The 72,089-nt window shown below is 38.3% G+C and overlaps 1 pseudogene across 1 annotated transcript; it reads right to left on the bottom strand.

Moving 5' to 3' along the window:
• Window positions 1-13,679: 13,679 nt before the first annotated feature.
• Window positions 13,680-35,523, bottom strand: LOC100354510 (dnaJ homolog subfamily A member 2 pseudogene; annotated as a pseudogene). The gene is made up of 2 exons (XR_016229850.1): window positions 35,077-35,523; window positions 13,680-15,066 (listed from the first exon to the last, which is right to left on the bottom strand). The product of XR_016229850.1 is annotated as a dnaJ homolog subfamily A member 2 pseudogene (transcript).
• Between the last annotated feature and the right edge of the window lie 36,566 nt (window positions 35,524-72,089).

Raw genomic sequence — 72,089 nt, 5'->3', positions numbered from 1 at the left:
TCTACACATTAATAAATGAGTAAGTAAGTTTTTAAAAAAGAACAGTGTTTACATCTGCCTGTAATTAGGCTAGTGCACATTTAAAGATCCTTGCAATAAGAGATGATAAGTTCTAGAACAACCACTAAGAAAATAACTCAAAAAGGAGAGTGAAAGTGTAATTTAAAAAATTAAAATGCTACACAAGAACAATTCACGTAATAAAAAGAAACTATTGAAGAAGGAATTGTGGATAAAAAGACTTGAGAAACTTAGAAAATAAATACTATATTTCTAGGCATAAATTCAACTATATGAATAATAACATTAAATGCAAATTTATAAAACAATCCATTCAAAAATAGTGATAAGCAGAATTGCTTACAAAACAATAACCAACTAAATGTTGTTTATTGTAGACATACTATAAATTTAAAATTACAAATTAAATGACAATGAGAAGATATATAATTCAAAAGCTGAAATGACTTTACTAAATTCAGAAAAAAGACAAAGAAACAAGAGGTATGAGAGATAAAGAGGAAGATTTCTAATGACAAAAGAGCTAATCCTTTCAGTAAAATAAATAACTATAAAATATACATATCTAACCAAAGATCTTTAAAATATGTAAATAAATAAACAAAAAGTTTTCTTGTAACTCAATAATGAAATATAGATAACCAAATTCAAAATAGGGTGAATGATTTGAACAGACATTTTTCCAAACAGCATATATAAATTTCAGTATTCTATGGAAAGATGCTCAATTAATATTCATCAGAAGGCAAGTCAAATCACAATGAGTTATCACTTTATAGCTTGGTTATAATTAAAAAAACAATGATGTTAGTTGTTAAGGTTATAGAAAAAAATTGGAACCCACACATTGCTGATACAAATGTCAAATTTTGGGCAGGCGCCGTGGCTCACTTGTTTAATCCTCTGCTGTGGCACTGGCATCCTATAAGGACTCCAGCTTTTAGTCCTGGTTGCTCCTCTTCCAGTCCAGCTCTCTGCTGTGGCCATGGAAGGCAGTGGAGTATGGCCCAAGAGCTTGGGCCCCTGCACCCACGTGGGAGACCAGGAAGATGCACCTGTCTCCCGGCTTCAGATGGGTGTAGTTCCGGCCATAGTGGCCATTTTGGGGGTGAACCAACGGAAGGAAGACCTTTCTCTCTGTCTCTCTCTCTCACTGTCTATAACTCTACCTGTCAAATAAAATAAATAAATAAATAAATAAATGTCAAATTTTGAAGCTACATTGGAAAAAAAATATTGTCATTCCCTCAAATGGTCAAACATGCACCTTACCATACGACCCAGCAATTCATTTCCTAAGTATATATTCAAGATAAATGAGCAGTCAGAGCAGCAGTATTCATTATTAAAAATTCTAGGGGTGGACATAGGTTAATATGCCAGTTAAGATGCTTGTGTCAAATTTGGAGTACCTGAGTTCAATCCCTGGCTATGGTTCCTGACTCCAGTTTCTTGCTAATACATGTTAGGAGGCAGAAGTGACGTCTCAGTCAGTTAGGTGCCTGCCACACGTGTGAGAGATTTTGATGACTGTGGGCTCCTGGTTTGGCCTGGCTGAACCTAGGCCATTGGAGGATTTGAGAGATGAATCAGAATGGAACTCTATATACAGCTTGTTCTCACTCTATCAAGGTATTTGTCTCTCTTTCTCTTCCTCTTTCATAAAATGGAAATTAAATTAAATTAAAAATTAGAAATTTTAAATAATCTAAATACTCATCAAGTGAGGAATTGATAAGTAAAGTATGATCAAATGACACATCATTCAGCAATGAAAATGAATAAAATGCTGACACATGTTATGGTATGGATGAATCATTGCATTAGGTGAAGTGAAATGCAACATGCCAGTCACAAAGGACAACAGACCCTCTTATTCCATCCATCTGAAACATACAGAAGAGCCTAATCTATTGAGACAAACTATACTAATTGGGGGGGGGGGGGTTAAGGGTTTAAATGGAAACTTATGTGCAGGTGTCTTTTTGGTGTGATAAAAAAGGCCAAAAATGATTATAGTGATGTTTGCATAATTGTGAATAAAACAATAATCACTGAATTGTATACTTCAAATGGGTATACTCTATTATACAAAGGACATATGTTAATAGAGTTATCATAAAACAAATTTGATGAACATCAATGTAAAAGTTCTTGTGTGGTTATCTGACCTCAACCTTCTTTCTAAAGCAAATCCTGGATGGCAACTTTAACAGCTCAGGCTCAGGTTACTGTGTTCTTGCCACACCTGTGGGAGACCTGGGCTGAGTCTCCAGCTCTTGAAGTTATCCTGAACTAGTCTCTTTCTCTCTCTCTCTCTCTCTCTCTCTCTATCTCTCTCTCTCCCACCCTTTCTCTCTCCCTCCCTTTCTTCTCTCTCCCAAATATATAAAGATAAAAACAATTAGCTGTTATATAAGCATTATCCATATTGTAGGATAACATTTGATGTTTCACTCCGTGGACACATTTTACTATTTTAAAATCAAGTTAATTATATCTATTTCTTCAAAAATCTATATTTTCTTTATGGTGAACAATAATTTCTGTGTTTGATGGAAAAGTTATAGAGGACTGTTGTTTTGGAAAATAACTAGACTTAAACAAGTATACATGAACAAAACCTGTGCACAAATTAACAGAGTGTGCCTAGGGAATTCATGGGTAGAAAAAAAGTGATTAGACCACTATGCAAAGGAGGGTCATCAATTTCATTTTGTGTCATTATCCTTGGGTATTCACATCATCCTTTGGAGATAAGAAATCAATAATTGTTTTACCCATGTTCACTTGGTTTCTAATCTGGGGAAAAAGAACTTAATGGCAGAAGATGCATCATTAATTAGCTTTTATTCAAGAAAAGAAGATGAAAGATCAATATGTCCTTCCTGAACCCTGACATAGGCTGATAGAAGCGCGTCAAAATTTCAGTGAGTTTCTCAATAAGAAGTCAGAAATATTCAGCAGATCCCATGAAATTCTATGGAATTTTGAAGCAATTTCCATTTTTCAATGCTAAGAATGTATATGTAATTCCTATTTTCTTCATTTCTATGAGTAATTTATTAATAAATTACATATATACAAAGAACCTATGAGATAACCGGACAAATCAGTTGCTAACATTAAAATACAAAGGAATCTAAGAATTGTAGTGGTATGTATAATGACAGAAGTACATTATACATTTTAGGGAGCAGATGAAAGGATTTTAAAAGAAAAGAAGGATCAAGGAATTTTATAATAAAGTTAAATACTGAAGTTTAAAAATTTGAAATTATCATGTTTCCTGTAATTTAAAATCAAACAATTTCAGTTCAGTAGGAGGATTTGAAATGTGTATCCAGAAGAATAGGCATTGTTAAATCTTCCCAAAAGTAGACAATGAAGCCCTTTGGGTGGAGTTTGCTCTACCTCCCTCCACAATGCTTTGAAATTATATCAATGTGTTTAAACATGCATTAGACAGAAAGAAACCTAATTTCTATCCAGGAAACACAGGTGCCTTAATTACAATCTGTCCTTGAATTCTGCCTGTTAACCTGGAACTTTGTGGAAATCTCGAAAGGAATATTAATTCAGTCAAGTCTAATTTATACATCAGTGAACTTTATACATTTAATTGGTTCTGTTAATAACATTCATTTTTAACTTGGAGAAAATTAGACCTGAATTATAAAGCTTATATAAATGGAATCTTGAGTTTTCTGAACGTGAAGTGAATATCATTGTTCACAAGAGAAAGTGGCTTCAACCACAAGAGAGTATCTCTTAGGAAGAATGAAATTCCCCTTAAGTATTTGGATACTTCTGTTGTTCATGTGAAGGTAAAAAGAATATTTCATATTGATATTTTGAGCAATGATAAAGGTAGACTCTTCCTTTTCACCACCAGAGAATTAGGCAGGCTGCCTGCAGCCTGTCTTGGCTGAAGAGGGGAAGTGTGCCACCCACCACTCAGCCTCCCTGAACCCAGAGGACAATCAGATGCGGTGGGGGGAAGGGGAAATGTTTATAAGGCAGGGGTACAGAACTGACGCAGGCAAGGGGTGGGGTGATGGGGTTTAGCAGAGCCAGCACCACGGCTCAAGAGACTAATCCTCGGCCTGCAGCGCCGGCACACCGGGTTCTAGTCCCGGTCGGGGTGCTGGATTCTGTCCCGGTTGCCCCTCTTCCAGGCCAGCTCTCTGCTGTGGCCCGGGAGTGCAGTGGAGGATGGCCCAAGTGCTTGGGCCCTGCACCCCATGGGAGACCAGGAGAAGCACCTGGCTCCTGGCTTCGGATCAGTGTGGTGCGCTGGCCACAGCGTTGGAGGGTGAACCATCAGCAAAAGGAAGACCTTTCTCTCTGTCTCTCTTTCTCATTGTCCACTCTGTCAAAAAAAAAAAAAAAAAAAAAAAAAAAAAGAAGGGTTTTAGCCAATCCTATTATACCTCCTCAGTGATTGTTAGGCAAAAAGCGCTCTGGGGTGTTTACCGCCAGGGATTCGAAACTTAAATACTTCAAACTCCAGACAGGCTTAGGAAGTTCCGCTAGGCCTCTCCGGATTCAGCCTCCCCCACAGCAGTAGAACACTTACATATATAAGAAAGTCATTCAATTTGGGTCGTGTTCAAGGTTAATGATTACTATGCCTTATAAATCTTCATTCTTTTTTTTTTATCCTTAAGTTTATACTTTATTTCGTTTTAACTTTTATTTAATGAATATAAATTTACAAAGTACAGCTTATGGATTACAATGGCTTCCCCCCAATAACTTCCCTCCCACCTGCAACCCTCCCCTTTCCTGCTCCCTCTCCCTTTCATTCACATCAAGATTCATTTTCAATTCTCTTCATATACAGAAGATCAAGATTCATTTTCAATTCTCTTCATATACAGAAGATCAGTTTAACATATATTAAGTAAAGATTTCAACAGTTTGCACCCACATAGAAACACAAAGTGAAAAATACTGTTTGAGTACTAGTTATAGCATTAAATCACAATGTACAGCATATTAAGGACAGAGATCCTACATGAGGAGTAAGTGCACAGTGACTCCTGTTGTTGACTTAACAAATTGACACTCTTGTTTATGGCAACAGTAATCACCCTAGGCTCTTGTCATGAGCTACCAAGGCTATGGAAGTGATCAATTTCTGTTCACAATTGATCATAATGATAGGACTAAGACCCAAAGGGATCACATAAACAAGAATAGTGTCTGCAAATACTAACTGATAGAATAAAAAAGGGAGAGCACGATCCAACATGGGAAGCGAGATACACAGCAGACTCATAGAATGGCGGATGTCCTAAACAGCACTCTGGCCTCAGAATCAGCACTTAAGGCATGCGGATCTGGCTGCAAAGCCCATGAGAGTATTTCAGGCATGGAAAACCAAGACACTGTGGCAAAAAAAAAAAAAAAAAAAAAAAAAAAAAAAAAAAAAAAACAACAACAAAAAAACCTAAATGAAAGATCTCCGCGAGTGAGATCCCAGTGGAAAGAACAGAAGGAGGTACCTTTCTCTGAAGGGAAGAGGGAAGAGAGAACTTCCACTCTGACTACAACCTTTTCTAAACATGATCAGAGTCGGTGAATTCCTTCTTTTGTATTGCCAAATAATTCCATCATGTAGGAATTTAGTTGGGCATTTGTGTCAGTTATAGTTTTTTTGGCTACTAAAGAAAACATAAAGGTAACTAACAACGCAAAAACTTAAGCATCTTTGTGAATTGATTTTAATCTCCTGAAAATATGGATTGGGTAATTTAAGGATTTCTGTGAATCCTAGGAGTCTACAATTAAATATATTTCATAAAAAAGAAAAGTTTAAAATATTTAAAAGTTTAAATCAAGTTTTATCAGAAAGTCTGTGTGCTTTTAGGTTTAATAAGAATAGCAATCAGTTCTTCCCAGACCAATCAAAATAGCAGCGTACACTATACTGCACAATTATATTATACTATAATGTATTATACAATATGATACTATAATATTCAAGCAACATGAATGTTTAGAAATGTTTTATTCCCAAGTAGACCAAAGTGATCTAGAATATTATAGAATATCCAAAAAGCAACAGAAAGCTAAAATATTGTCCTGATTTTTAACTGTTTTAATAATTTTTAACTGCTTTAATAATTTGGACATGGGATTTTATATCTTTGATTTCCTACAGAAAGGACACATTCTTACTCTCTAGTGGAAGGTAAGTGAGCTAATTTATTTATTTAATTTGCATGCACTAATAATATCACATGTGATTTCCTGCCCATGGCCTCTTAATAATTCTTTCATAGTTCCCTGATTATTTTCTGAATAAGCATGCCTTTCTACCCATGCATTTCTACTGGAGTAATCTCAACTACTAGCATCCAGATATGAATAATTAGAATAGGGGACTTCAAATGACCAAATGTCCAGTGCCATGCCTAGGTGTTTCTCACACTTCTTAAGTGTGTGGATGTTAAATTTTTACATAATATTTTCTGTCCTGATGTAAGCATAAAGATGTTACTTGTCACCCTTCTCACAATATAGATAGGACACAAAGATGAAAAGTTAATCAGAATAAATTCCTGTTGCATCATTTAGCACCCCACTTCTAGTCTGCAGGTCCATTACCTGACTGAATATCTAATTGAGATGCTGTTGATCCCTTCTGTCTTGGTTTAAACAATTTCCACTGGTTTTCTTTCACTTGTACAGAGGAGCTCCTACTTCATGACAATGTCAAATTTGGACTGAAACTCAAGCACTTTAGTTCCCAGTTTCTGGGAATTGCGGATTACTGGACTTGACTTCATGATTTATGGAATGAGTGATGAACTCTATAGCATTTAACAGGTCATATTTATTCAAGTAATGTATTCCATTGACTTAAAAAAGGAGCAATAATCCTGAGTGCCTGTTCTTGCGATTACACAATCTGAGGAATGAGAGCCATATAAAATTATTGTGTAATAATGTACCTGGTAACAAATAGAAGCAGAAATTAACAAGTGCAATGGATGAAATTATCATCTAAAGGACATTTGAAAGCAAAAACAATTTACTAATGTAAATTATCTGATGAAATTCATTTTCTTCAGACCTAAAAGAAAGAAATTATTGCTGCTAAATACAAATTAATCCCCCAAATAATTCCAGGACAGCATAGGAATAGTTTATATTTTAAACATCATTTTCAATATTGCATCCAAATTCAATCCCTTCCTGAATGTGAATGTAACACAACTTTTCCAAATTCCAAATCAGGATTCTGATCACTTTTAAAATACAATACATTATAAGACAGGTGAAACTGGTGAAATCAAAGTAGATTAGGCATTGCCAGGCACAATCAATTCACTAGTTGTCCTTCAGGAAAAAAGAGGACAAACATGACTCCTAACCAGTACAGAGTAAGCGTGATATATTTTCTATTCATGGAGTTGCAAAATTCTATAAAAGTATGAACTTTAGAAATCCATAGTGCAAATATCCTAAGGAAAAAATAGTTCAAATTATTTTTGTAAATGTTGCATAACATGTGCATTTCTCATGAAAGATTACTATAGTTTCAAATATCAATTTTTTTCACAGCTTAGAAAAACTTTTCTCATCCTCTCCTTTTTAATTCTATCAGTTAGTATTAGCAGACACTAGTCTTGTTTATGTGATCCCTTTGACACTTAATCCTATCATTATGATCAATTATGAACTGACTAGTGAGATGGCATTGGTACATGCCACCTTAATGGGATCGAATTGGAATAACCCTGGCACATTTCTACCCCATTAGGGGTAAGTCCAATTGAGCATGTGCCCAACTGTACATCTCCTCCCTCTCTTATTCCTACTCTTATATTTAACAGGGATCACTTTTCATTTAAATTTAAATACCTAAGAATAATTGTGTGTTAATTAAAGAGTGCAACCAATGGTATTAAGTAGAACAAAAAAAGTACTGAAAGGAATAAAATAGTAACTTGTTCCTTGACAGTCAGGACAAGGGCTGATCAAGTCATTGTTTTCTCATAGTGTTTGCTTCACTTCAACAGGTTTCCTTTTAAGTGCTCGGTTAGTTGTCACCGATCAGGGAGAACATATGATATTTCTCCCTTTGGGACTGGCTTATTTCACTCAGCATGATGTGTTCCAGATACCTCCATTTTGTTGCAAATGACCAGATTTCATTTTTTAACTGCTGTATAGTATTCTATAGAGTACATATCCCCTAATTTCTTTATCCAGTCTTCTGTTGGTGGGATTTAGGTTAATTCCATGTCTTAGCTATTGTGAATTGAGCTGCAATAAACATTAATGTGCAGACAGCTCTTTTATTTGCCAATTTAATTTCCTACCAGTACAAGTGGAATTTATTCCTGGTATGCAGGGATGGTTCAATGTTTGCAAATCAATCAATGTGATACACCACATGAACAAACTGCAGAAGAATACCATATGATTATTGAGAAAAACCATATTATTATCTCAATAGATGCAGAGCAAGAATTTGATAAAATTCAATACCCTTTCATGATGAAAACTCTAAGCAAATTGGGTATAGAAGGAACATTCTTCAATACAATCAAAGCAATTTATGAAAAACCCATGGCCAGCATCCTATTGAATGGGGAAAAGTTGGAAGCATTTCCACTGAGATCTGGTACCAGACAGGGATGCCCACTCTCACCACTGCTATTCAATATAGTTCTGGAAGTTTTAGCCAGAGCCATCAGACAAGAAAAAGAAATTAAAGGGAAGAAAAGAGGAAGAAGTCAAACTATCCCTCTTTGCAGATGATATGATTTTTTTTAATTAGGGGATCCAAAGAACTCTACTAAGAGACTATTGGAACTCATAGAAGAGTTTGGCAAAATAGCAGGATATAAAATCAATACATAAAAAACAACAGCCTTTGTATACACAGGCAATGCCACAGCTGAGAAAGAACTTCTAAGATCAATCCCATTCACAATAGCTACAAAAAAAATCAAATACCTTGGAATAAACTTAACCAAAGACATCAAAGATCTCCACGATGAGAATTACAAAATCTTAAAGAAAGAAATAGAAGAGGATACCAAAAAATGGAAAAATCTTCCATGCTCATGGATTGGAAGAATCAATATCATCAAAATGTCCATTCTTCCAAAAGCAATTTAAAGATTCAATGTGATACCAATCAAAATACCAAAGATATTCTTCTCAGGTCTGGAAAAAATGATGCTGAAATTCATATGGAGGCACAGGAGACCTTGAATAGCTAAAGCAATCTTGTACAACAAAAACAAAGCCAGAGGTATCACAATACCAGATTTCAGGACATACTATAGGGCAGTTGTAATCAGATGGATAGAAACAGATGGATAGACCAATGGAACAGAATAGAAATACCAGAAATCAACCCAAACATCTACAGCCAGCTTATATTTGATCAAGGATCTAAAATCAATTCCTGGAACAAGGACACTCTATTCAACAGATGGTCCTAGGAAAACTGGGTTTCCATGTGCAGAAGCATGAAGCCAGACCCCTACCTTACACCTTACACAAAAATCCACTCAACATGGATTGAAGATCTAAATCTACGACCTGACATCATCAAATTATTAGAGAACATTAGAGAAACACTGCAAGATAGTGGCACTGGCAAAGACTTCTTAGAAAAGCCCCCAGGAGCACAGGCAGTCAAAGCCACTAGTTTCACATGTGCATCAGTACTGAACCATGAGACATTTGTTAAAATGTACCATATTTTTTAAAAATCTTAAAGTTGTTGTTCTATTTTAAAACATTTATCACATTAAATTTTGAGTAATTCTACTTTATGGTATTTTCCAAAATATTTGCAGGAACAGGATGTGTCATGTAGGAGTATGTGTGTGTTTTGAGTGTGAGTGCGTGCGTGTGTGTGTATGGAGAAGGCGTGATTACAAGAAGATAGCAGCATGTGAGTGGGTTCTAGTGCGACCTATCCTGAACAGTAGTTATGGTTATTGTTTCATAAATCTTTAATGGAACTGTGTAGCAACCAATTATATTATAATTTGAAATATGCATTTTAACTCATTACAAAATATTTGATTTATTTGGGCAATCATCCAAACTTTTCCCTTCCTTGGACAAATGTCAAATGTTCATAAACGTGAAAGGAAAATAAGATACAATATTGTTTCAAAGACTTGTTGGTTCCATTTTTTTAGCATGTTAAATGCCAGATATCACTTTCAGTCAACTTCTCATGCTTTCCATACCTATAAAAATGGAATCAATTGTTTCTGACTAATAAGAAAAATATGTTCATGTTAAGAAGAGGCTATAATCACAGAGAAGACATTATCCACGTTTTTTATACATTTTTGATAAAGTTGGTTAACAGAATTTTAAGCTTAAATGATCACGATTGTATTTACTTTTCCAAAAAACAATATATGCTAGGAAATAAATATAATCTTTAAATTTAAATTAAATGTCATAACCTTTCAGTATTGGTATCCTGAGAAGAAGTTCTTGGATCCAGATCATTGTCTGTCACATACTGATCATAAAATCAGGCAGCAAAACTATTAATCTCATTTGGCAGATTTAAAAATTAAATATGATTGGGGCCGTCACTGTGGCACAGTGGGTTAATGCCCTGGCCTGAAGTGCCTACATTCCATATGGGCACCAGTTCAAGACCCGGCTGCTCCATTTACGATCCAGCTCTCTGCTACGGTCTAGGAAAGCAGTAGAAGATGGCCCAAGTCCTTGGGCCCCTGCCCCAACATGTGAGACCTGGCAGAAGTTCCTGGATCCTGGCTTCAGTTGGTGTAGCTCTAGCCGTTGTGACCAATTAGGGAGTGAACCAGCGGATGGAAGACCTCTCTATATATACATATATATACATATATCTCTCTCTCTCTTTCTCTGCCTCTCCTCTCTCTGTGTAACTCTTTCAAATAAATAAATAAATCTTTAAAAAAGAATTAAATATGATTAATTCACGAAAGAGATTGGAGTACCAACTAACATGCCAGCTCAAGTCTGTATTTTACAATGAAGAAAGCCAAACTCAATCAGAAATACTAAGCAGATAGCCTAAGTTCTTGCCACTAGTAAGTGGGACAACTGGTATAAAAGAGCATGATGAGACCACGAGCGGCTACAAAGGCAATCTGGACTCCCACATTTATTCCCAGCTCCTCAGAACTACATACAAGAAAATGCAAAGGATTCCTTTATGTTTCTTTGCTAGCTTCTGGAACATCAGACATAACCAATATGCCACAGAAATGTTCTGTAGCTTCCAGAAAACAATCCAAAGGATTCTTAATTCTTAATTAATCTATAGTTTTGTCATGCTCACCTTTGATCATAATTCATATCAACAATGTTTCTAACTTTTTTTCTAAATTGATACAAGTTAAGGATCCCTGGGAAAAAAATCCATGACAAGAAAACACAATCTGAATACTAAGACATTCCCATGCAGGGACATAAAAGCCTCAGTGTTCAATTTCATGACAGAACTATTTTTTTTTTTTTTGACAGGCAGAGTGGACAGTGAGAGAGACAGAGAGAGGTCTTCCTTTGCCGTTGGTTCACCCTCCAATGGTCACTGTGGCCAGCACACCGCGCTGATCCAAAGCCAGGAGCCAGGTGCTTCTCCCAGTCTCCCATGCGGGTGCAGGGCCCAAGCACTTGGGCCATCCTCTACTGCACTCCTGGGCCACAGCAGAGAGCTGGCCTGGAAGAGAGGCAACTGGGACAGAATCCAGCACCCCGACTGGGACTAGAACCTGGTGTGCCAGTGCCACAGGTGGCGGATTAGCCTATTGAGCCATGGCGCCGGCCAACAGAACTATTTTAAAAGTAGATTCATACCCATAACTTTACAATGCAACATCTGTGTCATAAAAAATAACAAATATTGAAATGGTTTTTGTACTATATCCACTAATACCAATATAACCAAGGGTATCAAAGGAGAAAATGAAAATATTCCAACAGAAAATGACCACAGCATTAATAGGTAACTCACTAAATAAAAACTAAAACCAATAATTAAAATATAAATGATCAAAAATGTGTAATAAATAAAACATGAAACATAAGATTCTAATTTAGGTATGTCATATCATTTATCATAATTTTCTCTTTTAGATTGATTAACAGTGAGTCTGTATCAGTTTATTTTTAAAAATCATATTGAAAACTATGTATTAGGGAAAATTGTGGTACACAAGGTGAAGCCCCTACTTGGGATGCTCACATCTCATTATCTGAGTGCATAAGATGAAATCCTGCCTCCCTTCCAATCTAATTTTTCACTAGTGAGAAGCCTAACAGTTACTGACTCCTGGTTTTGGCCTGGTCCAACAGTGATTGCTGTTAGCATTTGGGATGTGAATACTAGATGGGGCCGGCGCCGCAGCTCACTAGGCTAATCCTCCGCCTTGCGGCGCCGGCACACCGAGTTCTAGTCCCAGTCGGGACGCTGGATTCTGTCCTGGTTACCCCCTTTCAGGCCAGCTCTCTGCTGTGGCCCAGGAGTGCAGTGGAGGATGGCCCAAGTGCTTGGGCTCTGCACCCCATGGGAGACCAGGAGAAGTATCTGGCTCCTGCCATTGGATCAGCGCGGTGCGCCGGCCACAGCGCGCCAGCCGCGGCGGCCATTGGAGGGTGAACCAACGATGAAAGAAGACCTTTCCTTCTGTCTCTCTCTCTCTCACTGTCCACTCTGCCTGTCAAAAAAAAAAAAAAAAAGCAGGTGGGAGATTCATATTTCTCTCTCTCTCTCTCTCTCTCTCTCTGTCTCTCTGTTTCTCTCTCTCCCCCTCTTTCTGGGATGTGAATCAGCCAATAGAAGATTCATTCTCTCTCTCTCTCTCTCTCTCTCTCTCTCTCTCTTTCTCTCTCTCTCTGTCTCCCTTTCTCTATCTCTCCCTCCCTTCTTTCAAATTTAGTGTTTTATTTTTTTTTTTACACCCACAGCTAATTTAATTTTACATTGTTCCCAGTCAGCTCCAAACACATTGTGTGCAAAACCCATTTTCCATGCATCTAATGATAGATACAGGCTATGAAATTCTTTATTCTATTTTGTAGCAGCTAATGCAGGTGCAGCCAAACACAAAGCTTCAGGACAAATTGTACAACTTTACAATGTGGGATTTGAATTTAAAATATGAAACATAAAATCTACACAAAACTGATAAAAATCAAGCACAGATACCAGGACTGAAACTTATAACCCATGTGTGAAAGGGAGTCTTGTTTCCTTTCAAGTGCTTTATTCTGCTACAGAACAGTCAAAATGAAGATGTAAAGCTTTGTGCTAGTTTAAATTATACAGCCGGCGCCATGGCTCACTAGGCTAATCCTCCGCCTTGTGGCGCCGGCACACCAGGTTCTAGCCCCAGTCGGGGCGCCAGATTCTGTCCCGGTTGCCCCTCTTCCAGGCCAGCTGTGGCCCGGGAGTGCAGTGGAGGATGGCCCAAGTGCTTGGGCTCTGCACCCCATGGGAGACCAGGAGAAGCACCTGGCTCCTGCCATTGGATCAGCACAGTGCGCTGGCCGCAGTGCTCTGGCCGCGGCGGCCATTGGAGGGTGAACAAATGGCAAAGGAAGACCTTTCTCTCTGTCTCTCTCTCTCTCTGTCTACTCAGCCTGTCAAAAAAAATTTTATATACTCTGTAGATACTATACCAATTTTAAAAGTTACACATAGACCAACAGATGTCCATCAGTTCATCTGGATTGATCCGGCACTCCAGCTGGATCGCTGAGAACAAATCAGGCACAGGGGACAGAGAATCCACCTGCGCATTCTGTTTGCTGAGTTTACTGATGGGCACACTGCACTCCAGGTCCATGATGGCTGCTGCTTCCTCATCAGAGCTATCATTGTAGGCCTCGTGCCTCTGACCACCTCCTGAGCCTCGTGTGCTATCAGATTCCTGAAGCTCTACCTCCTCCGTTTCTCCAATTATGTTAGGAACTTCTGGTCTAGATGGCAGAAGATCTTCTAGTTCAGAAAGCTTGTCTGGGTTGATCCAGTTGTATTCAGGAAACCGCACATCAAACTTTATGTAAAGATCCCCCTTTTTAAAGGGATTAGGATACTGTGGCATTCCTTCACCTCGAACTACACGAAAACATCCTGGTTCAATGACTTTGCCAGGAGGGTATTTCACCACAATCTGCCGGGCATCAAGGTGCTTAAATGTGAACTGAAATCCACACAGGGCTTCAACAAGTCCTATCTTATATGTCACATGTAAATCATTCCCATCTCTCTGGAACACCTCATGTTCTTTTTCCTGCAGCAAAAGAACAATGTTCCCTGGTTCCACCCCAGGAGCCTGGTCTGCTTCCCCAGTGAGTTTTTCATGCCTTTGTCTACATGGACTGCAAGAATTTTGACTTCTTTAATCATCTTCTTCCCTTCGCATTTTTTACAGCGGTCCTTTTCATTAACTACTTCTCCTTCGCCTTTGCAGTCAGAGCACACAGACTGCATCTGCTGTACCATCCCTGCAGCCAGCTGTCTGATCATGATGGGTACACCTTGACCTCGACAAGCACTGCACTTCTGAACTGCTCCTTGACTTCCACCTTGGCCGCTGCACGCACTGCAGAGTGCATTCTTGCTAAGTTGTAGTTTGGTTGTCTTGCCATTATACAGATCTTCTAAAGATACTTTGAGTGGATGCATCATGTCCTCTCCTCTTCTTCTGCCATTTCGACTTCTACTCTGATTGCCCATAAAGCCAAACAATCCCCCACCAAAAATGTGAGAGAAAATATCCATGACACCACCGCTGCCACTACCTTCCCGAAGCCCTTGTTCTCCATATCTGTCATACAATTCCCGCTTCTCGGGATTTGATAGAACTTCATATGCAAAGCTTATTTCTTTGAATTTGTCTCCAGCATTTGGATTCTTATCAGGAGGGTATTCCTTGGCTAACTTTCTGTATGCCTTCTTCAGCTCATTCTCGCTGGTGCCCGGCGGGAGGCCCGGGATGTCCTACACTTTGTGTCGGCCACGTTCGCTATGGTGGCTGGCCGGGCAGCGCTGAGCTAGGAAAGGGGCGAAGTGGACAGAGCGAAGCCGGGCCCATGAGCAGGGGCGGCGGCGGCGGCCTTATTTTGTTAAATGTTTATTTATGTATTTATGTTATTTTATTTTATTTGAGAGGTTGAAGAGCAGAGAGACAAAGAGGGAGAGACAGAGACGGAGACAGACGGAGAAGAATCTTGCATTCGCTGCTTCTCACCCCAGATGCCCACAACAGTCAGGGCTGGACCAGGCTGGAGCCTGGAAAACAGAACCTCCTGTGGGTCTACTTGAGTCCTCACCTGCTGCCTCCCAGCCTGCACACTGGCAGGAGGAATCGGGAGTGGCGCCAGGAGTGTAATCCAGGCACTCTGATACAGTGTGTAGGTGTCCCAACTGACATCTCAACTTCTACCTCACACTCGCACCCCATTGCTTTGCATTTTTTATTAAAATTCTAGTTCTATTTACTAATCAATAAAAATAAGAATTATTTAATGGATTAAAGTATATATTTTTGTTTTTGACAGTTTTCAAATGAATAATTTAGATATTTATAATGGATTCTAAAATATTTTCCTGTGCATTGCATTAATCAGAGTCAGCAAAAATATTGGGGCTTTATTATTCAACTAACAAAGACGTACAGCATAAATATCATGGCAAGAAATCTTACTTGCACATACTATCCTAGAATTGAAAAAAAAAAACTGTGAATATTTTTATCTTCTGTCAAACAGGAATATTCAAATAGTCCATTACACTCCAGCATTAATTTAATGAACTTTAATGAGTCATCGATTCAGTCCAACAGAGCACAATAAATGCCAACAATATTTGTGCCTATGAAATTCACATTCAAGTTCCCTGGTTTATGAAACCATTCTTCTACTTTTAATGTGCACAGTTTTACATTCAAAGGAATACAAAGAACTAGAATATGAAATGTTTTAAATGAGACTGAAAATCAAATGTGCTAATTTTAGATGGAAGTATTATATTTATATTAAAATCTTCATGTATTCAGGTTTAATTTGCTCCAAAGTACATAGTCATCAAACTATATTAAAGTGAGTCATAAGACCCTACAGACTAATGGAAATTTTAGAGATAATAATACAGAATTGAGAAAAAAAAAATAAAAACCTTGGAAAGTGGATGAAGACAGCAGTAGTATTACATTAACTTTATTCTTTAAATTTTTCCCATTAACATAAAAATTATTTCCTTATATCAAATGAATATGATGCCCAATACTGCTTTTAATTTGTGTTTTAAACATAAATTTTGGAGAAAATAATTTTCTTTGATATTTGTAAAGAAATGCCTATACTCACCACAGAAATTTATTGCTGAAAAATGTTTCCTAAAATTATATTTATTTATCAATTACTATTCATCTTACTGTTTATAATATAAATATCAATTAATTTTATTTTTATATTATTGTTATTTTGCTAAGATAATTGGACAGTAAAATTAAATATGTTGTCAAAAAATCCTGAAATTCCTCCTGAGAAAATTACAGATTCTGAAACAGATATTGGATTAATCCCTGTGACTGAAGATATTGTCCCCAGAAGACATACTTCAGATTCTAAATTTGTCCCTGGTGTGCATCCATTTAAAAGCAGATAAGGGTGAAATGCAGATGTCATTGATACTCATTAAGATGTCTGTCTTCAGATAAATTATGAATCCAATGAAAAGAAGTAAAACTACAAATAATGATGTAACAAGAGCGAATGGAACATACCGGAGAATAGTTATACACAGAAGATAGTCCTAATTTACTTACTTTTTAGGAGCTTTGGTGATGATTTTGTAAATTCATTCCATGAACATTTATTCAACAGCCATATGCTAGGAAAAGTTTTGGACAAGGATGACAAATAAAAATCACAAAAAAAATTCTTTTTTTAAGATTTATTTGTTTATTTAAAAGTCAGAGTTATACAGAGAAAAGAGAGGGGGAGAGAGAGAGAGACACACAGAGAGAGAGAGAGAGAGAGAGAAAGTCTTCCATCCACAGGTTCACTCCCCGCTTGGCCACAACGGCCAGAACTGGGCCAATCGGAAGCCTGGAGCTTCCTCTGGGTCTTCCCATGCAGGTGCAGGGGCCCAAGAACTTGGGCCATCTTCTACTGCTTTCCCAGGCCATAGCAGAGAGCTGGAGCAGAAATGGAGCAGCCGGGACTCAAACCAAAGTCCATATGGGATGCCGGTGCTGCAGGTGATGGCTTTACTAGCTACCCCACAGTGCCGGCTCCATATATATTCTTTTTTGTTTGTTTGTTTCCTCATTTTCATCACGAACACCACCAACCTTCAGAATGGACACTGTCTTCTGTTTAACTTTCTCTTTTTGCTGCCAAATTCCTCTAAGGTAAAAGTGGTCGCAAATAGTATTATATCAAGGTTTCTGTTTTCTCTATAACCTTGGTCTCTTCAATCTCTCAAATGTTAGTAGCCAGAATTTCTTAAAAAAAAATCGTTTTGAAGAGATTTTCTTAATTAAATAAATAAGCAAAATAATAAGATCAGTTTGTCAAAAATACAGGAAATAAATTGTCTAAAATAAGTTGTGTCACATTAGAAACCATGAATTTTCTCTTTAAAAATACTCGTTGAAGGACAGGCATGGCAGTGACTGGGTTAAACTGCCACTTGTGATTCCTGCAACCTGTGTTGGAGTTCCTGGTTTGAATTGTGGCCATTCCGGTGTGATATAGCTTCATGCTGCTACATCCTGGAGAGGCAGCAGGTGGTGGGTCAAGGGTTTGCCACCTGCCACCCACGTGGGAGGCCCCAGTGGAGTTATGGGCTTTGGTGGAGCCCTAGCTGTTGCAGGCATTTGGGGAGATCACTAGCAGGAGAAAGGTACCTCCCTTTTTCCATCTAACTCTGCCTTCGAGCATCTGAAAATAAATAAATAAACATTTTTAAAATAGATGATAACTTTCTGAACAGAAAATCCACCTTTTTCTTTGATAATTTTAATCTACTAATCTTTTTTTAAAGATTCATTCATTTATTTGAAAGTTAGAGTTACACAGAGAGAGGCAGAGAGAGAGAGGTCTTCCTTCCGTTGGTTCGCTCCCCATATGGCTCCAACTGTCGGAGCTGTGCCGATCCGAAGCCAGGAGCCAGGAGCCTCCTCTGGGTCTCCCACGTGGGTGGAGGTGCCCAAGGACTTGGGCCATCTTCTACTGCTTTCCCAGGCCATAGCAGAGAGCTGGATCAGAAGAGGAACAGCCGGGACTAGAACCAGCATCCACATGGGATGTCGGTGCTTCAGGCCAGGTCATTAACCCACTGAGCCACAGCGCCGGCCCCATAATCTACTAATTTTAATCTATTCCACTGTTTAGCTCCTAGTAAACCCTATTGCTTTAACTGTAGCAGGTCAGCTGTCTTCTATATATTCTTCTATATATTCACATTCTTTAAATAAAATTCTCTATTCCTTCTAATATAGAGATTAGCAGACTTCATAGATGATTCAGAATTCACCCTAGCCTCTAAATTCTTAATTTTCTCATTTTTCCATGAGTATCAGTCTCTGAATATTTGTGGCATAAGTCGTACTACTAACTGAATTTCTACTTTAAAGAACACCCTGATTTTTCACTAAGTAAAATTCTATAAATTCTCTTATAAAATTATCACTACAAATTTATAGAGAACATTTTCTTGTAGATTAATAATTTCAGCATTTAAAAACTCAAATACACAAACATGTAGCTGATTCTATACTAGATTGCTATTTTGTATATAGAATAATTTAATCCAGTTTCACAAATATTTACCAAGTGATTTCTATAGTTAAGCCACTGAAATAAGTTTTTTTTGTTGTTGTTGTTGTTGTTGTTGTTGTTTGGTTGTTTTTTTTTTTTTTTCTTTCCATTAATAGAAATTCTCCATTGGACAGGCACAAGCTGCTCATCTTGCCTGGAGATTCCTAAGGTAATAGAAGATTCCTAAGGGGTGGGCTGGATCCTTGGTTCCTTTGCCCAGAGACTGCTTGCTAATTTTCTGTCTGCCCTATTCAAAGAAGGGAGGAGGAAGATGGGACAAAGAAAGATTGCTTCCTTTCTGCAGATCTAAGAGCACACATTTCTCCCAGTTTTACTCTCAATTATGCAATATCTGATTCACTAGGATCCTCCACAAATGATGCTGTGTTCTGTTTTGGCCATGTCACAGAGCCCACTTGCCTCCCAACAAAAGCTTTCAGGAGGAGAGGGAAACACAGGGGCATAAAGTGGCAAACAACTATACACACAATGAAAAGGACTCAGCTTCACTTCAACTCAAGTTGTAACCATGTCTCCTTTGAACTGATTCTTAGTTGAGATGAACATGTATTATCTTTTACCCATGTGAACTATGTGTGGTTTTAAATCAATGCAACTTTCCTCTTTCTAAAATGCCATGATTCTAGGAAGGCATGGCTATGTAGGTTTTACCAAACCATTCTCAATCCCTGATTCTTTGTGCTTGTTAAGGCAGAGGTCTAGTTCTGTAGACAAAAGTATTTCTTTTCTATTCTATATTAACGCAGCTTTATTCATATACTGAAGAGTTAAAATTGTATATGTGCAGGTGTAAAAAGTTAAGCTTAAGCTTACAGGTTTAAACCTTCCTGGTACAACTGTAAAAATAAGACAGAGTGAAGTAACACCTTGACAGTAGGGACTCCATTTTGGAGCACTTGAGACTCCATTCTGGAAAAGCACCCCCCCCACCGTGAGACTCTGGTCTGAAACTATGATCTCAAATAGTCGGACAATAGCAGCGCACTACATCACCCTTGGCAATGCACAAAAACCCCCTAGCATGATTGCTCAAGCTTAAAAGTAGAAAGGTTGCACCTGGGTTACCTGGGCTAATAATAAAGATGTGATTTGTCTGTGTCTTACATTAATGTCAAGTCCTAATTGCTAATTGTAATATTGTAACTGGTATTGTCAAGATTATGATAAATATTAATTTCACTTAGGTTTTAGGTTATGTTGACCCCAGTAACCATATACTCTCTTTTGATTTTATGTACTCTCTTGATTTTAGCAACTGTGTATAGCAACCGTGCATAGCAACCATGTATTCCCCCCTTCCCGGTTTTGCGGTTTTTGCCTTTATAAACCCTAACCTTTGGTTATTCGGGGCTGCTCTGTTCATGTGTGATCAGACAGCCCCAGCATGCTGGATAATCAATAAATCTTTAACCCTTTGCTGGTTACATGAGAGAAAAGTCTCTTGGAGTCGTTCCTCGGGCGGTGGGCTTTTTCAGACTCTAACAATACAGATACTTCAAACGATAGTTTTTTTTTTTTTTTTTTTTTTTTAATGTTGTCTGAGCCTTCTCTCTTCAGGACAAATGTATAAACATTTTCTTGCATTTAGTGACCTCACCAAGGGATTTTCTTCCTTGAAAACCATACTAACACGTGTGAGCATTTGACCTAGCAGTTAAGATTTCCACATCTCTTATCATAATCTCTGGGTTTAATGCTCATCTCCAGCTAGTGATTTCAGCTTCTGGCTAATGCAGACCCTAGGAGGCAGCAATGATTATTCAAGTGACTGATTTCTACCACCCATGTGGAAGACCTGGATTAACTTCCCAGCTGCTGGTATTGCAGACATTTGGGGGAGTGAAAGAACAGAGGGATCTCTTTTTATCTCCCTCTCTCTCCCTACGTTTCAGATAAATTAATTTAAAAATTGAAGAAGATAACCAGACGGACGAGTTGCTTGGGTACTGTTTGATGCCTAAAGCTCAACTGTTGCCATCCTCAACTTTTTAAAAATTGCTATAGGAACTCTGCAATTGGAAAATAAACTTTTCCTAGAGTTGAGCTAGAATAAACATCAGAAATATCATTTGATTTTGACCTTATGAAAGAATGAGGATTTTTTTCTAAATAACAACAGAATAATGGCAAGGTGTTAAAGGTTGACAGTGAAATAACAGAGCTGGCCATGTGGCACAACAGATTAAGTTTCAATGGAAATGCGAACATCTCCTATCAGAGTCTCAGTTTGCCTACTGGCTGCTGAGCTTCAAATCCACTTCCCTGTTAATGTGCCTATGAAAGCAGTGAACAATGGCTCAGGTACTTGGTCCCATGCCAACCACAAGTGGGACCTAGATGGAGGTCCAGGCTTATGGCTTTGAACTGGATTAGTCCTGCTCATTTAGCCATTTGGGGGAATAGAACAGAGAATGGAAGACTGATCTCTCTCTCCCTCCATCCCTGTCATTTGGCTTTTCAAAGGAAGAAAGTGAAAGAAGAATGGATGGAAGGAATGAAGAAAGAAATCTTTAAAATGAATAAAAGAAAAAGTGAAATAATATTTAGGCTTAGAAGTAGAAGGATTAGAATGAGAATACTGAAGCACAATTACTTTGATTTAATAGAAAGGTGGATTGTATATATGAAACAATAAGTAATTATGCCTGTGTTTATGACACTGTTAGTTCAATCAGTTCCCTATTCCAAAGAAAACCTTTATTTAAATCTTAACAGCTATAAATATACAGTGCTTTGACCACTTAAGAGAATGTCATTCTTAATATCCAGAAAGCATTCAAGTCTTCTGTGAGAATAAGTCTAAATTAGAAAAAATGGGCCTAGGATTCCAGAATGGCAGTTTGCTCTAGGCTAGATGAAAATAGTAGAAAAAAAGTGGAGAAAGTGCACTCCCAGGGGCAGGTTGCAGGAGACACTGCAGTGGAGAGTCCCTTGAAGCAGGAGAGAGGCTATGGATCTGTGTCGAAGGTGCAGATGCTCAATAAGAAGCACGGACACAACAAATGACCCCAGCAGCCCTGAGCAAGATAAAAGTGCCAGCTTTGGCAAGCAAGGTGAGGTCAGATTGCACAGGCCTGTACCACTGTGGATACAGCCAGAGGGAGAGCCTAGTGGACTACCATGTCTTTGAATCCACCCCAGAGCCCCGAGGGGAACAGGGCACCAACTCACCCATAGGAAAAAGGACTTGGCACTTGTCTCTCTCCCCCATCCCTCTCCCACAACAGTGCCCTTGCAACCAGCTGTTAGAGGGCAGGCACCATTTTGGACATAAGTATGTAGCAGCTACTGCAGGTCTTGGGTGTTTAACAGGCAATTAGTAGATTAGTCTCTATCTCCATCAGTCCAGGTTCCATTGGTGGTGATAGTCTCTACCTTGTCAGTGGAGGCAATCATAGCAGCTCTGCTGTGCCCACCTGACAACGGGCAGGCAGAGGGAGCCATTTCAACATAAGTAGAGCCTGTGGAGACTCTTGTACATGCCCAGCCCAATTGTGAAACTAGTAGGACTCTGGCTGGCAGGTACTATACACGTGTGTGACCCAGGGATTTTACCAGAAGGAAAAAATCTGCATTCCCAACTGACTTTGAGTTTGGCAGTGAGGTGCCCCCAACCTTTCAAAAAGTTACAATCTCTGGGGCTCTGGGGCTCAACCTGCCTGGGTGGAGAACAAACATTCAGCAGGCTCTGGGACCCCTCAGCCTCTCTGTGGATAGGACCGGCTAGTAAAGTGGAGTGCGTTATCTTGCACCTGGTGACTGTGGGAGCCCTGGGTGCAGAGACTGGGAGAACACTGTGACTGCATGAGAGGGTGCAGGGTGTAGTCAGGGCTCTTGGTGAACACAGTGAGCAGCTCCACATGCCCAGAACTCCCTGATTGCCTAGGAGGGGTCACTGCAATGGGATCCAGGCTCACACTGAGGATGGCACAGAGCCTTTGTGTAGTCCATGTGGAAGCACGGATGAGTATTACACCCACCGAGGCCTAACGCCAGGCTTTAATCACCTTGGAGCAAAGGAGGTAAGAGTGTGATCTAGACAGCAGAGGTGACAATACACCCCTTCAGTTAACAAGAGATCTGCCACACCCAACTTGAGTGTCACCCTCTATACTCTCTCCACAACGGAACATTAACCAGAGCTCCCTGGCCACAATCAGCATACAACTCTGGGTATTCACTGAAAGAACAGATATTCCACTAAGTCACAGAGGCACGGTTCAAAATAAAAGGCATCAGAGAAAAAAAAAAAATATCTCCACAAATGCCTAAAAATAGATGCAGAAACTCAAGGAACAACATTAAGGAAGACAACATGAAACCACCAAAGCAACACAACACTTCAATATTAGAATGTGAACATGAAGAGATTGATGAAGTGCTAGAAATGGAATTCAGAAGACTAATAATATGATTACTCAGAAAGAATCAGAGGTAAATCCACAAATTAAAGAACCTATACATCACATGAGAAAAAATTTTCCCATGAAATTGAGAATATTAAAGACAAATCAAAATAAAATATTAAAAATAAAAATTTGATAGATAAAATAATAATGTGAAAAATCTTAACAAGACTCAGTGAAGTAGAAAAAATATGATTATGATTCAACCTAGAAGAAAATCATTAGAAATTTTGCAGTCAAAAAAAAGAATAAATCAGAAAAATTAAAACAGTGTTGGAGATTTATGGGATACTGTCAAACAATCTAATAATTATAGAAAAATTCCCCAATTTGGAGAAAGAAAGAGATGTCCAAGTACTGGAAGCACATGGTCTCCAAATAAATATGACTGGAAAACAGCTTCACCACAACACATTGTAGTGAAACTTTAAGCAGGAAAACAGAAAGAAAAGATTCTAAAATACGCATGAGAGAAATGCCAGATTACTTTCAGAGGATCTACAATTGGACTCACAGCTGATTTCTCATCAGAAACTCTACAGGCTAGGAGACAATGAGGAGACATAGTCCAAATCTTAAGAAAAAACTGTCAACTCAGAATACCGTCAACTGAAAAGATCTCATTTATTAATGAAGGTGAAGTAAAGACCTTCATAACAAACAGAAATTGAAAGAACTTGTAACCACTTGTCCAGTCTAACAAAAGATGCTTAAAATGTGCAGAAACACAGAAAGATAGCAATTTTTATGAAAGAATGTGAAGGCTGAAAATCTCCTGGTAAAATACAAAGGAAATCCAAAGTAAACAATAGGAATATTTATGAAAAAAGGCAGGGCCAAGCCATTACTTACCATTAGTAACCTTGACTATAAATGGCCTAAACATCCCAGTTGAAAGGTACAGACTGACTGAATAGATCAAAAAATAAGACCCATCTATTTTCTGTCTAAAAGAAACACATCTTGGCCAGCGTTGTGGCTCACTAGGCTAATCCTCCACCTGCAGCGTAGGCACCCCTGGTTCTAGTCCAGGTTAGGGTGCCAGGTACTAGTCCTGATTGCTCCTCTTCCAGTCCAGCTCTCTGCTGTGGCCCAGGAGGGCAGTGGAGGATGGCCCAGGTGCCTGGGTCCATGCACCTGCATGGGAGACCAGGAAAAGCACCCGGCTCCTGGCTTCGGATCGGCACAGCACCTGCTGTAGAGGCCATTAGAGGAGTAAACCAACGGAAGGAAGACCTTTCTCTCTGTCTCTCTCTCACTGTCTATAATTCTCCCTGTCTCTCTCTCTCTCACTAACTCTGCCTGTCAATAAAAAAAAGAAAAAAAAAAAGAAGCACATCTCACCAACAAAGATACATGCAGACTGAGAGTGAAAGGGTGGAAAATGATATTTCATGCTAAAGGCAACCAAAAAAAGAGCTGGTATACCCATCCTAATATCAGAAAAATATAGACTTTAACACAAAAATTGGTAAAAGAGACAGAGCAAGGCACTATGTAATGGGTAGGAGATCAATTCAACAGGGAGATGTGACAATAATAAATGCATATGCACCCAAATAGAAGGCACCTCGTTATTGAAAAGAAATGTTAATGGATCTAAAGTGAGATATAGAATTCAATGCAATAGTAATGGGGGACTTCTACATTGGACTTTCAACAAAGGACAGATCACCCAGAAAGAAAATCAACTGAGAAATAGCAGTGTTAATTGATACAATAGATTAAATGGACCTAACTGATATCTACAAAATTTTCATTGCACAGTTGCAAAATACAGATCCTTTTCATCAGTTCATGAAATGTCCTCTAGGATTGACCATATGCTAGACCATAAAGGAAGTTTCAGCAACTTCAAAAATATCAAAACCATAATCATACCATACATCTTCTCTGATCACATTGGAATTAAACTGCAAATCAACAACTCAAGAACCTATGCAACTCTAAAACCTATGCAAACACGTGGAGACTGAAGAACATGGTATTGAATGAGAGATGGGGAAAGAAGTAATCAAAAGAGATATCAAAACAATTCTGGAAATGAATGAAGACAGCAATAAAACATATAAAAACTAGTGGAATACAGCAAAAGCAGCATACGTAGGGAAGTCTATAGCAATTGGTGTCTACATCAAGAAATTGGAAAGGCACCAAATAAATTAGTTCTTAATGCATCTCAAGGACCTATAAAAACAATAAATAAAACCCCAAGTTAGTAGAAGAAAATAAATATGTAAAATTAGAGATGAAATAAACAAAAGAAATCAAGAAAACAATACAAAAATTGGTGAAATAAAGAGCTTTTTTTTGAATAAATAAACAAAATTGACACAAAACTGGCCCAACTAACAAAAAAAAAAAAAAGAGGGAGACACAAATCAATCAATAAAATCAGAAATCAGAGATGTAAAAGGATAGTTAACAACAGATACAACAGAAATAGAAAGAATCCTAAGGATTTACTATGAAGAGCTCTACATCAAAAATTCAGGAAACTGGAAAAAATGGATAGATTCTTGGACATGTACAATCTACCAAAATTGAGTCATGAAGACATAGAACACATAAACAGACCAGTAACCAAGGCAGAGATTGAATCAGTAAGAAAGACCCTTCCTAAAAAAAAGCCCAGGACCAGTTGGCTTCACTGATGAATTCTAGCAGACATTTAAAGAAGAACTAACTCCAGTTCTCAAATTATTCAAAACAGTTGAAAGGGATGATATCCTCCCAACTCCTCCCATGATGTCAGCATCACCTTAACTCCTAAATCAGAAAACAACAGAGAAAGTGAACTATAGACCAATATCCTACATGAACAAAGATGCAAAAATCCTCAACAGAATATTGACTAATCGAATCCAACAATACATCAGAAAGATCTTTCACTCAGACCAAGTGGGGTTTATCCCTGGTATGCAGGGATGGTTTACCATTCATAAGTCAATATATGTGATACATCATATTAACAAACTGAAGAACAGAAAACATGATTATTTCAATAGATGCAGAAAAAGCCTTTGATGAAGCTGTATCTTTTCATAAGGAAAACCTTAAGGAAATTGAGTATAGAAGGAATATTCCTCAACACAATCAATGCAATTTATGACAAACCATAACACATTGAGATGCAAAAATTTTGAATAGCCCTTATCTTGACTGTTGAGGAACTGCATTTTATATTGTTTTTATATTGTTTTTTTTTTTCTTCATACTATTTGTTGAACTCTCCTTAATGTAGGGTTAATCTGACGTATAAAGTTAACTGAAAATATATCTTTATAAAAAATAAGAATTGGAATAGGAAGAGGGGGGAAGAAGAATGGTGGTAGTGCATGTGCGAGGGGGGTAGAGTTGGAAAAAGTGCTATGTTCCTAAATTTGTATATATGAAGTGCATGAGGTTTGCATTCCTTAAATATAATTTTAAAAGAAAAAAAAAAGAAAAAAAAAAAAAAACAGCCCACAGAGAATTACTACACCTGGCATGTCTCTTTCTCACCCTCTATCTCTATCAGGTAATGAGTGTGAAAGTCTCCAGTATATGTGCATACTTACAGCCTCGATTATTTAAGGCCTCTATGTTGTTTTGTTGCATTTCATACCAGGTAGCATACAATCACCTTTCTTGATGACATGAAACAAGATGATGAAATTTGGGGCCATTGGGTTAAGAGAATTCCCAAAAAAAGTAGAAAATAGAAAAATGATATGGATGCTGTGGATATAACTCTTTATTATTTATTTGTGTGAAAGCATAGCCCACCAATGGAGTCAATTAAAATATTATTTCAAAATCAAGAAATATATATTTTCATTGTTTCAAAACTATGTTTAAATAAATTTAAACTTATTTCAAAATCTATAAATGAGTGTGACTTACTACAGACATTTAGCAAATATATGTGTATGTACCATATTCCTTAGGTGGGATTTCAATACCTTATTGACATACTTGTTATTACATAAATATGCATATATATGTGCATGTATGTGTGTGTGCGTGCCTGTGCATGTGTTAGCTACATCAGAAAAAGATGCATATATAAATAATTATAACATGATTATGTAATATATGTATGATCAAAATAGAGCTACATTTTTGTTGATTTTTAAGTTCTTGACAGTATACATTGGCAGATAGTATGCTTCAAGAATGGAAACTAATTATAGAAAACATTAAACACAAATAAAGGTCTACTTCAATCTCTGAAATGTCCAGGTTTTTTGTTTTGTTTTGTTTTGTTTTGTTTTTTGACAGGCAGAGTAGACAGTGATAGAGACAGAGAGAAAGGTCTTCTTTTGCTGTTGCTTCACCCTCCAATGGCCGCTGCGGCCGGCACACCGCGCTGATCCCATGGCAGGAGCCAGGTACTTCTCCTGGTCTCCCATGGGGTGCAGGGCCCAAGTACTTGGGCCATCCTCCACTGCACTCCCTGGCCACAGCAGAGAGCTGGCCTGGAAGAGGGGCAACTGGACAGAATCCGGCGCCCAGACTGGAACTAGAACCCAGTGTGCCAGCGCCACAAAGCGGAGGATTAGCCTATTGAGCCGTGGCGCTGGCCTATATGTCCAGGTTTTTAAAAGCATATGAGACATAAAAAAAAAAAAAAAACAGGGAACTGCTCCCATAAATACAGAGAAAAAATAAAATAAGCAATAGAAATAGATTTTAAATGGATTGAAGAAGATCAAACAAGCTAGACGAAGTATGTTCCAATAACTACAGGAAATAAATAAAAGAACTCTTAACAAAGTAAAAGAAGGTGTTATGATCTCATGTCATCAAATAGGAGATATTTATAAATATAAAATATTTATAAAAAGGAAATTTTAGAGTTGAAAGAGATGATTTTGCTAACAGAACAAAGTACAATGTCTCAGAAACGTGAAGCATAGTTAAGAAGATCATCATACATATCATAGGAATAAAAGAAAGCGTAGTCAAAAAATGAAAAGATAATATCCAAAAATTACTAAAATATTCCCAGATGTGATGTAATTCATTAATTTATATGTCTACAAATTTAACACCTCCAGTTAGAATCACACAGAGATCTATATCCATATATAGCATGATTAACAGGAAAGAAAAAAAGAAAATCTTGTGGGTTTTTTTTTTTTTGCACAAAAAACCATGTATTTATTCGAAATTCAAAGAAACAGAGACAGAGGGAGAGAAAGAAAGAGGGATCGTTAAGTAATGCAGACATCTGGAGTGAACCCAGACAGGAGCCCTATCCATCATCTATCTGTCACCCAGTGTAGTCCTGCTTCTAGTTCTCCAGTTCAGCGGCAGCTAGGACACACCAGTCCCTCTTCCTAGAAGAGCATTGGCGGGACAAAACACACCTTGTTTTTGCTATTCTGACCTGTTTAGTGGCTCCCTGAAGGATATATTCAAAAGGCTTGCCTTTTCTCTGTTACTTTAGAATTCTCCCTGAACTGAGGCAGCTACCCAGGGAGCATTTGTCATAAACATCTGAAGGTAGGTCCATCTAAAGCAAAAATATAAGTTCCAGCAGAAACAAACCAACAAAAAACACTGGGAGAAAGGCTAAGAATTAGTATAATTTAATAGGAAAAACTTTCAAGTATATGGAACACATTTGTCAAATAAAAGGCAGATATTTGAAGAATGTATTTTAAATGTATTTTAAAATGCAATTAAATGAATGTAAATAGGGAAATCATTTGAGATTTAATGACTTAAATAGGTTGAAAGTTAAATGATGGAAAATATATTCTATGCATACAGTAACCACATAAGAATTGGAATGACAATGCTGGTATCTGAATAAAAAATGGATTTTAATTATTAAGACAAAATACAGGGCCTGTGCTGTGGCATAGTAGGGTAGGCCTGTGCCTGTGGCACCGGCATCCCATAAGCACACTGGTTCATATTCCAGCTGCTCCTCTTCCAATCCAGCTCTCTGCTAATGGCCTGGGAAAGCAATAGAAGATGATCCAAGTGCTTGGGCCCCTGCACCAATATGGGAAATGGAGAAGAAAGCTTTTTTTTATTTTTCTCTTTATGCTATTATTGAACTCTTTTACTTAGTGTAGGGTTAACTATATGATTATTAATTACACTGAAAATAGATCTTTGTAAAAATCAAGAGTGGAAATGTGAAAAGGAGGAGGAAGAAGGGTTGGAGCATGTGCAGGGGGTAGGGGAGTGTTGTTATGTTCCTATGAAACTTGCATAACAAATAAAATTTAAAAAAAAACTAAAAAAGATAGTAACTATATTAGATAATGAAGAATCAGTCCATCAATATGCTGTGACCACTGTAAATACAGAACCTAAAAACAGAATCCCAAAGCACATGAAGCAAAAATTGACAACATTCAGGAAATTCAAAGCACATTGGAAGGATTTTTATGTATTCCTGGGCTTATAGAAATATGAAGAATTCAAGTTCCTTGATGGATGAGAGAGAATAACGTTCAATATATAACCACAAATGCAGAGTGTGTTACAAAAGGGGAATGGCAGATGACAGAAGATAACACATAGTGTTTTCCATGAAGTAACTTTTCAGCTGATAATTACAAAACTAATTGAGCTAAGGACTGGATATGGGTTAAAAGATTGGGAGAATTTAAGTATGATTCCCACATTTCTGGCTTGAATTATGGGGAAACAGAATAAAGCTATTAAGAACGAATCATTTCTGGAAGAATAAGAAAATATGTTTGAGCTGGGGATGATAGAATCTCTTTTGTTTGCAGTTGAATTTGAGCCTCCTGTGAGACATCCTAGTGCCAATATCTAATAAAATTAACTCAGTGATTTTAGAAAAAAGAAAAAAAAGCATGAAACCAGAGTTTGGACTTCAGAATCATCATTTGTTCATTGTCAATAGAAGCAATGAATAAAGCAATCATTCAGAAAGAGTTAATAATGGCTGAAATGGGAAGAGCAAAACCAAGAACAAGAGTATGTTTATTGAATAAAAGAGAGAGAAAGGGGGGAGAGAGTGAATAGCAAAAACAAAAAAGAGGAAAAAAGGAGTTTAACATTTCAAAATGTCAAATGATTATCAAAATATGTTTTTTTATTTTTTTCCTTAGAACACTGCCCATTAAGTTTTTGGATTGGATATCAACAATAATGTTGACAGTACTAAGGATGGAAGTTTTAGAGAAGAGTGGGAGGATGGGACCGGCACTGTGGCGCAACAGGTTAACGCCCTGGCCTGCAGTGCTGACATCCCATTTGGGCGCTGGTTCAAGACCCAGCTGCTCCACTTCCAATCCAGCTCTCTGCGATGGCCTGGGAAAGCAGTAGAAGATGGCCCAAGTCCTTGGGACCCTATGCCCACGTGAGAGACCTGGAGGAAGCTCCTGGCTCCTGGCTTCGGATTGGTGCAGCTCCGGACCTTGGGGCCAATTGGGGAGTGAACCATTGGAGGGAAGACCTCTCTCTCTCTGCCTCTCCTCTCTCTGTGCAACTCTGACTTTCAAATAAATAAATAAATCTTTTAAAAAAAGGAATGGGAGGATGTACTACTGGAATAGATGAACAATGCAGTGCTATATCACAGATAGCGTTTACTTGTGACAATGAAGAAAGCTACTTATGAGAAAGGGCAGTAACAGAACAACACCAGAAAGATGGTGCCAATCATGTGATAAAGGGCAGCTTTCACCAACGGTGGAATGATATATTTCTCTCTCTTTTATTAAAGAAAGCATGCAGGTATAACAGGATATGTTTCAGCAATTTCTTCCTCCTTCTTCAAAACTATGGGGCCTCTCAACTTTCATTCGGCATCATAAATATATCTTTTTTTTTTTTTTGACAGGCAGAGTGGACAGTGAGAGAGAGACAGAGAAAAAGGTCTTCCTTTGCCGTTGGTTCACCCTCTAATGGCCGCCGCGGCCGGCGCACTGCGGCCGGCACACCACGCTGATCCGATAGCAGGAGCCAGGTACTTATCCTGGTCTCCCATGGGGTGCAGGGACCAAGCACTTGGGCCATCCTCCACTGCACTCCCGGGCCACAGCGGAGAGCTGGCCTGGAAGAGGGGCAACCGGGACAGAATCCGGCGCCCCGACCGGGACTAGAACCCAGTGTGCCGGCGCCGCAAGGCGGATGATTAGCCTAGTGAGCCGCGGTGCCGGCTTCATAAATATATCTTGACCCTCACCCATTTTTATTTTCTCTCAAGGTTCATTTGATGAAATATTTCTCCTCCTTCACACCATCAAACTTTCAATCTGTGCCCTTCACAATTTCTCAGCTTTTCAGTTATCATGGTATATTTATTTGTCTTTATTTTTTTTTCTTTTTCCTTCAATTTCAGCACTATTATCTCAGTAGACTATGGAGTTTCACATTTTACATGGTTGGCTCTGAGGACCAGTCGTGTGTGTTCAAATCCTGACTCTATCACTTACCAGATGAGCAATTGGGACAATTATTTGCCATTATTCATCTAGAAGATAGGTGAAATAGAGTTAATCCATTTAAAGTATTTAGAACAATATTTGTACGTTGAGTAGGCATTTGACTCAACAGTAAAGTCACTGTTTGAATGCCTGTATCTCACATTAGGGTCGCTGGGGTCAAATCCTGGATCCCCTCTGATTTATTTTCCTCCTAATCTGCATTCTGAGATGCATCATATGATGGCTCAAGTCTTTTGGTCCCTACCCTACCACTTGGGAAATCGGATTGAGTTCTGGGTTACTTGCTTTGGCTTGGCAAGGCCAGGATGCTATAGGTAACTGGGAAGTAAATCAATGAATGGAAGACTTTTCTGATTGTTTCTGCCTGTCTTTGTCCCTGTGCCTTTCAACTAAAAGTTAAAATGAGTAAATTAAAAAAAAAAGAAAGAAAAAGACCACCTGTTACATAGTATTCAGTGAATATTTTAACTGAATCTTGTCCTTCAACATTTAAATTTCTTGAAGTTACCCTAAAATTTTCCAGTGACAAGTTCAAAACCACAGTTGTAACAACAATGATTTACAAACTTTTCATTAATCCTTTCTAGATGTATTTTTCATGGATTTTTGCATTTTCCCAACCCACATTCTGATGAAATGCTCTACAGTCTGACTGTCCACATATGAACTTGAGACTATCAGAAACCTAGATATATTTCCATTCAAATAGTTATTACTTTTACTTAATTTTTGAATGATTAATATTTTTAAAAAATTGATTCTGATTCTTTGCTTCACATTAGCATTCATCTGACTCTTCTACTATTTTAATCTATTTTTAATTTCTAAAAAGTGTTTCGTCATTTTTATTTTATTTGAAAGGCAAAGCAACAGAAATGGAATTCAGGGAAGTTAGAATCTCCAACCACTGGTTCACTCCTCAAACGCCCACAACATCCAGGGGGAGGCCAGGCTAAAACCAGAAACCCCGAAATCCAATTGACTCCCTCAAATGGGTATCAGGGACTCAAGTGCTTATGCCATCATCTGCTGCCTCCTAAGAGTCTTGTTAGGATAAAGCTGGATCCAAGGAGCCAGAGGCTGTACTACCCCAGACACTCCTATATGGTCTGTGGGTGTCCCAAGCAGTGTCTTAACACCCTGCACCACAGCACTTTGCCGTAGCACACATTTTTATCATCTGGCCTACACAACTTAAATTTCGTATGCCCCCCAACTCAGCCCTGCATAACTGAAATCAGTTCTCCTAGACAGGAAGAAAAATGAAGAAATGAGTCTTATTTAGTTACTTTTCTGCTTAACATCTTGAAGTAGCTACAGAAAAAAATACATAATGTTCACAGTTTTAATTGCATGTTATCTACCAGTCTCTCTGACTGAATTTGCTTTTTCCTCTATAATTTGCCAATCTAGAAATTCTTAAAATTATTCTCTTGTCCCTGCTATTCACTTGGCTTGGAAATGCTGTTATCACCAAAAGAGTTGGTCTCCTTTTATTTAATTAATTGCCCTCTTGCTCTTCAGGATACAATTCAGACAGCATCCCCCTCGATGTCACCTTCCTGTGCTACTGTTCCTTACACAGCAACTGTGGAGTTCTTTCATTAAACACTCACGTGGTAAGTACTGGGAGCAGAGTCTTCCCTTGTTGATTTATAAGTACAGGTTGCACTAACATCCCAGAATCTTCACAAATTTATTCATCATTGTTTTTAAACAATAGAGTCAGGGGAACCAAGTGTCTTCAGAAACAAAAAGCAATTGTCTACCTCAGAGGAAAAAAGAAATATTCAAGATGGAAAAATAGCCCTTGCAGGGTGTAAACTCCATGTTCCCCTTGCTCACGTTTGCGGCTCTTATTTTTCAGTGCTTTATGTAACCTGATGAAGCCAGCACTGTTTGAAGAATTTTTGCTTCAGGTTCCTTGCAGCAGTCTATGAAAAATTCATGCCCAGCGCTTGCAAAGAACGAATTCCAGCAAAGATGTTTCTAGGCAGGAGGAGGGCAGATATGTCCTCATATGCACCTGTCTCAGAGTATCCTCAAAGCACAGGGAACAAGATTTTCCAAACATTTCAATTTTAATTTTTGTTAGATGCCAGTTTTCCAACAGAGATTCATGAATTCCCTTTTATTCAATAAGGAAAATAGCTTTTCACTTTCAAATTTCCGTTTCTTAAGTTGTCAAAGAATCTTCACAACTTTAACGTAATTTCCAGAGATTATCTCATTTGATCTGTGTGACCTTGATAAGGTCATTTCCTTTACCTGTTTCAATTTCTTTTCAGTTTCTGCAAGACTATAATAATAATTTTGTGATGACTGAACACAGATGCTGTGATGATACAAAGAAAATAATGAATTTAGGAACCTGTGAACTTAAGATGAATACAAATGTGAAAAACTGTAAATTTTATTATTGTCATTATTATTATTTCTCTCAGAAAGAATAAACTAGCACAGAAGTGACATCAGCAGATGCTTAGTTCATAGACTCAGAGACTAATTTCTTAACCTTTGTTAATTTTCTTGGAAAATATAACAAAAAGCTATTTTTCTGTATAATAATGAAAGGAATACAAAAAGAAACATATTTTTCCATTATAGTCTCCAAACCAATTCGATTAGCAACAGTGTTAGCAAGTGAACGGGTAAACAGCCTTTTCATAGAAGTTGAACTGCTTCAATACGCCATAGCTATGAAAATCTAAATTCCATCTAGCTTAAACTCAACAACTACATTTTTGGCATCTAAGGGAAGAATCATATACACAAAAACACATATACATTTATGTACACACCTATATATATATGGATATATGGACATACATTAATGTTTATGTACTTATAGGGAATTGCAGTTAAGATATAATTATATATGTACATATATATATATAAATAGAGGTGAATGTACTTCTCATTATACATTTAGGATGAGAGTATTATACCACATGCATACATGTTTAATTTGTAATTGTTATTCATCAAAAACCAACTCAATGAGCTCAATGTCCATCTGTAGGGGAACATTAAATAAGCTGTATTGTGTGCTTTTCACAGAATCCGATAAGCCATAAATATAATGGATTGACTCTACCACTAACATAGAAAAATAACTTTAACATCAGAGTATTAACAAAATAAATTACAAAAGTATGCCTGTCGCTCCCCCTCTTCGTGGAGGAACCACTAGACCCTGCCTAGGTTTCCTATCCGAGTCACGGCACCATTATGTCGCTCCCCGTCTTCCTGGAGGAACGACACAGGACCCTGCGCTGTTCTTTTATCTGCTCAGCCCTCCCCGGGTTTGCTGCTGGTTCTTCCCGGGTTGGCTACCGACCCTTCCACCTCCGTGGAGGGGCGGTTCCCCCTGCCACCTTCCCCACTTCCGCGGGGGAGCGGCCCCCGCGCGCGCCCACCGAGGCCCCGCCGTGGGAGGGGGACACGTGAACGTGGCCTTTGCGCAGTCCAACCCGCCATCGGAGATGCACAAGGGTCAAGGGTCCAGAAACAAGCCGACCAGCCTGTGGAACCCGACGTACGGCTCCTGGTTCATGGAGAAGCCCGCCCGAAAGAACAATGCCCCGGCCAAGAAGGAGCCCCTCGACACCAGGGGGCACGTGGGGCGCGCGGCCGGCTGTACTGTCCCGTCCGGGGTGGCGCCCGGCCGCCTGGTGGGGGCCTCGCTGCTGCTCGAGCCGTCGGCGCTCACCGCCGGCATGAAGGAGGTGCCGCTGTTCCGGCTGCGCCACTTCCCCTGTGGGAACGTCCACTACGGTTACCAGCAGCAGGGCCTGCCCCTGGAGGCCACGGCGGCCCCTGGCGCCGGCCATTACGAGGACACCATCCTGAAAACCAAGGGCAGCGGCAAGCAGCCCGGGCCCTGAGCGCGCCGCGCACCGCGCGCCCCTGCGCGCTCTCCCTCCCTCGGGTGCCCCCACGCCCGTGGAGCGGCGAGGGGGGCGCGCAACTCCTCCACCCAAAGACCGACGTCACTTTTCATCTCGTGCCAACTTGTTCTGAAGTGCCACATCAAAAGCTGTACTTTCCAAATGCTTAAGAAAGGTTTTTGCGCATGGGCCCGTCTCCTATCCATTCCGAAGAAGAAAACAGAAACACGAGGCCCAGGATTGGGTTGCCTGAGGCTTCCATGCATGGTTGTTGTACACTCCCTTCCGCCTCATCCAAACTGTGTGTGCTCAGCTTCACTGTAGTCCCACTTAGCTCTTCTGTGTCCCATAGTTGGAGTCCTAGATGTTGCCTTCCCTGGGTGATGCGGACGTGAGCCATTGGAGGGGAGAGGGAACAGAAATAAAGGAGTTATTCCGAATGGTTCAGCATGGGGAAAGACATTCTTTACTTGGCAAAGGAAAAACCGTAGGCAGCGGAGCGCCCCCTGCAGGTGACGGTTAGATGCTGCCCTTGGCGCAGGTTCTAACGTCGTCGTAAATAGTCCCGGTCGTGGTAGACAGAACACATAGGTGTGTATATACTCCATGCCCAGTGCTGTGGCTAGAAAACATCAGTGTAGATCCAGATTCCAGCATCTTAATAATATACCTCATGCCTTAAGAGAATCCTCCTGCTAAAAGTGAAAAGCTCAGTGTGAGGTTGAATCTCAATTCAGGTAAGGCCTGATCTTAAAACTTGCCACTGATGGTACTAAACTCAATCCATTTCAAAACAACAAAACTTTTAAGCTGCAGTGCTGAGGTCAGACAGACAGCACAGAACACTCTCTGTTTGTGGACATAAGCGGTGGCTCGTCCTAAGCCAGAACCTTGCCAACAGTGTCAGTCCTGGAGCCTACAGAACTGGAGCAACCATCTGAAAGGTCTCTGGGGACCACAGACTCCAGTGCTCCTCAGGCGAGGCTCAAGTGCAGGCTCCTCCTTCCACCGTTCACCTGAGGTTTCGCTCCCTTGATCCTGGGATCCCGCCATGCCCCGGGGGGGACAGGTCTGCTGAAACGGTCACAGTATCACTGGTAGGCTATGGTGCACACACAATGAAGAGGTTTTCCTCTAGGTGGCAATGCAGCGGGAAACCCAGGACAGCGTGGAGAGTCCAGGTGGACTGATGTGTCACAGTGGGAGTGCCGAGCTTGGTTTTCCCTGATGAAATGTCTTCCACCTAACCAAGTCAGGAATCAGTCAGATTTTACACACGCATGTTTAGGCAATGCTGTTCTGCTGGCACGTTTCCACTTGGTTCTCTCTTTCTGCATCGCCACTGTTTTCATGGCCCGTTTCTTTCCTGGTGGTCGCCATGCCAAGGTGTCTTTCTTTTTAGGAGAAAGCATTTCTAGCGCTCACTAGGTATTAAGCGTTCCCAAGCAAAAGGGCTGTGTGCACATGCGACACGTGTGTGTGTCTGCCCAACTTCTCAGTTCCACCTAGATCCACAGCATCACTTTGAAGGAAGGAGAGCCACTATGTTGTAAGCCGGCTCTAGACAGTGGTTCATTTCTCCAAGGCGGTTGCCTTATGCTAGAGTTGGAAGTTCTGTGCAACTGTAGATGCCCTGGTACCCTGGGGACTGCGTTTCTTTATGTCCTTGATGGCCAGCAGTGCTCTCATCAGACACATAGGCAGAGATGTTTCTTCAGTGAACTGATCTCTGAATAGCCGTCCCAGTATTGCCCTAGTTACACAAGCACTATTCCAACTCCCGAACCACCAAGGGACTCAGTCTCCCTGTGGGACGCACTCCCCTAAAGGATGCAAACAGAGGAGCTGTGACAACACTCTCATCTTTGTCACATTGGTAATCAGTTAAGCAGGGAGCATGGAACACGGTTAAATGGCCAACTCTATTGTCATCCATAGAGAGAAATCTAACCCCTTTCCATTAAAAAAAAAAAAAAAAAACTACAAATCCATTACATTTTCAGGTTGTGCCTTACTATCACTAAGATTGGTTTGTCGATATTCTCCAATCGTCTTTACTGGTATCAATTTTCATGTAAATGATAGTCAAATCATAAAAGCCTGTATCCATGGATAAGTAAATAAACAACTCCACACTGAGATATGATGACCTCAAGGTGTTTTCATTTCAGTCGGCATAGCCCTCAGGGGTCTGTGTATCAAACTCGGCTGATGTCCACTCAACTGCTGCTCCAGCCGTGTGGCTCCAGCAGTTCACATAGATGCTGTGGACCCCAATGAATTCACCGACTCTGCCAGAAACTCCCGCCGAGAAGGTGAGTGGGCACAGGTAAAGTGTGCAGAAGGGCTGTGAATGAAGCCGTGCTACTATTGTCGCTCCCCGTCTTCGTGGAGGAACGACACAGGACCCTGCACTGTTCTTTTGTCTGCTCGACCCTCCTCGGGTTTGCTGCTGGTTCTTCCCAGGTTGGCTACCGTCCCTTCCACCTCCGTGGAAGGGCGGTTCCCCCTGCCACTTTCCCCACTTCCGCAGGGGAGCGGCACACCACCGGCCGGCTCTCTCGGGGGCTGCTCAGATGTTGCTCAGGTGTTCCTTCAGATGTTCCTGGTGCATGTTGTCTCTCTCCTCCTTTATAGTCCTCTTCCACCAATCCGTGCTCTGCTGCCCACATGCTGAGCACGCTGCTCTCCTCCAATCAGGAGCAGGTCCTGCTATTTATTGGTTGAACTGGAGGCAGTTGTGTAGAAGCTGTTTCCTCCTCTCCCAGCGCCATATTGTGGGAGAGCAGATGCATAGAATAAGTCTTAATTCCAGTAACAGTCTAGTCCGAGTTGCTCCCCACAATTCCCCCTTTCTTTTTATTTTTGGCGTTGATACGCGCCTGTCTTCGGTGCCCCGCGGCACACACTCTGCTCTGCTTGCTAGAGTTGCCCACAGGTGCTTACAAGCCCTACCAATCAGGCAAACCGAATCTGGGTCCTCTCTTCGCCATGTTGTGAGGAGGTTTTTAGGCGCTGATGTGTGCCTGTGTTCGGTGCCCTGCAGCGCATGCTCTGCTAGAACTGCCTGCAGGTGCTTACAAGCCCTACCAATCAGGCAAACCGAATCCAAGCCCTCTCATTGCCGTCTTGTGGGGAGACTTATTGGTGTTGATAACGTGCCTGTCTTCGGTGACCTGCAGCTGCCCACAGGTGCTTATCATCTTACTAATCAGGCAGACCGAATCCAAGCTCTCTCATTGCCATGGTGTGGGGAGGCCTTATTTTTCTCTATTTCTCTACCTCCGGGCATTCCTATCTCTCCTATCCCACTTCTATCTGCCAGCATTCCTATTTCTCCCATTTTACTTCTAAACTTCTGTTTCTCTTATCCCCGCGGCTTCCCGGCGCCCGCCCCGAGGCTGCTTCTCGGCGCCTCGCCCCGCGGCGGCTTCCCAGCTCTGTGCCGCTTCCGGGCTTCGCACGCTCTGCAGTCTCCACGCCCTTTGCGCCCACACCATGGCCTTAGTGCCAGCCCCGCGTTCTCTCTACTTGCGCCTCGTGCGCTCTCCCCACTTGTGCCCCGCGCACTCTCTCTGCGCTCGGCGGCTTCCATGAATCACACAGCCTAGCTCACGTTTCCGCCACCGGTATTCAGTCTAAGTTCCCCGGGCTAACCTGGCGAAATCCAACCTAGCCTACGTTTCCACCTTATGGTTTGGCTTCCCGTCTTTTGCTCCCTGGGCTAATCTGATGGATTCCAACCTAGCTCACGCGTCTCCACCTCTGGTTTTAGCTTTTCACCTTTTGCTCCCCGGGCTGACTTGAAGAATTCCAACCTGGCTTACGTCTCTGCCTCAGCCTGCCCCCGCGGCTTCATCCTCCCTAACATTTTTCTCTACCTGGTATGTTTCCTAACTTTTCTTCCAACAATATTCCCCTCTCATTTCTCCTGGCTTCTCCCCACAGTCCGTATCCAAGTCTAAGTTTCTTCTAGGTTTCACTTCCGCTTTTAATCTCCTAGCTTCCCTGCCATAGTCCGTATCCAAGTCTAAATTTCTTCTTGCTTTCACTTTCACTTTCAATCCTAACTTCTTTCCCACAGTCCGTATCTGAGTCTATGCCTAGGCTTTCAATAGCTTCTTCCGGCACCTTTTCCGTCTGGCTTTTCCCTAGGCTCTTTGCTAGTCTCTCTCTCCGGTATTTTCCCACTTCTTCCCGCTTCTTCCTTCCTAAGTTTCCTATCGAGTCACGGCACCATTATGTCACTCCCCCTCTTTGCGGAGGAACGACACTGGACCCTGCACTGTTCTTTTGTCTGCTCGGCCCTTCCCGGGTTTGCTGCTGGTTCTTCCCGGGTTGGCTACCTTCCCTTCCACCTCCGTGGAAGGGCGGTTCCCCCTGCCACTTTCCCCACTTCCACGGGGGAGCAGCACACCACCGGCCGGCTCTCTCGGGGGCTGTTCAGGTGTTCCTTCAGATAGATGTCCCTGGTGCATGTTGTCTCTCTCCTCCTTTATAGTCCTCTTCCGCCAATCCCAACTCTGCCACCCACACGCTGAGCACGCTGCTCTCCTCCAATCAGGAGCAGGTCCTGCTGTTTATTGGTTGAACTGGAGGCAGTTGTGTAGAAGCTGTTTCCTCCTCTCCCAGCGCCATATTGTGGGAGAGCAGATGCATAGAATAAGTCTTAATTCCAGTAACAGTCTAGTCCGAGTTGCTCCCCACATATACCTACTATCAAACCAATTAAGGAAAAATATGCATAAAATATATTGATGTCAAGAAAATGGTGGGATTTATCTTTACATAATTTTACATTTCTGATTTTATGACCAAGTGTTGTTTTTTATAATCAGACAAAAGTCTACTTATATAAAGGAGAAAGTACAAGATAAGGTATTTACATTTTAAGAGATAAAAGGTAAGTATATTAAGATTATTTGGAGACCATTCTGTCATACCATGAACTAAAAACAGCCATGTGATACAGCAGTTGGAACGAGTATCTTATCTGATAATTGTTCTAACTCTAGCTTACTCAGTGATGCAATGTGGAACCCTCTGAAGGCAAAAGTTTCGCTGGTGTCTTAACTTTAGAGACTATTATGATTTTATAATAGTTAAAAGGTCCTTATGTCTCTGGATTTTGGTCCTGAATTAAAACAGTTTTTTCATAGGGAGCAGTCTTTTGAAGAAACAAGTAATTCAATGGGAATAATTCTCTTGGGGAATTCAGGATCCCCCAATGCTATATCGTGCTGGTTGTGCACTCCAAAACAAAGCTATGTGATGTTGAGTGAAATTTCATACTCTATTACTTTTAAGCTTTTAGAAATATAACTCTTAACTCTAATGGGCAAAACAAAGGCAAAGGCTTTGCCCAGTAGCTATGTCTCTGGTATGAACTCTACCTGGAACTCCGATTTTTTTAAAGTGTATTTTATTTTATTTTATTTTATTTTTATTTGACAGGTAGAGTTATAGACAGTGAGAGAGAGAAACAGAGAGAGAAAGGTCTTTACTCCGTTCGTTCACTCTCCAAATGACTGGCATGAACAGCGCTGTGCCGATCCAAAGCCAGGAGCCAGGTGCCTCTTCCTGGTCTCCCATTTGGTTGCAGGGGCCCAAGCACTTGGGCCATCCTTCATTGCCCTCCCGGGCCACAGCAGAGAGCTGGACTGGAAGAGTATTTTATTAAAATAATTGTATGCAATGGATGCACATATTGAGAATTAATTAAATCAGAGTAATCAAGTTTTCCTCTTCTTTAATGTATCTTTAGGATTGGAGCCTTGGAGCTTTCTGCTATTTGCTCATAACCATATGACTGGATATTGTTAATTATAGTCATTGAACTAAATTTTGTAAAACTAGGAATTATTCTTGTGATCCATTTTTAATTGTTGTTAATTCAAATTCATTGAACCCCCCCCACTCCTCCTAACCTTTGGTAATGACTATCTGTAATCAGATTGAGAACTTTATTATCTTCAACACAGAAGGGAAAACATGCTGCATTTGTCTTTCTATGTATTGCTTATTTCACTTAACATATTGCCATTCAATTCCATCATATCAAGGAAATTAAGATTTCATTCTTTTTATTGCTTAATGGAATTTCATTTTGTGTGTACATGTGTTTGTGTCTAGATCATTTCTTGATCTACTCATCTAATAATAAGCCCCTTGGTTGATTCTAATTGTGGGTGTTGTTAACAATGCTGCAATAAATATGGTGATACAAGTATCTCTTTAACATAAATATTTTATGTCTTTTGTAAATTTACCTAGCAGTGGGATTGCTGGATTATAAGGAATTATCTCAACAAATAAGGTGTAGAAAGAAAATATCTCAAGTTATAAAAGCTGTATTTGTGCAGACTTATAGAATGACAATTGCTTTAAGTAGCACTCTAACCTCAGAATCAGCCCTTAAGGCTTTATAATCTGGCTGAAAAACCTATGAGAGCATTTCAGGGATGGAAAGCCAAGATATTGTGGCAAAAATGTTCTACATGAAGGATCTCTATGAGTGAGACCCCTGTAGAAAGAGGCTGCCACCAAAAAAGGAAGTGCTTTTCTCTAAATGGAGGAGAGAACATCCACTTTGCTTATGCCTTATCTAAATATTGATGGGATGGAGTTTGTGGATTTAAAAGATTTCCATAACCTAGGCAGCTCATGTCAAGAGCCTTGAGTGGTCACTGATGTCATACATGAGTGTCAATTGTTAAGTTAACAACAGGAGTCACTGTGCACTAACTTCCCATGCTAGACCTATGTCCTTAATGAATTGTATTATGAGAATTAACTTTAGAACTTGTTCTCAGACAGTTTTGTCTCTGTGTGTGTGCAAATCATTGAAATCTTTACTTAATATAGAGTTGGTCTTCTGTGTACAAAATTAATTTAAAATTAATCTTAATGGAGAATGGGACTTGAAAGGAAAGGGGAGAGGGAGGAGGAGGAGGGGCGGGAGTGGGTGGGAGGGCAAGCATGGTGGGAAGAATAATTATATTCCTTTGTATTTGTTATATAAAAGTTTCTTTGGGTAAAAAAAAAAAGAAATTGACTTTTTAGTTCCCACATGAGTGATAAATGTAATAGTTGTCTTTCTGTGCTTAATTATTTCACTTAAAATAATGTCCTCCAGTTCCACTCATGTTGCCACAAATATCAGGATTTTTTTCTTTGTTATAGATAAATAATACATATATTATTATTCTATCTATATCTATATCTATATCTATATCTATATATATATATATATATATATATGATTCCATGTCTTGTCAATTGGGTGCTGTGCAGCAACAAATGTGGGAACACAAAGTATCTCTTTAATATGCTGATTTTACTTTCTTTGGATATATACCCAGTCATAAGATGGCTGGATTGTATATCTATTTTTACTTTTTTGAGAATCGTCCTTACTGTTTCCCATGATGGCACTGCAAATTTTCATTGCCATCAGCAGTGCATGAGAGATTCCCTTTCTCCACATCCTCTCAGCATTTGTTACCTTTTGTCTTTCTGATGACAGTCATTCCAACTGAGGTGAGATAATATTTCATCGTGGTTTTTATTTGATGACTAGTGTTTTTGAGCATTTTTCATAAACTTATAGGCCATTTGTATGTCTTTCTTTGAGAGATGTTTAATCAGATCATTTGATTTTTACTGTTCAGTTTTTGTTATTTCCTTTTATATCCTGGATATTGACCCCTTACTGGTTGAGTATTTTGCAAGTATTTTCTCCCATTTTGCAGGTTGCTTACTAATGCCGTTGATCGTTTCCTTTGCCATGCAGAGGCTTCCTAGTTTGACATAATTCCACTAGCCTACTTTTGCTTTTGTTGCTTACACTTCTGGTATCCTATCCAAAAAAAAGTCATTGCCTATGCTGATATGTTGAAGTGCTTCCTCTATGTTTTCTTCTGGTAGTTTCACAGTTGCAGGTCTTCCATTTAGGTATTTGATTCATTTTGAGTTGTTTTTGTATATAATAAGAATTAGGGATCTAGTTTTATCTTTCTGCATGTGGGTATCAAAAAGACTATCCTTTGTCATATGTATAATGGTTGAATTTTACACACAAGAAGTTGTTTGTCAGGGTCAGTGTTGTGGTACAGTTGGGTAAGCTGCCACCTTTGCCATCAGCATCTAATATTAGCACAGGTCCAACATGAGTGCCCACGCTCTCTGCTAATGCTCCTGGGAAAGCAGCAGAAGATGGTCAAAGGACTTGGCCCCCATCCCTGATGTCGGAGACTCAGGTGAATCTCCTGGCTCCTGGCTTCAGCCTGGCATAGTCCTGGCCACTGCAGCCATTTGGGATGTGAACCAGAAGATGAAAGATCTACAGGGGTGTGTGTGTGTGTGTGTGTGTGCGTGTGTGTCCCTTTCTCTGTAACTTGCGGTTTCAAATAAATAAATAATTTTTTAAAAATAAAAAAGCTATATTTTAACACCCACAAAAAACATCATATTGAGTGAAGTGAAGTTAAAGTTGGTTTCCCTCAGATCTGGCCCAAGACAAGGATGTTCCCTTTCAATCTCTTGTTCAACATATTAAAATACTATCAAGAGAAACTATGATAGAGAAAGAAATAAGGGCATTCAAAATGGAAAGAAGAAGTGAGAATATCCATGCATAAAGACAACATGATTTTATGCATGGTAAAACTTAAATACTCCACCAAAAAATCATTATCATTAAAACCGATGGACCAATTCATCAGTTCCTGGAAACAAAATCAACATACAATAAATGGCACCATTTTTAGACACCATTTTCATGCTGAAAATGAAACAAAGAAATTAATCTCATTCAAAAATAAGCATAGATAAAAATATTTAGAAATAAATTCAACCAAAGGAATGAAAGATTTCTGCAATGAAAGAAATTATAGAGAATCTAAAACTGGAAATATATTCCTTGCTCATGGACTGGAAAATTTTATATGGTTAAAATGCCCAACTTCACAAAGCAGTCTATGTATTCAATGAAATATCCAACAAAATATCAGTGAATTTTTTTAAAAGAATTAAAAAAAATCATAAAATTCATATGAAAACACGAAAGATTCAAAATAGCCAAAGTAATCACAAGAAAAATAGAAATAAAAATGAAGCTACAGGCACCAACATTCTTGCCTTCAAAACATACTACAAAGCTATAATAATTAAAATATCATGGCACTGACAAAAGATACTAACAGATAGGTCATTGGAACAGAATAAACAAGCCAAAATTACCCCAACTGATTTTTCCCTCTAAAGAAATTTTTTCTTACAGAAAATTTGATTTTTACTGGGATCTCACTTGCGGAGATCTTTCATTTAGGTTGTTTTTGTTTGTTTGTTTGTTTGTTTGTTTGTTTTTCCCCCAGAGTGTCTTGGCTTTCCATGCCTGAAATACTCTCATGGGCTTTTCAGCCAGATCTGCATGCCTTAAGGGCTGATTCTGAGGCCAGAGTGCTGTTTAGGACACCTGCCATTCTATGAGTCTGCTGTGTATCTCACTTCCCATGTTGGATCGTTCTCTCCCTTTTTGATTCTATCAGCTAGTATTTGCAGACACTATTCTTGTTTATGTGATCCCTTTGGTTCTTAGTCCTATCATTATGATCAATTGTGAACAGAAATTGATCACTGGGACTAGTGAGATGGCATTGGTACATGCCACCTCGATGGGATTGAATTGGAATCCCCTGGTATGTTTCTAACTCTACCATTTGAGGTAAGTCAGCTTGAGCATGTCCCAAATTGCACATCTCTTCCCTCTCTTATTCCCACTCTTACATTTAACAGCAATCACTTTTCAGTTAAGTTTCAGCACTTAAGAATAATTGTGTATTGATTACAGTATTCAACCAAAAGTATTAAGTAGAACAAACAAAAAATACTAAGAGGGATAACATATCAAGTTGCTCATCAACAGTCAGGGTGAGGGCTGATCAAGTCACCATTTCTCATAGTGTTCATTTCACTTTAACAGGTTTCCTTTTTAGTGCTCAGTTAGTTGTCACCTATCAAGGAGAATAAGTGGTATTTGTCCCTTTGGGATTGGCTTATTTCACTCAGCATAATGTTTTCCAAATTCCTAACAAGGATCACTTTTCAGTTAAAATTTAAACACCTAAGAATAATTGTGTGTTAGATTTTATAAGTTCTAACAATTTTCTGTATTCACCTCATACATGAGTATAGTATGTGAATTCACACATACAATTTTCTTGAAGATAGAAATATTAATATCTTGTAATATAGTATTCATGATAAACATCCTGAAGTGAGGAAAGAAGTGCATATAATTATGTAGGAAGTATAATTTAGTGTTTTCATGTGAATGTTAACATACAGAGAGATGTAAAATTTGGGAATGCCATATTATTAGGTATATAAATATTTATAAATGTAAAACTTTTAGTGGTCCATATGTATGGATATTATGTGATGTTTCCCATCACAAATACATTGTGCAACATTCAATCAGAAAAATGAATTTATCATTTCAAAGACTTAGAATTTTCTTATAGTATAAACATCCAAAACGCTATCTCCTTAATTTCTGTGCTTGGCTTATATCACTCAACATAATGACTTCTAGTTGATTGCATGTTCCTTCAATGAAAAGCTTTTATCCATGTTTGGGCTAATAAATATTCCGTTCTTTTTATGTACCATATAGTCCTTATCCATCCATCACTGGATGGATATTTAAAGATCGTTTCCATTTCTTGGCTTTTGTGAGTAGTGCTGCAGTAAACAGGAGAGTACAGTTGTGTTTTCATCAGATTGATTTCATTTCACTTGGATATATGACCAGCAGTGGGTGTGCTAGTTCTATTTTTAGTTTGCAGAGAAACTTCCATATTGATTTCCACAGTGACTGTACTAGTTTACATTCCCACCAATAGTTTATAAGGGTACCCTTCTCTGTACATCTTCCCCAACCACAATGGCATATCTCCTCATTCTTGTTACAATGGCTATTAACAGGACTATAAGTAACAGATACTGGCCATGAAGAAAGTGTTTGGTGGGAATGTAAATTAAAGCAATCTCTACGAAAAAGAGTTTGGGTTTCCCTAAAGAACAAAACAATCATGCCTAATGTGCCTAATGTGAACATTTGAAAATCCTTTATAGAATGACCCTAAAATAAATAAGAAAAATTCTGTAATACAGTAAGTTTGAACATCTATCTACACAATTCCCAAAATTGAATGTAGATGAGACTTCTTGTATGATTCTACTTTTCCTTAATTTAAAAGAACAACAATTTGCTCAACTTTTAAATTGAAGAGCTGGACATTTGGCCCTGTGGTTAAGATGCTGGCTAGGGGCCCAGCATCCCATATTGGAGTACCTGGAGTGCCTCTTCTTGATCCCTGACCCTGGCTTCTGATTCAGTTTCCTGCTGATGGCAACCCTGAGACACAATGATGGTAGCGTCAGCAGCTGGGTTCCTGCCACCCACAGGAATTGAGCCCTTGGATCCCATCTTTAGCTTCATAGCCTTTGCAGACATTTGAGAGTGAGCCAGCTAATGGCAGCACTCTCTCTCTGTTTCTCTCTGTGTGTCCTTATGTTTGTCTCTCTAAAATCAATAAATGAAAAATTTTAAAAATAAGAAAAATAGAACTCAAATAATCAAATCATATTCAAGATTGATTTAGGCCATCACTCAACAAAATTCTAGGTAAACTGATAGTAAAATTTTAATTCTATAAAGAAATCAGATGAAATTACAGATAATTACTTATATTTTGTAAAATTTTTCTTATATATTGAAATTTACAAGAAGGCACTTGTGAATAGGGTAACATTTAATTTATTGCAATTTTAAATCTAAGTTTTTAAGATTAATGGTGAAATTGAAACATATCTTCCTGGGATAATACATAAAAAACATCATGGTGGGGCAGGCACTGTGGCTTAGTAGGTTAACACCTTGGCCTAAAGCGCTGGCATCCCATATGGGTGCCGGTTCGAGACCTGACTGCTCCAATTCCCATCCAGCTCTCCGCTATAGCCTGGGAAAGCAGTAGAAGATGACCCAAGACCTTGTGCCCTGACCCACGTTGGAGACCCAGAAGGAGCTCCTGGCTCCTAGCTTTGGATTGCTGCAGCTCTGGCCACTGCGGCCAATAGGTGAATAAACCATCATATGGAAGACCCCCCCCCTTCTCTCTCTCTCTACCTCTCCTCTCTATGTGTAGCTCTGACTTTCACATAAATAATTAGATCTTTAAAAATACTCGTGGTAAAATAAATGAGCAGGCCATTTTTCTTTTTAAAGATTTTGTTTATTTATTTGAGAGGTAGAGTTACAGACAGCGAGAGGGAGAGATAGAGAGAAAGGTCTTCCTTCCTTTAGTTCACTCCCCAAATGGCTTCCTGATCTCCCACACAAGTGCAGGGGCCCAAGCACTTGGGTCATCTTCTACTGCTTTCCCAGGCCACAGCAGAGAGCTGGATTTGAAGAGAAGCAGCCGGGACTAGAACCGGCGCCCATATGGGATGCCAGTGCCACAGGAAGAGGATTAACCTACTGTGCCACAGCACCAGCCCCAGATGAGTAGGTCATTTTTTATATCATTATTCTTTTCAATTTCCTTGCCAAACAAAAGATAATTGGCTGGCATAGTTTTCAAACTGTAATCTTTCTCAACAATTTACCAAGTTAAATACAAGTAAAATGAGGTTGAAATTTCAAATATTCATCAAAATATCTTAAGTACATTTCTTCAGCAAAAGTAATATTAGTTTCTGGGACCTGTGCTTTGACACAGTGGGTTAAGTCATCACTTGCTACAACACTGGCATCCCATATCAAAGTGCCAATTCAAGTGCCCACTGCTCTGCTTCCTGAATCACCTTCCTACAATACACCTGAGAAGGCAAGGGAAAAGGCCCTCTGAACTTGGACCCTTCACATCCCTATGGAGACCAGAAGGGAGTTCCTGGCTCCTGGGTTCAGCCTGGTAGAAATCCAGCTGCTGTGGCCATTTAGGATGTGAACCAATGGGTGATGATCAATCTCTCCCCACCCCTCTTCTCTATCTCTCTCTCTGGCTATCAAGTAAAAATGAAAACAATTAAATGTTTTCAAAAACTTGTGGAAAGATGGGATTAAGAAAGAGTATAACATTTTATGAAACTTTTGAAACTCCTTTCATATTTACCATGTCCGTCCATGGTGCTCCGATTTTTACATAATTATAACTATTTTCAACTCAACACATTTTTATGGAAGAATAACAAAAATTTTTGAGTTTGTATTTGTTATAGTGACAAAGGTTAATATAATCTAGGAATAACCCTTGGACTCCTACAAAATGGATTATTATATATTTAGAAGTAAAAAGCAATCAATAGATGCTGCATATATGTTTTGTTGCCTAATATTTTTAGTAAAGAGAAGTCTAGAAAGTTTATTTGCTGACCACTACAGTTTTGGTATTTGTTTTATTACTTAATGACATAAATGACTTCAATACAACTACAAAGCAATGGCAGTAGAAGTGGGATTCAGCCATTATGTGAAAACTCCAAAGCCAATGTTATTTTAAATACTTTCCATTGTATTTCATTTTATTAATTTCTAATGTTGTCAAGATAACTTCAGACATAGGAAAGCTTCTCAAATAATATAGAATTCCCACAGACAGTTCACAGATAGATTAAATTATTCCAATTCCAAAATTACATTAAAAGTAGTACTAAACTACAGAGTCAAAATTTTTCAGAAAGGGAAAAAAGAAAACCACAGATATAAAAAGTACATTAGTTGCCAAGGGCTGATGAGTGAGAATTTTGATGATTCAGTGGATATGGGGTGTTCTTTGGGAATGATGAACATATTTTGGAACTAGGTAGAGGTGAGTATTGCATGATGTGAATTTTTGAAAAATCGACTTATTTGTATCTTTTGGGATGTTTGCTTTCTTGTTTTTGAAGTTTATTCATGTTGAGACATGATCTGGATGGGGCTGTTACACTCAACTTTTACAACAGTCCAAAGGAGAGATGATAATCACTAAGACTCTCCTGGGAGCAGTGAATAAGGAGGGAATTGAGATCAGGGGCCTTTTTATGTAGGGAAATTGTGATGATTATTTATAGTTTACTTGTGAGTGTAAAGGAGGATAGGTCTTAAAACGTCCTGGAGGATTCATTTGAATGATTTCACGTGATATTTTGGGAATAGGATACTGAAGGAAAATCAGTTTAGTAGACAAATATGGTGTGCTTAGGTTTGGACACTTGATTTTGAAGAGTAAGTGGTGCATCCAGATGGAGACTCTAGAGTTCTGACGTTGAAGGAGCCATGTTTGAGGATCTGTGATATCCAATGAAATTGGGGACACTGAGATCACTGATTTGTTTGGTAAGAGATTTTTTATCTTTGTATTTATGTTAGAGGAAGGCTGATTGGACTACATTGTAGAGTGGGAACAATTGACTAATTCAAACATTACTTATAATATAAACGTTCCCTAACTTGCATACTAGGTAATTTTCTGTCATTTTGTACATGGTTCTAGTAATGAATGTGTCAGAGGGAATTATAATGGATTGTTGATTTATTTACCTTGACTTTAAGATCTCAAAGCATATCTTGATATATTAATTTTTGCATTCCCTTCGTTTGACAAAATGTCTATTAAGTAATAAACACTCTATGACTTTTGAGTGAAGGATGATTACATATAATAGATTATGGTAGTGATATGTATGCCTGAGAATGTGTTTAAATTTCTCAGTCAGCCTTTTGCTCATGAATATTGTGAACATCAAATGTCCCTCTATGATTTAAACCAATTAAAAACTCAAAATATTAAGTAGTGATGTAATTAAAATATTCTGTGGCACTAATATTATATCCATAGGTATAACGGAGTTGATAAGTCAATGTATATAGTTAATGGGATTAATAAATTGTGGAGAATTAATGTAAAAAATATATTTACATTAAATTGTAATGTTTGAATTTTCCTAAAACAGCCTGATTACTCAGTTACCAAAAGATGAATGACATGCTATAAATGAGAAACTATAATATTATAAATAATTTAGTTGTTTTGAAATTAGTTGGTCATTGCAATACAATCTTAATCAAATCTTAAAATATACTTCTTGAAATAGACAAATTGATTTTAAATAAGTCTGCAATAACAAATGTTTTCTAATAACTAAGGAACAAAACTAAATTGAGCATCCATAATCATGTAACACATGATCATTTGAGAACAGACAGACATATCAGCACAAATCACAGTAAATTTTTGAAAAGATATTATACACATATTTTAATATATATTTAAACTGCAATTAAAACTGGTGTTGCGTTTAGTTAATGGATTTTTCAGAAATGACAATAGCACATGGATTGCTCAGCAGACATATGAATGAAGTTGCCAAATAAATACTTCTAAGCTATGCTAAAATAAACTACATTTTGAAGAGTAAGTGATGCATCCAGATTTAATAATTTCTATTCAATTATTTTAATTATTTAAAATATTTATTTAATTATTTTAATAAAAGCATAAAATAAAATATAGCAAATATTTTTGTTACAGTATTGGGATTTTAGGGGTCTTCAAAATTTTTATGGAATTGTATATTATTAAAATACTGTACATGCATTCACTTTTTGCACAAATTATATTTCAATTCCATTTTTCTATGAAACATTCAAATATCCTTGCATGTCACATTATTGTAATACAAAACATAAATTATCTATCAATTAACATATAAAAGATATTTGACAAAATCTGAGGCTTTCATTATTAAAAAACAGAAATTCTAAAAAACAGAATAAAGGACTGTTTCCTCCAATGATAAAAGGTGTTTATGGAAAATCCACTGCTATCATCATACTACTTGGTGTATTAGTGAAAGCTGCTCCTAATATCAGTAACACAAAAAGAATACTAATTTTCACCACTTCTGGTAAGCATTGTAGTAGAAGTTCTAGCCAGAGCCAATACAAAAGAAAAAGAAACAAACTCATCCTACCTAGAGAGACACAAGTAAAACGATCTTTCTTTGCAATTACCTGATTCCTTATTTATAAAATTCCAAAGCATTCATAAGAAAATTAGAGAAACTAATCAATGCATTCATCAGAGCATTGGGAAACAAGATTAGCACACAAAAATCCTATGTGTCTTTTGGGAAGGCTTTTGTCCTGTTGGTTGAGGTGCCAGTTAAGACAAATGGTTATTATGGGAGTATCCAGCTTCAATCCCCTGCTACAGCTCCTGACTCCAGCTTCCTACTAATGTCAATCTTGAGAGGCAGCAGTATTTTGTCAAGTAGGTGGATTCCTTCCATCCTTGTGTGAGACTTTAGATTGACTTCCCAGTTTTGGTTCAACCTTAAATGTTGGGCCAACCTTAAATGTGGTGGACCTGTGAGCACTGAACCAGCAAAAGAGAGTGCTCTCTCTCATTCTCTTTCTCTCTGCTGTGTTTGTGTGTTTTATGCTGTTCCTCTTTCTCCAGCTTTCTCTCTGTATCTGAAGTAAAAAAGACAAATCATATTTTTCTATGTACAAGAGAATTACCTGTCTCAAAAGGAAGTTAAAAAACAAGTCCACTTACAATGGCATCTAAAAGATGTTCACCTGTAGAGCATTAACAATGATGTAAGAGACACAACTTACCATCTAGTCATGTATATCAAGTGAGATATTAGACCTAACATGGTCATGGGGTGGTTGGATCCAAGATATGTCTCCAATGCAAGAGAAAGAGTTTGAAGATGAGACATAGGTAAATTGCAGCAGGAAAGGAGTGTAGGCATGTTTAAAGGAAAGCTGCACTCAAGGAGGCTTGAGGTCTTCTTCTTACATAATCTGAAGGCATAGAAAATGGTGTCTGGGCAGGATTAATAGGGTATTCACAGAGGGAGGATTTGGGTGTCTTGAGTACCATCCACCTCCTTGCCCTTTTGTTGAAACCTCTGAAATATCATGACGTAAGGTACAAGATGGGAGTATGAATGTCAATCATGTTAATTTTATTATAATGACCTATAATGATACAAAGTTCATTGCAAGGACACAGCTGGCAGCAATGATGCTTACTTTCATTTGGTGCTATTTCTTACTGCTGAAATTGCAGAAGCTGTGGTTTGTTTTCCAATGCATGGAAAGGGTGGGGGTAGATGACTGAGTTTGGGCAGTGCAGCCAGAGTCTGCAGGGAGGCACCAATGACCTCAGATCCTTATTGCTGGCCCTCATCCTCCTCTTCTTCATCCTCCTCCTCCTCTTTTTTATAATTCTAATTCGAATTCTTCTAAAAGCTTATTTATTTATTTGAAAGGCAAAGTTAGAGACAGATCTTCCATCTGCTGTTTCACTCCCTAATGGGTTGCAATGGCCAGAGCTGGGCTGATCTGAAGCCAGGAGCTTCTTCCAGATCTTCCACTCTAAATCTTCAATAATGGAGGCTGAAGAAGTAGGTATTGCAAACATGCAAGAAAAGGAATTCAGAAAATAATAATCAGATTACTTAGAAGCAATTAGAAACAGATTCAAGATCTGAATGAAAAGCACTCCCAAGAAATTGGGATTCTAAAGATAAGCCAAAATGAAATACTGGAAATGAAAAATTCAATCGACCAGATAAAAATGTTGTGGAATCTCTCAGAAATCAAATAGAGGAAATAGAAGAGCAAATATCAGAACTAGAAGACAAACTTCCGGAAATAATACAGTCAGACCAAACACAAGAAGAAGAAATTAGAAAATTAAAAATCACAGTTGGAGATTTACAAGATTCTGTGAAGTGATCCAACATTTGGATCATAGGAAACAGAGAACAGATTAGAAGTCCCTCATAATGAAATTATAGCAGAAAACTTCCACAATAGGCAGATAGAAAGAGACATCTACATATAGGAAATATACAGAATTCCCAAAAGACATGACCAGAAAAGGAATTCACCATGACACACTGGCAACATTCAGCTCAGTGAACCACAAAGAACATATCTTAAAATGTGCCTGGGAGAAATGACAAATCACATTCAGAAGTAATCCAATTAGATTCACCCCAGACTTCTCATCGCAAACCCTACAGGCAAGGAGACAATGGTGAGATTTATTCCAAGTCCTAAGAGAAAAACACTGTCAATCCAGAAACTATACCCTGAAAACTCTCATTTATGAATGAAAGAGAAATAAGGATTTTCCACAACAAACAGAAATTAACAGAATTTGTATCTTCACACCAAGACTTACAACACTGGCTCAAGGATGTGCAACACACAGAAACACAGAAACAGAAACTTCACTACAAAAGAAGATGAATGTAGAAAATGACCCAGCAAAAGTACAAACAAAATCCAAAATACATAAACAAGTCTACTTAAGTAAACACGGCAGGGAAAAGACAGTATTTAACAATAGTCACACTGAACGTAAATGGTCTCAACTCCCCAGTTAAAAAACATAGACTAGCTAAGTGGATTAAAAAAGCAGCCTAAAAGAAACATGCCTTATCAACAAAGATGCATGCAGACTGAAAGTAATAGGGTGGAAAAAGATATTCCATGCCAACAGAAACAAAAGACAGCTGGTGTGGCCATCCTAATATCACACAAAATAGACTTTAACACAAAGACTATTAAAAGAGACAGGGACACTATATAATGATTAAAGGATCAATTCAACAGGAAGATATGACTATTATAAATATATATGCACCTAATTACAGGGCACCTGGATATTTGAAACAATTATTAAGGGGTTAAAAGGCAGATATAGACTCAAATACAATAGTAACATGGGATTTTAATACTCAACTTTCAGCAACGGAGAGATCAACCAGACAGAAAATCAACAAGGAAACAACAGAACTATGTGATGCTGTAGACTAAATAGACCTAGCAAATATATACAGAGCCTTCCAACCTACAGCCACAGAGTACATATATTCTCCCTGGTGCACAGAACTTTCTCTAGAATTGAGCATATGCTAGGCCATAAAGGGAGTCAAAGAAAATTCAAAAGATTCGAAATCATACCATGCATCTTCTTAGACCAAAATGCAATGAAGATGGAAATTAACAACTCAGGAATCTCTACATAAAATGCAAAAACATGGAGAATGAACAACATATTTCTGAATGACCAGTGGGTCAAAGAAGAGATCAAAAGAGAAATCAAAAAATTTCTGGAAACACATGAAAATGAATACACAACTCACCAAAATTTGTGGGAAACAGCAAAATCAGTGTTATGAGGAAAGTTTATAGCAATTAGTGCCTACATCAAGAAACTGGAAAGGCACCAAATAAATGAACTCTCTATGCACCTCTAGGATCTAGAAAAATAGCAGCAAACCAAACCCAAAGCCAGTAGAAGAAAAGAAATAATAAAAATTAGAGAAGAAATCAACAAAATTGAAACACAAAATAGAAAAGATCAGCAAAAGAAAGAACTGTTTTTATAAAAAATTAAGCAAAATTGACACACCATTGGCCCTACTAACCAAAAAAGGAGAGAGAAGACTCAAATCAATAAAATCAGAGATGGTAAAGGAAATGTAACAGACACCACAGTAATAAAAAGAATCATCAGAAACCACTGAGAAGAGTTATATGCCAATAAACTGGGAAACCTAGCAGAAATGGATAGATTTTTGGACACATAAAACTTACCTAAATTGAGCCATGAAGATAAAGAAAACCTAAACAGACCTATGATCAAGACATAAATGGAATCAGTAATAAGAGTGCTCCCAACAAAGAAGAGCCCAGGACAGGAAGGCTTTATTGCTGAATTCTACCAGACATTTAAAAAACTAACTCCAGTAATTCTCAAATTATTCAAAACAATTGAAAGGGAGAGAATCCTCCCAAATTCTTCCTATGAAGCCAATATCACCTTAACTCCTAAACCTGGAAAAGATGCAACAGAGAAAGAAAACTATAGACCAAACTCCCTTATGAACATAGATGCAAAAATCCTCAACAAATACCTGGCCAATTGCACCCAACATCATATCAGAAAGATCATTCAGCCAGACCAAGTGGAATTTATCCCTGGTATGGAGGAATGGTTTAACATTCGAAAATCTATCAATGTGATACCTCACATTAATAAATTTAGGAACAAAAACTATATGATTATCTCAATAGATGCCAGGGTAAACATTCAATAAAATACAACACCCTTTCATGATGAAAACTCTAAGCAAATTGGGTTTAGAATAAACATTCCTCAACACAATCAAGGCAATATATGACAAACCCATGGCCAGCATCATATTGAATGTGGAAAAGCTGGAGGCATTTCCACTGAAATCCGGTACCAGACAGGGATGCCCACTCTGATCATTGCTATACAATATAGTCCTAGAAATTTTAGCCAGAGGCATTAGGCAAGTAAAAGAAATAAAAAGATACAAATTGGGAAGGGGGAATTCAAACTATCTCTATTTGCAGATGACATGATTCTATGTATAGGATATCCAAAAGACTCCACTAAGAGACTATTGGAATTCATAGAAGAGGTTGGTAAAGTATCAGCAAAAAAAGTCAACACAAAAATCAACAGCCTTTGTGTACACAGACAGTGCCATGGCTGAGAAAGAACTTCGAAGATCTATACCATTCACATTAGCCACAAAAATAATCAACTATCTTGGAATAAATTTAACCAAGGATGTCAAGGATCTCTATGATGAGCATTACAAAACATTAAAGAAAGAAATAGAAGAAACAAAAAATGGAAAGATCTGCCATGTTTATGGATTGAAAGAATCAATACATCAAAATGTCCATTCTCCCAAAAGCAATTTATAGATTCAATGCAATACCAATCAAAATACCAAAGATATTCTTCTTAGACATGAAAAAAATTATGGAGGAACAGGAGACCTTGCATGGGTAACAAAAATAAAGCTGGAGGCATCACAATACCAGACTTAAAGACATACTATAGGGCAGTTATAATCAAAAGACACTGGTACTGGTACAAAAATAGATGGATAGACCTATGGAACAGAATAAAAGCCCCAGAAATCAATCCAAACATGTACAACCAACTTATATTTGACAAAGGAGCTAAAACCAATCCCTGGAGCAGGGAAAGTCTCTTCAACAAAGGGTGCCAGGAGAACTGGATGTCTACATACAGAACTGTGAAACAAGACCCCTACCTTACACCTTACACCAAAATACACTCAACATGGATTAAAGATTTAAATATACACCACGACACTATCAAATTAATCAAAAACATTGGGAAAACCCGCCAAGACATTGCCACAGGCAAAGAATTCCTGGAAAAGCCCCCAGAGGCATAGGTAGTGAAAGCCAAAATAAATACAGGGGATTGCCTCAAATTGAGAAGTTTCTGTACTGCAAGAAAAACAGTCATGAAAGTGAAGAGGCAACCAACAAAATGGGAGAAATTATTTTCAAACTACACAACTAATAAAGGATTAATAACCAGAATCTATGAAAGATCAAGAAATTCCACAATAACAAAACAAACAACCCAGTTAAGAGATGGGCCAAGGACTTAAACAGACATTTTTTTCTAAAAAGGAAATCCAAATGGTCAACAGACCCTTGAAAAAATGTTCAGGATCTCTAGCCATCAGGGAAATGCAAATCAAAACTACAATGAGGTTTCACCCCAGTTCGAGTGGGCCTCATACAGAAATCAACAAACAACAAATGCTAGAAAGGATGTGGGGAAAAGGGCACCCTAACCCACTGTTGGTGGGAATGTAAACTGGTAAATCCAATATGGAAAACAGTAAGGAGATACCTCAAAAATCTGAATATAGACCTACCATATGACCCAGCCATCCCACTGCTGGCAATTTACCCAAGGAAAATGCAATCAGTAAACAAAAGTTATCTGCACCTTCATGTTTATTGCAGCTCAATTCACAATAGCTAATACATGGAATCAACCTAAATGCCCATCAACCAAACACTGGATAAAGAAATTGCAGGATATGTACACTATGGAATTGTACACAGCAGTATAAAAGGATGAAATCCAGTCATTTGCAACAAAATGGAGCAAGCTGGAAAATTTCATCCTTAGTGAAATAAGACAGTTCCAAAGAGCCAAATACCATATGTTCTTCCTGATCTCTGAGAATTAGTAGTGCTCCTAAAATGAAAGCTATAGAAGTAAAATTGACACTTTTAGAATCAATGACTTGAATAGTCCTTGTACTGACTATCAAGGGACAGTTAATTATTGTTACTTTTATTTTGTATTTCCTTTTTATCCCTTTGTTTTTTTCTTTCTTTTTCTTTTCTCTTCTTCATACTATATGTTGAACTCTTTATGTAACATAGAGTTCATCATATGTATATTAAATCAATTGGAAAAAGATCCTAGTAAAAAATAAGAGTGGGAATAAGAGAGGGAGGAGGTAGTCTATAACTTTAAACCTGTATAGTTCTGCAAATAGTCCTACAGACTTACTTCTAAGGGCACAGCCTAAAAATTTGTCATGGGACTCCAAACCCATTACAATCAGTGGTACAAATGCCATCTTAACTGTTAAAACAATCATTTTAAATGTTAAAGTCAACATATAGAGAGGTTTAAGTGTAAAAGTGATCATATAAATAACATCAAGTTCCTGGTAATAATAATAGACATAATTAAAAGGAGGGGAAGTCCAATATGGGAAACAGTCCAAACATCAGACTCCTAGAATAACATTCACTGTAAATAGCAGTCTGATCTCAGAGTCAATCCTTAAGTCTTCCTGGTCTGGCTGAAAGGCCTGTGAGAGCATTTCAAGCATGGAAAGCCAAGATTCTGTGGCAAAAAATATCCTACACAAAGGATCTCTCAGTGAGATCTCAGTGGAAAAAAGGGCCACCAAAGAAGGAGGTACTTCCCTCTAAAGGGAGGAGAAGACTTCCATTTTGCTTATGCCTGTGTGCAAATAATGATGGAATCTATTGTCACAAAAGGTTTCCATAGCCTTGGCAGGCCATGGCAAGATCCTCGGATAATCACTTCCTTCATAAATAAGAGTGTTAATTGTTAAAGGAACAACAGAAGTCACTGTGAACCTACCCTATGTAGGACCTCCATCCTTTATGAGTTGTACTATGAGAATCAACTGCAAATCTTGCTCTCAAACTGTGTGTGTTGTGTGTGTGTGGGGGGTGTGAACTGTTGAAATCTGCTTAACATGGAGTTGGCCCTCTGTTTATAAAATCAAACTAAAAATGAGCCATAATGAAGGGGATGTGAGAAGGCGAGGGAGGTGGGATGGGAGTCAGGGTAGGAGGGTGGTTATGGGGAAAGAATCACCATATTCCTAAAGTTGTACCTATGAAAGATGCATTCATTAAATACAAATTTAAAAAAGAGAAAATGTGATGTATATACACTGTGGAATACTACTCAGCAGTCAAAAAATGAGATCATGTTATTCACAACAAAATGGATGCAACTGAAAACCATTACACTTAGTGAAATTATCCAGTCCCCCCAAAAATAAATACCCTATTTTCTCTGATCTCTGGTAAATAATAAAGTACAAAGAAATGTGATATATATTAGTGAGATTAACATGTTAATATTTGATTATTGTTTACAGCCCTTTACTCTTTAGGAACAGTGAGGTTTTTTTCTTCTATTTGTTGAATTGTTTACTTAGTGGAGTGTTAAGGTTGATATTACAAAACAGAATGAAAGTATGCCATTGTAAAAATTGTAAGAAAAAATAAGAAAGGAAGGAGTAGGGAGAGTGGGGTGAGAAGTAACACTATGCTCCTAAATCTGTGTTTATGAAATACAGTAAATTTATTCCCCTTATATAAATAAAAAAATTTAAAAGATTTAGAAAATTTATAAATTTGAGTGGATTAAGGTGGTGGAGTAGGGAAGGAGCTCTAGTGTAGGTGAAGATAGTTTTAAAAAGTAGAGAGAGTGCAGTATCAGGGAAGAGTTAGGGAGAAAATGACAGAGGAAACTCCATGCAATTTAGAGGGACCCAGTAAACCTAGGTGGAGGGTGTGGACATGCACAGATCAGAACCCCAGCAGCCAAGAACCTCACACCAGCTTTGGAGAGTGAAGTGAGACCAGACTACACAGTCCAACCCACTGGAGATCAGTGGAGGTAATCTGGCTTGGAACACTGTAGAGGATACCATACCTCTAGCAAACTAGAGGAGAAAAAAGGGGGAACATATTTCTAGCTCCCCAATAACCCTGCAACATTTCCCTGTAACAAGCCGACAGAGAGTGAGCAAGAATTTGGACATATGTAAGAGCTGCACTATATCATGTCCACACACAGAAACCAGACAAGCAGAGACTCTGGGGGTTTGTGACTATGGGATGCTTGTGTGCTGGGACTGTGAAAACACTGAGGCTATAGGATTGTTGCCAGCTAGAGGACATTGGTGGGGAATCTGCTTATCCTGAAGACTGCACAGATCCTTTGCACAAGGACCATTCCTTGTGGAAGTACAGATGAATATTATCCCCACTGGGGCTACCGCCCAGGCACTATTGTCCTTTGAGGAGAGGAAATGGACTGAGTCCACAGTAGCCAACAGAGCAGAACAAGCCTCCCCTCTGATTAAAAAAAAAAAAAAAAAAAGATGAGATACCACACCCAATCTGGGTATCAACTTAACATTCTCTTAAACCTGGAGCACTAAATAGAGCTCCCAGGTCACACCCACCACAAACCTCTAGGTGAAAGCAACCACTCCTCTAATCCACACAGACATAGTCCAAAGATAAAAGCAACAACAGCAAAAAAATAAAGAAGAAACCAACGAGTATCTCAACAGATGCCAAGTAATAAATGCACCAATCCAAGAAACAAGAATAAGGAGCACCACATGACACACCCAAAAGGATGCAATACTTCAATACCAGATTGTGAAGATAAACATACTGAAGAAATGACAGAAATGACATTCAAAAAATGGATTGTAGGATTACTTAGAAGTAATCAGAAATAAATGCATGAGATAATGAATTCCATACATGACATGAAAGAAAATTTCTCCCACAGAATTGAGATCTTAAAGAGAAAGCAAAATGAAACCATGGAAATGCAGTGGAAAGTCATAGCAACAGAAATGCTGAAGAAGAAAGAATATCTGACTTATAAGAAAAATTGTAGAAAATCATACAGTCATACCAAAAACAATAAGGAGAAATTAGAAAACTAAAAAAACACTGTTGGGAATCTACAAGATACTTTCAAACAATCCAACATAGGGTTGTAGGAGTTCTTGAAGGCATGGAAAGAGAAAAAGGATTATTAGGTCTTTTTAGTAAAATGAAAATGAAAAGACATCATATCAACACTTACAGGATATAGCAAAAGCAGTGCTAAGAGAAAAGTTTATAGCAATTAGTGGCTAGATCAAGAAATTAGAAAGGCACGAAATAAATGAACAATCAATATATCTCAAGGATCTAGAAAAACAACAGCAGTCCAAGCCCAAAACTGGTAAGAGAAAAGAAATAATAAAAATTAGAGGAGAAATAAACAAAATTGAAGCCAGAAAAATAGTACAAATGATCAGCAAAATGAAGAGCTGGTTTTTTGAAAGATAAAAAAAAGTTGACACACCATTAGCCCAACTAACCAAAAAAAGGAGGTAGAAGACCCAAATTAATAGAATTAGAGATGAAAGAGGAAATAAAATGACACAACAGAAATAAAAGGAATCATCAGAAATTACTAGAAAGAGCTCTATGCCAACAAACTGAGAAGTCTAGAATAAATGGGTAGATTCCTGGACACATACAACCTACCTCAATTGAGCCATGAAGACATAGAAAACCTAAACAGACCCATAACCAAGATGGAAATTGAATCAGTAATGAAGACCCTCCCAAAAATAAAAGCCCAGGATGAGATGGCTTCACTGCTGAATTCTTCCAGACATTTAAAGAAGTAAGTCCAATACTTCTCAAGCTATTCAAAACTATTGAAAAGGAGATAATCATCCCAAATTCTATGAATCCAGCATCACCTTAATTCCTAAATCTGAAAAAAATGTAACTGAGAAACAGAACTATGGATCAATATCCATGATGAACACATATGCAGAAATCCTCAACAAAATTCGAAGCAGTAAAATCCAGCAACACATTACAAAGATTATTCACCCAGACCAAATGGGATTTATACCTGGTATGCCAGAATGTTTGTAACAATTTCAAGTCAAAAAATGTGATACACCACGTTAACAAACTGCAGAACAAAAAATCATATGATTATCTAAATAGATGCAGAGAAAGCATTTGATAAAATACAACACCCTTTCATGATGAAAACTCTAAGCAAATTGGGTATAGAAGGAACATTCTTCAACACAATCCAGGCAAATTATGACAAAGCCACAGCCAGCATCCTGTTGAATGGGATAGAGTTGGAAGCATTTCCACTGAGATCCAGAATTGGACAAGGATGCCCACTCTCACTGTTGCTATTCAATGTTGTCCTAGATGTTTTAGCTTGAGCCATGAGACAACAAAAAGAAATTAAAGGGACACAAATTGGGAAAGTGGAAGTCAAACTATCCCTATTTGCAGATGACATGACTCTGTATATAGCACATCCAAAAGACTCCACCAAGGAACAAAGTCAATATCCACAAATCAACAGCGTTTATATACAGAGACAAAACCATGGTTGGTAAAGAACTTCTAAGACCAATTTCATTCACAAATGTTACAAAAAATCAAATACCTTAGAATAAATGTAAGCAAGGATGTCAAAGATCTCTATGATGAGAATTACAAAACATTAAAGAAAGAAAAAGAAGATGATACAAAAAATGAAAAAAAAACCTTCCATGTTCATAGATTGGTAGAATCAATATCATCAAAATGTCCATATTTCTGAAAGCCATTTACAGATTCAATGCAATATCAATCAAAATACCAAGGACATTCTTCTCAAATATAGAAAAAATGATGCTAAAATTCATATGGAAACACAGGAGACCCCAAATAGCTAAAGCAATTTTATACAACAAAAACAAAGCCAGAATATCATAATACCAGATTTCAAGACGTAGTACAGGACAGTTATAATCAAAGCAAACTAGTACTGGTACAAAAGCAGATGGATACATCAATGGAACAGAATAGAAATGCCAGAAATATAATCCAAGCATCTACTACCAACTTATATTGGACAAAAAAGGTAAAATCAATCTCTGGTGCAAGGATATTCTCTGCAACAAATGGTGCTGGGAAAACTGGATCTCCACATACAGAAATATGAAGCAAGACCCTTACCTTACACCTTACACAAAAATCCACTCAAAATTGATTAAAGACGTAAATCTACAACCAGATATTATCAAATTATTAGAGAATATTGGGTAAAACCTCTAAGACATTGGCATAGGCAAAGACTTCTTGGAAAAGACCCCAGGGGCACAAATAATCAAAGCTAAAATTCACAAATAGAATTACACCAAATTGAGAAGCTTCCATACTGCAAAAGAAACACTCAGCAAGTGAAGAGGCAACTGACATAATAGGAGAAATTTTTTGCAAACTACTCAACTGATAAAAGATTAATAATCAGAATATATAAATAGATTAAGAAATCCAACAAAAATAATACAATCAAGTGAATAAATTAACAAAGGACTTAAAAGATATTTTTCAAATGAGAAAATCCAAATGGTCAATAGACACATGAAAAGATGTTCAGGATCACCAGCCCTCAGGGAAATGCAAATCAAAGCCACAATGAGGTTTTATCTTTCCCCAGTTAGAATGGCCTTCAGTAAGAAATCAACAAACAATAATTGCTGGTGAGTATGTGGGGAAAATGATCTCCGTAATCCACTGTTGGTGGGAATGTAAATTAGTAGAGCCACTATGGAAGTCAGTATGGAGACACCTCAGGTGTTTGAATAGACCTACCATATGACCCAGCCATCCCACTCCTAGGAAATTACCCAAGGGAAATAAAATTGCATATCAAAGAATTATGTGCACCCCAATGTTTATCACAGCTCAATGTACTATAGCTAAGACATTGCATCAATCCAAATGCCTGTGAATTGAAGACTGGATAGAGAAATTATGGGATATGTACACTATAACATATTACACAGCAGTGAAAAACATGAATTTTGGTCATTTACAACAAAATGGATGAATCTGGAAAACATCATACTTTGTGAAATAAGCCAGTCTCAAAGGGACAAATACCATATGTTCTCCCTGACTTGTGATAACTAATAGAGCACCTAAAAGGCAATCTGTAAAAGTGAAATTGACACTTTGAGAAGTAATGACTTGAACAGTCCTTATCTTCACTGTTGATAACAGTTTTTATATATTATTTGTTGAACTGTCTTCTTAACGTAGACTTAAGCATATGTGTATAAAGTCAATTGAAAATCGATATCAGTAAAAAATAATTGTTGGAATAAGAGAGGAAGGATGGGGAGGGGTGGGAGTATGGGTGAGAGTGTAAGGAAGTATAAACATTTTCCTGAAGTTGCAATTATGAAGTGTATGAAGTTTGCAACTATAAAGCTGTATAGTTCTGCATCCAAAAAAAAAAAAAAACTTGTAAATCCATTAAAATCAAAGTAAATTCAAAGCAATCAAAACAGCAAAGTATATTAAAGTTCAAAACAATTGAGATAATAAATAAAACAGAAGTTTTTTCAAGGAAATAAAAAAACTTTTAAAAGTTAATGATCTTTATGTATAAAAAGTCATGAATAAGTAATATTAAGAATTATACATGACTATGAGCATAAATGTTGCAAAGTTTAAAAAGATAATAATATAAACAACTTAGTGACTAAAGTTTTAAAAATTTAACAGATGGTAACAGACTTTACCAGAATAGATAAAAGAACCTGAATATTCATATACCCAGTAAGGCAAAGTGATTTGTTAATAGTTATCTCATCACAAAGGAAAAAAGAAGTCCAGATGTTTTCAAAGGTTAGCTCCACCAAAATATTCAGAATAAATTAACTCCTCTTAAAGAAAAAGCATAGAGCAAATATAAAACAAAAATACTTTTGTGAAACTTACAGCAATTTTATATCAAAACTAAATGCTGATCATATCATAAATGAAACATAGATTACGCTCCAAACATGAGCACAAGCATTTATACAAAATAAATTATGTCCTATGAAATCCTCCTGCATAGCAATTTTTCTCATGGAACCCCTGTGTTTTTAATTCTCATGTCTCATAGAATGCACATTTTCTTTTTTTTAAGATTTTATTTATTTATTAGAGAGGTAGAGTTACAGACAGTGAAAGAGACAGACAGAAAGGTCTTCCCTCCATTGGTTCACTCCCCAAATAGCTGCAACGGCCAGAGCTGTACCTATCCAAAGCCAAGAGCCAGTCAGGTAGCTCCTCCTAGTCTCCCACGTGGGTGCAGGGGCCCAAGCACTTGGGCCATCCTCCAGTGCCTTCCCAGGCTACAGCAGAGAGATGGACTGGAAGAGGAGCAGCCCGGACTGGAACTGGAGCCCATATGGGATGCTGGCACCGCAGGCGGAGGATTAACCTACTGTGCTATGGAGCCAGCCCCCGAATGTACATATTTAATGCAATGCTTCATGGTCTATGTTGATATGTTGTTATATGGAATAGTATACAATTTTTACAACACCAAATAGAATATTTTGAGCAAAAGCAGGTATTTTACATTGAATTTACATTTTGAATTACATTCCATATGTAATTGTTTATACTACTGAATGGTACGTACATTTTTGAAAGTATTGTTTACTTATTTTAAAGGCAGAGTGACAGATAAAGGAGGAAAAACAGAAAAAAGATCTTCCCAAGGCTGGTTCACTCTCCAGATGCCAGCAACAATCAGACAAGGCCAGGAGCTGTGTCTTGCATCTGAATCTCCCTTGTGGTGGCAGGAACACAGGTACATTGGTTATAATGCAAGATTTTCCCAAATGCATTAGCAGGAAGGTTGACTGGAAGTAGAGAAGCGGGGATATGAACTGGCACTCCAATATGGGATGTTCATGTTGGAAGCAAAAGCTTAACCCACTGTCCCACAATGTTGGCACCTATACATTTTTTTAGATTATGCACTTGTCAACAAGGTGATACACATTGCAGTCTCCATTGCTACTAATTTGGCATCAGAGTGCATCCTTATTGGGAACCAATGCTCAGCCATTGATTTTTCTCCTGAACATTTCCACATTTCATTATATAGTTAGACTTAGTTGTGTCTAGTTTTGTATACTGAGGACCAAAGAAAACAAAATGTGGAAAAGAAAGAAGTAAAGGATGCAATTAGAATGATTTACATGAAACAGATAATCTGATATAAAAAATTAGTATAGGTACTTTTACAATGCAGCATACTAAATCAACCATAATCATATGATTGTAATATCACATAGTGGACACCTCAGATATTTAAAAACATTACACATTGTCTATATTTACATGCACTATCCTGGTCTCTAATTAGTATTCTCCAGAGACAAAAAGACTTTACATCTGTGAGCACTATAATACAAAAAACTTAGGGGATTTAATTCTATGAGGGGTAAATTTCAACAGGGAAATCTATACACCTCAACTGAAACAAAATCATGGATTTATTCCTTTGCCATTTATTTTTTTAAAATATTATTCAAAATATTAAGTAATTACAATTTTAGATATACAGCATATTGCAATAAAACATTTTAAGTGTGAACAAAAGAGTAACAAAATTTGTAGTCCCAGATATTTCATTAAGCAGAGCACACAGAATGTCTTTAAGATTCAATTCAAAGGCCGACACTGCGGTGTAGTAGGTTAAGCCTCTGCCTCCAGTGCCATCATTTCATGTGGGTATCCCATATGGGCACCAGAAAGCCATGATGTTCCCACAATCTCAGCAACAGGCCTCCAACAGTCATGGGGTGCTGAGGATCCACTTTGCCATCCCTGCTAGTCTCTCCCACCAACAGAGAGGCAGAAACAGTCCAGAGCCCACTTCCAGAAGGTGTTCTAAATAGGTAGTTTGAACCACAGAGCCTGTGATGTGATGGGAGCCTATGGACACTTCACATCCTATGTAGGTGCCTAGCCCCTTCCCCCCATTAATCCTCCCAGCTAGAGTCAGGCTACTCCTCTTGGCTGGTTACTGGGCAGACAGACACAGGCTGGCATAGCTGTTACGTATGTCCAAAATATCCTCTCTCAGCTGTCTGTGCGCGCCAGAATGGGAAGAGAGAAATGTGCCTCCTTTTTTTCCTCTTGGTTGTCAGGTACCCTGTGACCCACAGGGATCCAGGCTGGATTCATGCCAGGCTCTAGCTGCAGCTATATTACCAGTAGAATGGGCAGGTGCAGTCTGGTCTCACCTCATTGTCCAAAGCTGGTGCTCAGCTTCCCTGCTGCTGGGGTCCCGTGTTGTGCCTGTGCTCATGTCCATCCATACCCTCCATGCAGATACACAGTGTTCCTCTACCTTTCATGGATTTTCCATCGCAGTTTTCTGCCTAACTCTTCCTTGAGATTGCACTTTGTCCACTTTTTAAAAACTATCTTCTCCTAGCCTAGAGTAAGCTCACTCCCTATCCGGGACCAGATGACTTCACTACTGCATTACATCAGTCATTTAAAGAAGTACTAATTTCAATTCTTCTCAATCTATTCAAAATATTTGAGAGATGGATCCTCCTGAACTCCTTCTATGAAGCCAACATCACCTTAATTCATAAACCAGAAAAATATACAACAGGGAAAGACAACAATAGACCATTATCCCTGATGATTAGAGATGCAAAATCCTTAACAAAATACTAGCTAATTGAACTGACAACACTTAAGAAAGATCATTTATCAGAACGAGTGAGTTTCATTTTTAGTGTATAGGGATGGTTCAACTTTCATGAATCAATCAAAATGATAATCATGGCTGGCACCACGGCTCAATAGGCTAATCCTCCACCTGTGGCGCCGGCACACTGGGTTCTAGTCCTGGTCGGGTGCTGGATTCTGTCCCGGTTGCCCCTCTTCCTGTCCAGCTCTCTGCTATGGCCCAGGATTGCAGTGGAGGATGGTCCAAGTCCTTGGGCCCTGCACACACATGGGAGACCAGGAGAAGCTCCTGGCTCCCGGCTTCAGATCAGCGCGGTGCGCTGGCCGCAGCGCGCCAGTGGCGGTAGCCATTGAGGGGTGAACCAATGGCAAAGGAAGATGTTTCTCTCTGTCTCTCTCTCTCTCACTGTCCACTCTGCCTGTTAAAAAAAATGATAATCACATCAACAAACTAAAAAACAAAAACCAATGGTTATTTTAATAGATGCAGAAAAAGCATTTGATAAAACACAACATCTTTCATGTGAAGACCTTAAGCAAATTGGGTATAGAGGGATGCCCACTCTCATCATTGCTATTTAATATAGTCTTGGAAGTTTTAGCCAGAGCCATTTGGCAAGAAAAAGGAATCAAAGTGATACAAATTGGATAGGAGGAAATCCAACAATTCCTATTTGCAAATGACGTTATTCTAAATATAGCGTATCCAAAAGTCTCCACTGTGATATACTGGAACTCATAAAAGTTTGGTAAAGCATAAAGATATAAAATTAACATACAAAAATCAATAGGCATTGTATAGACAAACAATGCCATGTTTGAGAAAGAACTTCTAAGAACAATCCCCTTCACAAAAGCTACAAAAAAATAAATACCTTAGAATAAATTTAACCAAGGATGTCAAAGATCTCTACAATGAAAATTACAAAACATTAAAGAAATAGAAAAAGACAGAAAAAATGGAAAAATCTTCCATGTTTAAGGAGTAGAAGAATCAGTATCATCAAAATACTCATATTGCCAAAAGCAATTTACAGATTCAATATTATACCAATCAAAATAAGAAGGGCATTCTTCTAATATATAGAAAAAACAAAGCTAAAATTCATATGGAAACACAAGAGACTCTGAATTGTATGCAACAAATACATACTACCAAATTTCAAGATATATTACAATGTAGGTATTATCAAAATAGCCTGATACTGGCACAAAAACAGATGAATAGACCAATGGAACAGAATAGAAACTCCCGAAATCAATCCACATATCTACAACCAATTTGTCGTTGACAAAGGATCTAAAATCAGTCCCTAGAACAAGGACACTCACTTCAAAAAGTTTGCTGAGAAAGCTGGATCTCTGCATGCAGAAGTATGAAGCAAGATCTCTACCTTACACCTTACATAAAAATCCACCCAAAATGGTTCAAGGACCTCACTCTATGACCCAAAACTATTAAATTACTAGAGAACATTGGGGAAATACTGCAAGACATTGGCATAGGAAAATATCTCTTGGAAAAGATGCTAGAAGCACAAGCAATCAAAGCCAAAATTGACAAATGGGATTACATCAAGCTAAGAAGCTTTTGCACTACCAAAGAAACACACAGCAAAGTGAAGAAGCAGTCAACAGAATGGGAGAAAATATTTGCGAACTACGCAACTGATAAAAGATTGTTCTTCAGAATCTATAAAGAGCTCAAGGAAGTCAACAACAACACAACAAGCAATCCAGTTAAGAAATGGGCAAAGACTTGAATAGGCTTTTTTCAAGAGAGGGAATTCAAATGGCCAGCAGACATGAAAAAATGCTCAGGTTCAGTAGCCATCAGGGAAATGAAAATGAAAACCTCAGCGGGTGTTACTTCACCCCAGTTAGAATGGCTTTCATGCACAAATCAACAAACAAGAAATGATTGTGAGGATCTGGGGGAAGGAGTACTCTAATCCATTTTGTGAGAATATAAACTGGTACAGCCACTGTGGAACACCATATAGAGATACCTCAGAAATCTGAATATAGACCTACCATATGTCCCGGCCATCCCACTCCTGGGTATTTACCCAAAGAAAAAATTCAGCATATGAAAGAGTTATCTCTACCCCCATGCACATTGCACCTCAATTCACAATAGCTGAGATATGGAATCAACCCACATGTCCATCACCCGAAGGCTAAATAAAGAAATTATACTATACAGTGGAAAAAAAGAAAATCAATGAAATTATGCTGTTTGCAACAAAATGAATGCAACTGGAAACCATCATACTTGGTGAAATAAACCAGTCCCGAAAAGACAAATACCATATGTTCTCTCTAATCAGTGGTAACTAATAGAGCACCTAAAAAGTAACCTATGGACTTGAAATTGACCCTTTGAGATGCAAAGATTTTGAACAGCCTTGGTCTGTACTGTTGAGGACATGTTTTTTTTCCATTCTTACTATTTGTTGAAATTTACTTAGTGTAGGGTTAAATTTCTGAGTATAAAGTTAACTGAAACTAGATTTTTGTAAGAAATAAGATTGGGAATGGGAGGGAAGAGGAAGAAAGTTGGGAGTGTTGGAGGGAGTGATGGTAGAGTGGGAAGAATCCCTGTGTTCCTAAATTTGTACTTATGAAATGCATGAAATTTGTATACCTTAAATAAAATATTCTAAGTCAAAAAAGTCATTTAAAATGAGTATCTCTATAACTTTGTGAAACTTTTGGTAGTTCAGTTGTTCTCCATTATGGAAAGTCTATTTTTTAAATTAATTCATTCATTTGAAAAGGCAGAGATACAGACAGAAGGTGAGAGAGAGGAAGAGAGAAGGAGAAATACCCACTGGTTCACTCCTCAAACGGCCACAACTGCTGGATCCAGACCTATTCAAAGCTAGGAGCCAAGAGCTTCTTCTGGGTCTCCCACATGGATACAGGGGCCCAAGGACTTAGGTCACCTGCTGCTGCTTTCCCAGGCCACAGCAGGGAACTGGATCTGAAGTGGAGCAGCTGGGACTTGAACCTGCACTTGTATGCTATGCTTGCATTGCAGGTGAAGGCTTAACCTTCTATGCCACAGTGCTGGCCCCTGCAAAATTTATTACACATAGAATTTTTCATAAAAATGAATTTTTTTCTGTTTCCCTGACAATGAAAACTCACAAGTCCATTTGCAGTTATTCTGGCAGTTGCCCTGTTGGTTGTTGTTGTTGTTGTTGTTTTCTCAAGAAAGCCGAGAGACTTAGAACCACAGATACCATTAAACCTTATCAAATGTTTCATATCAAATTCTCTGCACTATATTTGATTTAAAAAATTACTTCAGATTCTTTCCAACATTAATCTTTAAATTAAGAGTGATGGGATTTATAGCTGTCAAGTTCAATTACCCATAGGAGATGGGTGTCCCAGTGGGAAGCAACAGTAGGCAATACTGGTGTATATCTGGATCAGGAGCTGTAGCTTGGTAATATCGAGTAAACATGGATCAGTGAAATTAAAGGCCTAAATTAAATCTCAATGGGGTGTTTAACATCATAGAATGAAGCAGAGTCTCAGAAGCCTATCCATGCCATGACCACCCGACCCTGTCCCTGTTCTCTCTACATATACCCTCTAATCCCCTGCCTGCATTACATTCCCTTACAATTTAGGCCATCTGCATTAAACTTGTCCACAACATACTGACCTTCACATCTGTCAGTCTGAGGAAATATTCAACACACCAATCCCATCTGCCTGCAGAAAAGAAAGCTACTGTACCCTCTTGTAACTATAGCACAGCCTCCCACAGTCTCTGCTCTATCTTTCTTCATTGAGGGTCACCCCACATAGGCCAGCATTACACATGCTGTCATTCTCCACCTAGGCTGTGAGTACATATGACTAATACACTCCTTTCATTATCCTCTGTCCACTCTTGGGTGCCTGGTGTTTGGCTGTATTGGACTATTGATGGATAACTTCCTCCTCCACTAATGGGGCAGTAGAAGGCAGTCAGGGAAGTCAGGAATACTGAAACACTGAAGTAGGTGTAACATGTGAATCAAGGAAGAGAAGAAATCTGTTGATATCCCTGCTGATATCTTTCAAAACATGTTGTTGGTTGTGTGCAGGTCAATTCTTGCTGGCCTCATTCGTTGCTTCACTGGATTAGAAGTTTTGGTTTTACTTTGGATTGACTTAGTGACTGCTATTTCTTTACTTATGCCTGCTATCCACCTACCTCTGCCCTCCTATCCCATTAGTGATTGGTCTTGTAAAACACATAAGTTCATATCATTACCTAGACTTTTTTCCCAACCTCTGGGAAGAGTTTAAAATATATATTTGATAGCATTTCATAGAGTACATGTTAAAATTGTTTATATTATTCATGTATCATTTTCCACATGTAATATAATTTATGAATAATGTACAGTATACATAGTTAATTCATATTATATGTTATTGTAATGAGTTAGGATTTTATAAATCAATTAATCCTTCCTCTGCTTTTCCTTCCTTACCCTAGATCCACAAGGTACTAGCTGTCTGTCACCTACCTAGTCATTGAATTGTGGGCCACTTTCTCCCTGGTTACTATTCTGAGACACAGTTGTCTGAAGATTGAGTACCCACTTAACAAAATTGTTATGTTTCTTGACATTACAGATTATTTTTAAATTTGAAACTGGTTTTACATTGTTTTGTCTTTATC

This window comes from Oryctolagus cuniculus, chromosome 2 (genome assembly GCF_051225735.1).
Source record: "Oryctolagus cuniculus isolate XC-2025 breed Fujian yellow rabbit chromosome 2, ASM5122573v1, whole genome shotgun sequence".
Taxonomy (NCBI): Eukaryota; Metazoa; Chordata; class Mammalia; order Lagomorpha; family Leporidae; genus Oryctolagus; species Oryctolagus cuniculus.
This window is presented reverse-complemented; position numbering and strand designations above follow the sequence as displayed.